This window comes from Arachis hypogaea, chromosome 13 (genome assembly GCF_003086295.3).
Source record: "Arachis hypogaea cultivar Tifrunner chromosome 13, arahy.Tifrunner.gnm2.J5K5, whole genome shotgun sequence".
Taxonomy (NCBI): Eukaryota; Viridiplantae; Streptophyta; class Magnoliopsida; order Fabales; family Fabaceae; genus Arachis; species Arachis hypogaea.
Window position 1 is genome coordinate 5,382,931 of NC_092048.1, and position 64,893 is coordinate 5,447,823.

Sequence of the window (64,893 nt, forward strand, 5' to 3'; positions counted from 1 at the left end):
ATTTTAATTTTTTTTTATCTTATATTCTTTTAAACATTATCACGATTCTTTCTTATATTTTATGAATGTTATATATGGTATTTTATTTTATCATTCATGAGCTTAAATTTTAATTATATTTTATGAATGTTATATATGGTATTTTATTTTATCATTCATGAGCTTAAATTTTAAAGCCAAGTAAGCTAAAGCCGGTCTACATGTTGATTTTATTTTTGAAAAATATTATATATTAAATAATTAAATTTGTTAATATTTATTGATTAATTACAATAAAATTTGTCAATAATTATAATATTATATATCATACCCTTTTAATAATTATCTTATTTTTTTTCTATATTTCTATAGATATTATATATATCTTTTAAATAATTCTTAATTTTTTCTTTACAATGTTTTGAATATATAGTATATCTTTTATTTCTGTCTATTAAATTTATCTAAATATTTAGAGAATTATTTGTTAATATTTTTTAATAATATATTATTATTTACTACTACTTAAATTAATATTTTATACTACTCAAGTTATTATTATTATTATTATTATTAATTTGATAACATTTAATAAATACATATAAATCTGCTTTAAAATATTTTAGTACATTTTTTCTTATAAACATTGAGTTATTTGTTTATTGCATACTACACCTTTTCTTTATATAAGTACTTTGTGAATTTCTTTATTTTATAGATTTTTGGTATTAGTATAAATAACAAAAAATATATGAAGTTATTTAATATAAAGTAAATATATTATGAATAACTTATTTTAAAAACACATTTTAGACATAATTATGAAAAAATAAACATTTCCTGTACATTATACATGTATACATACACTAGTAACTTTAAAGATATAATATTTTTCTAATTTTAATGGTATGTTTGACAATAATACAATATCCACCAAGTTATTTTCCCCTTAAAATTATTAATTCTCCACTATAATCTTTTTTATTATATACCCAAACATAGTAGATCATTTAAAAAATAAATAAAGAAAAAAATACAAAACTCTTTCCTTTATTTTCCAAAATGCATTGTATATGAATTTTCATTCAACTCTGAAATCATGGTTTAAACAAAAATTACAAGCTAACTTTAATTCAAACCATAATTTAGTATTTTGCAAATGAAAATCCAAACATATATAGAACTCTTAGAAAGAAAGCAATCTATTCATGAACAGACAAAAACTTGGACCAAAGTTCCTTTCATGATGATTGTCACCAATTTTTTCAATGCTCATTCCCACATATTTTGAAAGCTAATAATTAGAAGTTGCACCAAATAACAGATACTTAAATATATATATCTCTCTTTCAATTCCAACAATTCTAGTAACAAAACCATCATTGAAATAGATCAAACATACTAAAAGATGAAAAAGTGAGGGTGGAAGGGGTATCGACGAAAAACAAACTAATCAGCCGCTTGAAAATGGCAAGATGACTTAAATTTTGTTGAATGCAACAATGTCGCAGCTCTGGATATACTCGTTGCATGGCTCGACAGTGAGATGCTCCTCGATGAGGGAGTCGACAGACACAAGGTCATCAACAATAGTCATCATGATCTGTAGCTTCTTGATGCCGTATCCAACGGGAACCAGTTTGGCTGCAATAATATCAACAAAATTTTGTCAATATAACAATGTATAGACTATAAATTCACCAGTTGTGAACAAGAATGAGTTGACGAAAATATTCACATACATGCTCCCCAGAGTAGACCCTCCATCTGAATGCTACGAACAGCCTCTTCCAGCTTCTTCATGTCTGTTTCGTCATCCCAAGGCTTAACATCAAGCAAAACGGATGACTTTCCACCTACAGAAATGTCATTAACATGACGAAAAGACCATCGAGAAATTTTCAACCTATAATTCTACCATATAAACAAACACATTCCTAATTACAACAACTAGAAAGGGAAGTGTATTGAATAAGTATATTCATTGATCTTAGATTTATATGAACGATTAACACAATGATTTAAATGCACAATTCGATCAATAGTAGAAAAAAACTTACTTTCTTTCTTCTTCGCGGTCTTCTTTGCAGCCTCCCGTTCCTCAGCTGCCTTCTTATCCTCCTCTGTCTCATCACCGAAGAGATCAAGATCATCATCATCAGCAGCAGCCGCGGCCTACAAAAACCAAATGAACCACAAAGACCCAATCAGCTTAAATAGTTCACCTATTGGCTTCTGTACAACTACGGCAGCTGTAGTTTACAGTTCAAATAAGGTTGAGCATCTATACAAAGTACAAACCAACAACTCATTGCAGATTTGCCGGAAGCATAACTCGAATAGCTCAACTAACAATCCCACTCAGGGAAACTATGTAAGTAAAGAACTAAACATACGAATATAGCTACAAAATTAGGCTTCATTCTTTCTAAAATTTCCAAACTTACTCAAATGGGCATAACATAAAACAAATCATTTGATTTCAAACTCAGAAGACATCACTAGAACACTACATTATACATCAAGAAAAATGCATCAAACGTTCAAACAAGTAAAAGGCATCAACCAAGTAAGTATAATGGAAAATTGCATATATATAACAATAAATAAAAAAAGGGATTAAGGTAGATGCATCATGCATACCGCTTTGGCAGGTGCAGCTTCAGCTGGAGCACCTTGGCCAGCAAATTTCACACCTTGAGCTTTGCCAGGGAAGCTGTTCATTAAAAAGGGAATCAATTTTTCATATTACTTATCTAGAAATTCTAAATTAGCGTAAACAACAATAAACAAATCCAAATTTGAAGCAACTAAAAAATAAATAAATTGGGAACAGGGAACAAACCTTGCAGCAAGATGGGAAGAGACAACATCGAACCACTTCGCAGCACTGGGAAAAGAGCTACCTGGCTTCTCCGAAACAAAACCATACACTTTGATATCATCTTTTGTCAATTGATCCCTGCAAATAGAGAAAGACCCAAATAAAATTGAATCACCCAATTTTCAAAATCGATGAAAAAGATTACTTTTTTAAGTAATTGAAGGAAATATTAATTGGTACCCAGAAACATAGGCCTTCCCAGAGAGGAACTCATCTAGGGTTTTGAGTCCAGACTCTGTGTGCAGATCTGAGAAGGTAACAGCCATTGGTAAGATTTGGGAGGCTTCGAATTGAAGTGCAAAGAGTGAAAGAGTATCACTTGGTGTGTGAGAGTAAAAGAGGCGTAGATCAATTCAATGGCTGATATTTATATTATGAACGCAGAAAACCCTAAATCAGTCCCCACTTGTGAGCTCAATTTCTCAAAATATATGCTTTCAATATGCTATTATGCTCTCAAAATTACATACTAGTGCTCACTTCAAAGGAAATAAAAATAAAAAAAAATTAATTTCAAAATCTATTTACATTTATAATTTATAATTAATATTACTAAAGGAAAAATTTTTCAAAGAATTTTACTTTAACCACCAATTAATTGCTTAATTTTATATTTATTTTAGAATGTAAAATAATAATAATACTTCATAACAAATACAACAATAGATATAATCCTATAAGACATGCATCTAATTTTAATATACAGTGTTATGAACAATATTTGAATAAGTTCAATTAAGGACATATGAAGATTCACATCAATTAAAGAAGGAAATTAAACATGTTTTACAAGAATACTAGTGTATGTTCCGTGTCCTGCACGGAATGATATATAAAATTATATAAAAAGAATTTATTAAAAAATTAAATGAAAATTATATATAGTAATTATTATTATAAATATTTTATAATTTAAAAATATTAAAAATAATTAGTATTTGTTTCAATCAATTTGAATTGGTTGAATAATCATCTCATTTGTCTATTTAAACAAATATTTGGAGTTCGAATCTCGCTTTGTGTGTATAATAATCCATTAGTTGACAGCAGACCCTTAATAAATAGAACATCAACATGCTCGACTTGTCGAGTTAGAAAATCCGTAGAAAAAAATTGTATTTGTCTTTAAAATAGATTAATTTCTCATTAATAAAAATATTTATAGACTTTTGTCTTTGTTGAAATTTACTTGGAACAATTTTATTTATTGGTATCGTATTCATTTTTGAAGTCAAAACAATATGATCAACATTATTAGTTGTTAAAACTTTATATTTTATGAAATGATTTTTAAATTTTCAAATTCATAAACTTATGTCATTACAAAAGTAATTAGATCGATTAATATTTTTTGGTAACATGATGTACCGAAACACCATCGTTGAGTATTAGTTAGTGTGAAGAGAAACCAATAACAACTTTTGTTATTCAATATATAACTTATTCTATTGAAAAATAAATTAATATTTTCTAAACTTGTAAATATATTTTCTTCTAATTTTTTACACCATTTTATTTGATAATATTTACCATTAAAAAAGAGTAAATGACCATACTATTCTACAATATATATGATGTACAAAGTAATTTCTTATCTTAAAATTAATTTTGGTTAGTGAAATAAAATTTAAAATATTTTTTTATTTTTTTACTCAAATTTAAATTTAATTTTAAAATTGATTGACAATTCATCCTTTTTTAATTTCAATAAAAAAATAAATTAGTTAGATGCAAAATATTCAGCATTTAATAATTTCAATCATTTAAATTTTAGTTACCAAAAATTGAGTTAAAAATTAATTATAAACTTAATAATCGATAATATATATTATATTAGTACCGCTAATATCTAATGTATTAATTATTAATTTTTTTTACAGGACTAATGTATAATATATTGAGAAATGATTTATTATCCAAATTTTTTTTCATAAACTTTGTAATATGTGAAAATAATGATCTCATTTTTTAATTATTTAAAAAATTATTCATAATCTTTTAATTATGTAATTAATTTAATTAATAATCTTTATTATTGCTTTTATACTAAAAAGTATCAATTTATACTATTTACATATTTAAATTAGAATAAATTAATAATTTTATATTTGCGTGTATATTTAATAGGTTTCATGGGACAGGTACTTATGTCCGTGTTTCTATTAGAGGTGGTAAATGGAGAAGCCCGCCCTGCCCCGCCAAAAGCGTGTCATCTGGCGGATTGGACCGCCCCGCCCTGCCTAGTGAGACGGTACTGAATTCCTCCCCTCCCCACCTAACGGTAGGCTGGTGGGTTGACGGACCAAACCCGCCAAATCTCTTTTTTTTTTTTTTTATAAACCATTAAATATTAAACAATATATATAATTTCACAACCATTTCAATAAATTTATAATTTTTAAAGATATAAAAAAATTATAATTTCTAAATTTACAAACATTAAAGTCTTTATAATTATAAATATATAATAAACATAATTATAAATCAAATTTTTTAAAATAAAATAATAAAACTAACATTGTTCTAAGCAAAACAAATATTGTCCAAAACATATAATTAAACATCTTCAAATTTATAATCAATCAAACATAAAACATAATCCAAAATATAATTTAGAATATCTTCAATTATCATTGTCATCCTCCTATAGATCACTAACATTATTTAAATTTGTAAAAAAATGGCTCTGACAAAAAAACGCTTGACCCAACAAGAAAGCCTGCCCCGCCTTGCCCCACCAAAACCTGCCAAAATCTATTTTTAAATTTTGCGGTCTCAAATTTTAAGTCCACTCTGCCCTTTTTTTGGCGGATTACGCGGCCCCGATCCGACAGGTTTCATCCCGTTTGCCACCCCTTAGTTTTCATCCATTTTCGCGTGGCAGGTCGTGAAGATTTCACATGTCTCCATCTAACCCTAAATCACGAGTAATTTCTGCAAATACATGTTTCCACTGTTTTTGTTTTCATCCCTATTGATAGCATTCATTCGCTCGTGACGTGGAGCTATTTCAACCACTCAACTCAGATAACCAAAATTTAGGATATATGATATATCCCTTTTTATAAAGTCACATGTATCCTTGTTATAACAATATTAATAGGAAATAAATGGATAAACACTAAGCTATTGTTTAGATATAAGATGGAAAAATAAAAGGAAAGAAAATGGAAAGAAAGAAATGAGAGGAAAGAAAAATGAAAAGAAAAATATATTTTTTGTGTTGTTTAGACGAAGAAAAAATGAATAGAGAGAAAATAGAAGAAAATTTTTCTTTTACTTGGATGGAAGAAAAAGTAAGAAAAGGGAAAATTATACTGGAGTAAAATTACATTAATATTTTTATATATTATATATAAATTATAATTTAAAGGGTAACTCTGTACTTTTACCCATCTTTGCACTTCTCCGTTAGTTTTTTCGCAACTTTGAAGGGAAAAAATTTACATGAGTTCCACATACACTTTTTTTGTTTTTCATTCAATTTCTTTGTTGATCCAAACAATAAAAATTTGATTTTTTCATCCATTTTCTTCTCCAATATTTTATTTTCCTACAAATTCTTCTAATTCAAATAATACGTAAATAAGTCACATTTTTCATATATATAACAATAACTAATATCATATATTATACCTTGTGAAATCATAATATATTGAGAAGTGATGTATAAATAACTTAAATATTGATAAGTCTAAAAAATTAAAAAAAAAATAAAAAAAATGGCATGTTGATCCGTAAGATTTTTTGTTTTAAATTTGTCCATAATTTACGATTAAAAAACAAAAATTATATATATATTATTTATCTTATATATTTTTTATTTTATAAGACTTATAATTTTTTTATAGGTGATGTTAGTGGTTATAGAAAAAATTTTACTTTTAAATAAACTTATAAAAAAATAAAAACAAAATTGGTTATAATTTTTCTGACAATTTATTTAGTTTTTATTTTAAATTAAAATTAAATTATATATTTAATTTACATTTGCTTGTTTATTTTAATGATTATATATAATAGATAATATATTTAAGTATGTTTTGAAAGAAACTATTGAATTTTATATAATTGAATTTTTATATAATTTTATAGATAATATATTCAAATTTAAATTTTCATAAATTAATTTTTTTAAAGTGAATTATGTAATAAAAAATTCATATATTAAAATAGAAAATAATCTATTTATAAATAAAAAATTAAAATACTTAAAAGTTGAATATGCAGATAAAAAAATAAATTATAACTTACAAAAATTATTTCTAGAATTTATTACAATAAATAGTAAAATTGTAAAAAGCATGTATCTATATAAATTAAATTATATTAAATTATAAGATATCTATATATTTAATCAACCTAATTAATTCGTTGTAATGGATTTGATTTAATAATTTAAAAAATATTTGAATAACCCTTTTTAAAAATATGTTAATCCAAATAATATAGATTGATAAAAAAATACAACTAAATTATATAATACAACGTAATATTTTTAGAAGTTTATTTTATAGCAAATCTAATGCTAAGATATTTATCATTATCTATTGTATACTCTAATTTCACAATTATTCATCAAATGTGGTTTTTATGAAAAAATTGCATTATTTACTTTGAAAAAAATTTACTCACTATTATAATTTAAATAAAATATATAATAGATATTAAACTAATTTATTTTAATAATTACTCAGTCACAAATATTTATCAAAGATATGAGATTTAATAGTATACAAAATAAATATAACACCTACAACTTTTACACTATCACGATAAGATGATTATCATAAGTCTTTTTAGCATAAATTAAACAGAACAACATATAATAATAAAGAAACAATCAAATCCAAAAAAGTTATAGAACATCTATCATACACTACGACTGTTAACATTGAAGAAGTTTTAACAATTTATTCTTTTATTAGCTATCTTTTTTTCTACTCTACAATTTATGTACGAATATGTTAAGGACTAAACCTATGCTTCAACCTTTTAAAATCTCATATATTCTTGCCAAACATAATATTATTGATATGGCCACCTTTAAACACGAGCTATAACTCGGCATTATAGCCGTTGTCACTAGAAAACTATAACTGTCGCCCGCTATAAGCTCGGACTTTCATGAGCCATAACTCGGTCAGATTAATACTCCTATCATAACTGATATTCGAACGGCATAATAAAGTCAGTTACAAATCAATTTCGGTAACTGATGATTATTACCGAGAACGTAACGGACGAAGAATTCATAATATAAAAGAAGGTACAGTATTTCTTTTAAAGTAAGTTGAAAATAAGACAATATACTGATTTAAGCTTTGGAGTGTCTTTGCAGGTACACTCCCCTCCTCTTCATTGTTCACCCACGCTTTGACTAAAGAAAAAGCTCGGAATCGAGTTGTTGGACGTTCAGTCTCTAAGGTTATAGCTCCCGTCGCAGACTGTGGAGGCCGACCTATTTCACAGGCAAGATCAATTGGCGCCCACCGTGGGCCCGAAGAAATTGATTCTTTCTTTTTTGGTCCCATCATCCTCACTTACACCCATGGCTGACGTGCCACCTCCTTCCTTGTCCGAGCTTATGCGGATGGTAACCGAGCTACAGCAAGCCAACCAATGAATGGCCGATGAAAATCAGATAATGGCTGCTCAAATCACTGAACTGAACCATGTTCGGATAGAACATAATGATGCTCATCACCAACAGCCAGAGGATAATGAGCATCATTCCCAGCCCTCTCACGTCTTGGAGACTGTCCGAGCTGACGAAATTCAACCCGAAGATGAAAAGGAAGAGTCCGACGAACTGGTAGGACCCTTCACAGAAGAAGTGATGAACTTCGAGTTGCCAAAGAGATTCACCCTGCCACTAACCCTCACACCTTATGATGGGCTCGGAGACCCAAAGAAATTCCTCAAAAAGTTCCGATCAATAATGATCGTTAACGGTGTATCAGATACTATTTTATGCCGTTGTTTTCCAAATTATTTAGACGGTCCTGCACTTGATTGGTTGTGTGCTTTGCCTGCAGGTTCTGTTTCACGATTTCAGCAACTAGCCAAGTTATTCGAGGAACATTTCACAGGATCTGCAATTTATTTGCACGACTCAGATTATCTTAATACAATCAAGCAAGGACAAAATGAGAGCTTGAAGGAGTACATGACTCGTTTTACGAAGATTGCCATAAGCATACCAGACCTTCACCCCGAGGTCCATCTCCACGCGATTAAAAGTGGACTCCGACCAGGAAAGTTCCAAGAAACCATTGCGGTAGCAAAGCCGAAGACTCTTGCCGAGTTCCGCGAAAAAGCTAAAGGTCAAATCGATATCGAGGAACTCAGACAAGCTCGGAAGTCGGACAAAACAACCTACAGAGACGAACATAAGGCGCCGAGCAGTAAGCAAAATTTTAAACTAACCCCTCGGTTTGATTCTTATACACAGTTCAACACCAGGAGAGAGGACATAATAAAGGAAATCCTGAATTCAAAATTGATCAAGCCCCCGAGAAAGGCTGGCACCTACCAAGATACTAAACATGCAGACAAATCTAAGTATTGCGCATTCCACCAAAAACACGGTCACACCACCGACGATTGTGTGGTCGCCAAAGACCTCCTAGAGAGATTGGCTCGGCAAGGTCACCTTGACAAGTATATTGGAGGTCACATCCAAAAGCGCACGACGATCTCTACAAACAGTGACATAACCGAACAGCAACACCGAGGAAAAGAAAAGGTAACGCCAAACAATTACGAAAAGCCTCAAAGAATAATCAATTATATTTCAGGAGGGTACGCAGGTGGAGGATCCTCAAGCTCGGTAAGAAAAAGATCATTCCGAGCAATATGCTCGTTAGCAAGACCGCAAAGCGAGGTTGAGAATTCAGCACAACTACCACAAGTCACATTTACACAAGCAGACTTTAAGTCTAACATACAGAACCAGGATGATCCCGTCGTTATCACTCTTCAGTTGGGAGACCTACTGGTCAAGAAAGTACTTCTAGATCCTGGAAGCAGCGCAGACGTCTTATTCTATTCGACGTTTCAAAAAATGAAGCTCAGTAACAACATTCTCCAGTCAACAGGGGGAGATCTGGTCAGATTCTCGGGCGAACGAGTTCCAATAATGGGATCAGTGTGGTTACAAACCACACTGGTGAGCATCCTCTTTCAAAAACTTGTGATATTCAATATCTAGTAGTAGATTGCTTCAGTCCATATAATCTTATCCTTGGCCGACCTTTCTTAAACAAGTTCGGCGCCATTGTATCTACTGTACACCTGTGTGTTAAGTTTTCCTTGCAGGACGATCATGTTGTCACAATCCACAGAGATTATAAAGAAGCTCGACATTGTTACAACGTCGGCATGAAATTCCAATTTCATTCGAAGCAACATGTTAACAACGTCGATCTTACAAAAAATAGCTCGGCATTAGCCGACCTAGATCCAAGAACAGACTTTCGAGAACGACCCACTCCGTCCGATGACTTACAAAAGATATATTTTAACAATGACCCTAACAAATTCACTTTTGTAGGTAAGTCAATAAGAGAAGTGGAGCTACAGGCCCTCACCACCTTCCTACAAGAGCAAGCCGACTTATTTGCATGGCAACCTTCCAATATGCCCGGCATAGACCCACAAATCATCAGTCATAAATTAGCTATAAACCCATCTGCGAGACCTGTGCAACAAAAGAAAAGAAAACTCGGCGAAGAAAAAAGAAGAGCATCATTAGAAGAGACACAAAAACTTATCAGCGCAGAGTTCATCAAAGAAATCAAATTTACCACCTGGCTGGCCAACGTGGTTATGGTAAGGAAACAAAATGGTAAGTGGCGCATGTGCGTCGATTTTACTGACTTAAACAAAGCATGCCCAAAAGATTCTTATCATCTACCATCCATAGACTCTTTGGTAGATAACGCTTCCGGTTACGCTACTTTAAGTTTCATGGATGCCTATTCAGGGTACAACCAAATACTTATGCACCCCTCTGATCAATGTAAAACAGCTTTTATTACTGACTTTGGCAACTACTGTTATAAGGTTATGCCTTTTGAACTAAAGAATGCAGGAGCAACTTACCAGCGCCTTATGGATAAAGTTTTCACCAAACAAATCGGCAGAAACATCGAAGTCTACGTAGATGATATGGTCGCCAAAACAAAGGTCGGCAGCAACCACATTGACGATTTAACAGAGATATTCGGCCAGATATGCCACTACAACATGCGCCTAAACCCATAAAAATGCGCTTTTGGAGTACAGGGTGGTAAGTTCTTAGGGTTTTTATTGACACACAGGGGCATTGAGGCAAACCCCGACAAATGCCGAGCAGTTTTGGAGATGAGAAGCCCGAAGACTATAAAGGAAGTTCAACGCCTCACAGGAAGGCTTGCCGCACTATCCAGATTTGTACCTTGTTTAGCTTCAAAATCTAATCCATTTTTTCAAACAATCAAAAAGAAAAACAGATTTCAATGGACCGACGATTGTGAAAGAGCTTTTAACACACTAAAAACAACTCTCTCACAACCGCCGATTCTACAAAAACCCCTCCAAGGGGAAGATTTATTCCTATACTTGTCAGTTACTGATTGGACAATAAGCTCTGCTCTTGTAACAGAAAGAAACAAAATTCAGCATCCAGTATACTCTGTAAGCAAAACACTTCAACATGCCGAGCTTAATTATCCGAGGATAGAGAAGCTGGCCCTGTCATTAGTCTTCTCAGCACAAAGACTCCGACCTTATTTTCAAAGTCATGTCATCAACATCAGGACAGATCACCCACTACGACAAGTGCTACACAAGCCTGACATTGCAGGAAGACTTATAAAGTGGTCAATCGAATTATCCGAGTTCGACATCAGATATCAGTCCAGAGGGCCAATCAAATCACAATTTCTTGCCGATTTTATCGCCGAACTTACAATACCATCCGAAGACGACCACACAAAACAATGGACCTTGTACATAGATGGCTCATCCAACAAAGAAGGATGTGGTGCCGGAATCCGACTAGAAGCCGATGATGGTTCCATCCTTGAGCATTCCTTACATTTATCTTTTAAGGCCAGCAATAATCAATTGGAGTATGAAGCCCTGGTCGCAGGACTCCGACTTTGTTTGGATCTCCATATACCAACGATTAAGGTATACTGTGACTCCCTGTTAGTTGTTCAACAGGTAAACGACTTGTTTCAAGTAAGAGACCCCCTTCTATCTAAATATTTGCTATTAGTGAAAGATTTAATTTCACAATTTAAAGAATTTGAAATACAACACATACCAAGAGAACAAAACCAAAGAGCCGATATTTTATCCAAGCTCGGTAGTACCCAATCCGAAATCTCCACATTACATCAATTCACTATAACATCTCCAAGTGTTGATCTGACAAAAGTACTAAGTGTTACACAGGAAACAGATTGGCGAACAGATTTCATATATTATCTACAAATGTTCCACATCCCAGAAAACATTGAGAATGTCAAAAGGTTCCGAAGACAAGCCACCTTTTTCACATTACTGAACGGAGCCTTATACAGACGAGGATACACTCGCCCACTACTCAAATGCCTCAGCAGACCCGAGGCCGAGATAGCACTATCCGAAGCGCATGAGGGGGTCTGCGGAACACACACAGGAGCTCGGAGCTTAACATCAAAAATCCTCCGCGCCGGCTTCTTTTGGCCATCACTAAAACAAGATTGTCAGAACAAAGTCCAGACCTGTATAAATTGCCAGAAGCACGCCCCAACCATCCACATTCCAGCCGAAGATATGCACCATAGCGATATCACATGGCCTTTCAACCAATGGGGATTGGACATTCTCGGCCCGTTCCCTACGGCGCCGGGCCAGGTAAAATTTCTTATAGTCGGAATTGACTACTTTTCAAAATGGGTTGAGGCCTAACCTTTGGCAAAAATTACATCACACCAAATAATCTCTTTCGTTTGGAAAAACATCATTTGCCGCTTCGGCATTCCTCATCATATCATAACTGACAATGGTCGCCAGTTTGCCGATCAGAAATTTCAATCTTTCTTGCAGAACCTCAAAATCAAACAACATTTTGCCTCTGTTGAACATCCTCAGACGAACGGACTAGCAGAAGCAGCAAATAAAGTGATATTACACACACTAAAAAAGAAGTTGGACGACGCAAAAGGACTATGGGCCGACCTAATACCTGAAGTCCTATGGGGATACAATACAACACCCCAGTCATCAACAAAGGAGACACCATTCCGACTTGTATATGGCTCTGAAGCAATGATACCACTAGAAATCTCCCAAAGCTCAATTAGAACACAACTCGACGAACACGATGAAACTCGGCGAACCGAGTTAGACACCATCGAAGAAGTCCGAGATGTTGCCACGTTAAGACAACGCGCAGCCCAGCAAGCATTATCTCAGCGCTACAACAAATTGGTCAAAAGCCGAACATTCGACAAAGGAGACTTGGTCATTCGAAAGACAGAAGTCGCCCGACGCCCACCATCACATGGCAAGCTCGCCGCAAACTGGGAGGGCCCATATCGCGTAACACAGGTCCTCGGCAATGGAGCATATAAGCTAGAAACTCTAAATGGTATACCCCTACCCAACACTTGGAATGTATCCTCCCTAAAGAAGTTCTATAGTTAAAAAGTCAAGGACAGGCTTGTACTCTTTTTTCTACTGCCAAGATTTTATTCCTAGAGGGTTTTGCTTGGAGAGGTTTTAACGAGGCTAGCCTACCTGCACCTTTGTATTCAAAGGTTCCCAAATCAAAACACATCCATTTCATATTCAAATATGCATAACATATGCACATCTATCACTTTCTTGCTTCCCAAAATCAAAGCATAAACTACAAACTCGTCTACAACGACGAACAATTGTCAAATCTGAAATAACTCGGCAATACTAACATACACACAGGAATACCGTCCTGAACAACATTCCAATTAAACAAGCAAAATGCTTCTCTAAATACCAATTCAACCAGATAAACAAAAGATCAATATCCAAACAAAGTAGCAACTATCACAAGATTACAACCTTAACAAAGTCTAACAACTTATCCAATAACAAACCAAAAAAGATCTATTAAACAAAGTTTTTTACAAAACAAACAGGAAAGCCACTAAACATTCTCGGCCTCATCCTCGGCCTCTCCATCATCCTCCACTAGCTTCCCATCACGAACAATCTTCGCAGGATCCATTCCAGAAAGGTCAGCATCAGGAACAAAAAACTTCACCTGTAAGCATGCCCTCTCAAAACCTTCAACAAAAGAATCCAAAATCTCATCACCTTTCTTTTTCTCCATCTCCTTCAGCTGAGCTGTAACCTCAATCAACCGAACTTCCATGCTCGCCAGATCAGCTTCCTTTTTCTTCAAAACTTCCACATCCTTGGCATAATTATCTTTTGTTTCCTTCAATTGCTTTTCAGTCTCAGTCAGCCGACTTTGTAACCCAGCAGCAATACCCTTGCTCTTAATTAACTCTTCTTTATACACAACACATTCTGCTTTCTCACCTGCAACCTTCTTATGCCTCCTCTCTTGAGTTCGCCCTAAGCTAGCAAGCCTCAGACCAACCACCTATAAAAAACATCAAAACCACTACATAAAGCATATGAAAATAAGCAAAACCAAACTACAAATATAAGAAACATCTTACCTGCATGTACTGCCCAATAGCCATCTCACCAACCTCATTTGCCAAAGAAACATCGGCAGAGGATTGACAATATTCGTCGGCCACAACCATGTAAGGATACTCCTTCCCCCAGACAGACAAACCTCCACTCTGCTCAGACATCTCATGAAGCCTTTTTTGGTTCACAACAAAAGCCTAAATTTCCTCCAGGGGGACACCATGTTCTTTCCCACTAGACTCGTCAGATAAGTCCACCACGCCCGATTTCCTCTTTTTCACAATTACTTTCCGATGACCATGAGGGGCCTGACTCACTTCCCTAGCCACTACCACCTTCTCACGATTCGTAGAAGAAACTTTCTTTTCCAAGTTCTTGCTCTTAAATCGGGACCTCAACGACGCAGCCGAAACGCCAGGGTACTTACCTCCTACAAGTTCCATGAAAACAAACGCAATGTCAGCACATAACTAACCAATAAAAACAACAGAAACCAAAAATAAAACTCACCCAAATACTCTACCACAGAATTCCTATCCTCATCCCACTTCAACAACTCAAACATCGAAATCAACTCTTTCCGATCAATTTCTTCAACTAAAAACTCAATAATACAGACATTCCTCGGAGTAATAACCTCGGCACCGAGGATATTTTACGGTTCCGAGCACCACCATAAAGGGAACCTCTCCGCTAACAACTCATCCATATAAAACAGAAATTCTGTTTCCACACCCCTCACTTTAACATACATCTCCTGGAAATCCTTGAAAGATGATTTGTACAGTTTAAAAATACCAAATCCAGGAGTATTGTTCAAATTTACCCACCCCCCTTTCCAAACCCCTTTAGCTTGGAACAAAGGAAAAAAAATAAATCTACAGAAGGCTTCAGCTCCAGAAATTCCATCAATATCTCAAAGCATCGAAGGAATGCCCATTCATTAGGATGCAATTGTGAAGAAGCACAGTTAAGTTGCTTTAGAATCTGACACTGAAAAACGGTAAAAGGCAGTCTCCCTCGCAGCTCCTCTAATACGCAACTATGCATATAGAAAAACTCAAACCCCTGCCCCCTATGGTAAATCCTATCTTCACTACTACATGGCAACAACTCCACTTCAACACCACAACCAGCCCTAACAACTCTCTTCACGTCTATCTGCTTCACAGCAATATCATCACGAAATAAAAAAATACGAGACTTCACATTGTCACTAACCCAGTCATACGACCAGTCAATCTCCCCTTTTTTCTCCTTCTCTAAACCCATTCGAGAACTAGAACAGAAAAGTAAATAGATAGAAGAAACAGATGACAAAGTAGAAGATGACAGAAATAGCATGCATACGTCTTTTACTCATTATGTTTCCCAAGTAGCAAAAAAACCAAGAGTCAGGGATAACTTACCACACATTTGAACTTAACCACATCCAGAAGTAACTACCAACTCAATCACACCAAACGACGCAGTTACCTTGGAAATTTAACAAGCCTTTAAATGCTCCAAGGACACTTTCTCTCTCCTAAATAAAAGTCCCATTCTTTTTAATGAAGTACGTTGAACTGGGACTCACTTAAATAAGACACCTGACCGAATTATAACCCATCCAAAAGCTCAACCTGCTTCATTAAAAAACCTCCTCAGGTCAAGCTTGGGGGCTATGATATGGCCACCTTTAAACACGAGCTATAACTCGGCATTATAGCCATTGTCTCTAGAAAACTATAACTGTCGCCCGCTATAAGCTCGGACTTTCATGAGCCATAACTCGGTCAGATTAATACTCCTATCATAACTGATATCCAAACGGCATAATAAAGTCGGTTACAAATCAATTTCGGTAACCAATGATTATTACCGAGAACGTAACGGACGAAGAATTCATAATATAAAAGAAGGTACATTATTTCTTTTAAAGTAAGTTGAAAATAAGACAATATACTGACTTAAACTTTGTAGTGCCTTTGCAGGTACACTCCCCTCCTCTTCATTGTTCACCCACGCTTTGACTAAAGAAAAAGCTCGAAATCGAGTTGTTGGACGTTCAGTCTCTAAGGTTATAGCTCGGCCGTCGCAGACTGTGGAGGCCGACCTATTTCACAGGCAAGATCAATTATTATGCGTCATCCATATTTATCAAAGAACTGAAAATAACAAAAGCATCCATCTGTTCTTTATAGAAACTATTGAATAGAAGAATCGTTGGTAAAAAGATAATGTTCTCTTATAATATATATAATTTTATTTTTATGATGATAAAATAAAAATAAAAGGCATGGAATAATATTGCGTATATTTAGGTTAATTTTATTCTTTTTTAATAACCAGATTTGTTATAACGTAATTGATAAATAATGACAGTTAATACAGAATATATATTTTAAGTATAATATACATTTTATGATTTTGTACGAAACAATATTAGTTTTAATTTATATATTTATTATTGGGTATTAAAAATAAAAAATATTTGTATTGTTAACACGCACTTTTTAAACCTTTCTCAACTCCGACCATGATTAGACCTAAAAAGTTACCCACCTCGTCAGAAATAAATATAATTTAATCAATTTTCATCTGATAGTACTATACATTGGCATAATCATAGGAGAATTAACTTTAATGAGATAACAATATGGTATTTAGTTACCATAGGAGAATTTTTATACATAGAATTATTAATCAATTATGTATGGCTTCTGATGAAAATAATATATTCAACATGGATATTGTTTGTTAGGTAAAAGATAATAGATTGACAAAGAAAATTAATTACGATGGATATATTCATTATAAGAAATATTTTTCTATGGAATACTATAAAAAATATCACTGTCACCCTGAATTACTACAGGTTCAACTTCCATCGACAGTGGTAAAATGCTTAAATTGAGACATTTTCGGACTATAATATTTGTCAAACAAATAATTAATGAAACACTCATTCATATCTTCTCATTTTAATTAAGTACATTTATACATAAAAAAAAAAAGAAAAGAAGAGTTGAAATCGCAAAAGCGATAAAAATGACGGTTCTTATAATTTTGTGTGGTTATCTATATATAGAAGATCAGAAGACCATGATTATCTAACAAGATTAATTTGTATTTATCGCATTCAATTTGAATAGGTAAAAAATCATCTTATTTTAGTTTAATTCTTAATTCACATGTTTTGAATTTAGCTCAATATGTATGATTTGATTTGATTTAATTATTAGTGAAAAATACCTGGAGAGCCTATTTTATTCATAGATTTATTATTTTAATAATTAATAAACTAATCTAATTAATTAATTAATGCAGATAGTTAGTATAATTAATTTGGTTTAATAAATTTAAAAATACTAATAGAATATTAAAAGAAATAAATTAGGAAATACTACTAAATCAAATTGATATAAATTATAATAAATTGTGTGACATTTAAAAATCTAATAAAATTAATTAGTTGATATAGTTAATTTATCGTAATAAATTATATTTAATGAGTTAAAAAAAATAAATCGCTAAACACTCTCAAAAGCATGTCACGTCGTAGTCAACTCCACCATTAAGTGCAAAAATTTGATTTTTATATAATAGAATAAACAATAAATAAAAGAGATGAGAATATGATATGTGACATATTTTAATTATAAAATTGGTAATATGTAATAGATTTTTTTATGAATCTTTATTGCTTGTTCGTTGCTAGTTTTAACGTAATTACTTAATAAATTCTGCCTATGAAACTATCAACTACCTAATATTATAATTTAGTTAATAAGAATGTTGACATTAATATTTTTTCATAAGTCTTGTTATTATTTATAATTAGGAAAGAGCCCTATATAAATTTATTTTGTTGCAAAATTCTATATTACCTTTAAAACTTTAGAGTAATTGAGTTTAATTTTTACATTTTGAAATGAATTTACTCGAAAAAATTAATATGTAAATCACATTAGTATTACAAAATTACTTTATTAACATAATTAGCGATGCTTACTTGAACCATTAAATTTAGCTTCTAATGATATTAAAGTCAACTTATTTTATTATCTTGTATCTTCAAAAAATTTAATATAAAAATCTAATAATTGAAAAAAAAAATTCATTGCAGTGAGTATATTCATTTTAACAAATATTCTTTTATTTAATACTATAAAAAAATATATTGATCACTTTGAATTACTATGAGTCAACTTTCATCTACAGTTGTAGAATGCCGAAATTGAGATATATTCATCAAACAAACAATCAATAAAACATCATCCGTACTTTCTCATTTTGGGTACATTTATACATAAAAAAAATATACATAAAGAAAAAAAAAGAAGAAAAGAAGAGTTGAAATAGTATTTGCGATAAAAATCATGATTCTTATAATTTTGTGTGGCCATCTATATATAGTAAATCAGACGACTATGATTATCTAACAAAATTAATTTGTATTTATTGCATTTAATTTGAATAGGTAAAAAATCATCTTATTTTAATTTAGTCCTTAATTCACATGATTTGAGTTTGGCTCAATATATATGATATGATTTGATTTGATTTGATTTAATTATTAGTTATATCTCAGTTGCTTATTTTATTCAAAGATTTGTTATTTAATGACTAATTAATTAATTAATTAATTAATTAGTACACATAATAAATTTGGTTCAATAAATTAAAAATACTAACAAAATATTAAAAGAAATCAATTAGAAAATATTATCTAATCAAATCAATTAGTTGATATAATTAGTTTATCGTAATAACTGTATTTAATAAGTTAAAATAAATAAATAAAAAAATACACTCAAAAGTATTTTACGGTAGTTCTATCATTAAGTGCAAAAAATTCGATTTTTATATAATAAAATAGATAAAATAGATAGATATTTTTTTTTTTGTGGATGCATTTGACTAGTGATATGGGAATTTTTGAGATTTTGTATCTAGATCGATGTCCCAACAAAAATGTTGGGCCTAACTAAGACGGTGTAGATACTTCTATTTTGTTGACGCGCATTTTTATAAAGGAATATTCTTACTTTTACATCAAATAAAAAAGGAAATAAAACACCTTACAAAAAACAAAAGGAAATAAAACATGTTTTACAAGAGTATATAGATATTTTTTTTAGTAAAATATCGTTTTTGTCCCAACGTTTGGGGTAACTCTTAAAGTTGTTCCTAACGTTTCAATCGTCCTATTTAAGTCCTTAACGTTTCAAAACTCACTCAATGTTGTCCTACCATTAGGGATCCGTTAACAGAATTGTGGCAGGACAAAATTGAGACGATTTTGAAACATTAGGGACTTAAATAAGACGAAAATATTGGGGACAAAAATGATACATAAAAATAAATTTTAATTTTATCTTTTAATAATATCAATTTTTTACTATACATAGTATTCAATTATTTTTTAATCACATCTAAGTAAATTACACTTAATCATATTATTTTTATTTTAAATAAATTAATTTTTTTTTATAATTTTACTCTTAAAGATTTTTAGTTATCATGAAATGTTTGTAGAATGACTAGTATATAAATTTGCAGAAAAAAATATATATACAATAAAATATAAATTATTCTTTTTGTCTCTAATGTATCAAAATTCTTTAAAATTATAAAAAAATAAATTTATTTAAAATGAAAGCAATGTGATTAAGTGTAATTTATTTAGATGTAATTAAAAAATAATTGAATACTATATACAGTAAAAAATTAATATTATTGAAAGATAAAATTAAATTAACATTTATTTTTATGTATCGTTTTTGTCCCTAACATTTTCGTCCTATTTAAGTCCCTAACGTTTCAAAATCGTCTCAATTTTGTCCTGCCGTCAATTCTGTTAACGAATCCCTAACGGCAGGATAACATTGAGTCAATTTTGAAACGTTAGGGACTTAAATAGGACGATTAAAACGTTAGGGACAAAAACGATACTTTACTCAATTTTTTTGTAGATGCATTTTAATGAGTGAATATTAGGGGTGGCAACGGGGCGGGTAGGGGAGGGTTTTTGCTCTACCCAACCCCGCCCTGCCGTACAACAATCCGCATAAAATCCGTCCCACTTCTACCCGCGGGTAGTAAAACGTTGAACTCTAACCCACCCTTACGGATACCCGCCCCTATAATTATTAAAATTCAATAAATAAAATTAAATTTCAAAATTTATATAACCATCATCATATGAATAACATAAATTAAAGTAAAAATTTAAATATGATACAATATTATTAATCATTTACTAATTATTTTACATATATTATACATATTATATATTAAAATTATATATATTATATATAACAGGGCGGGTAAGAGCGGATATTATCTGAACCCGATTCCGCCCCGCCCCTCCTAAGAACCTGCCCCGCTAAAAATTCGCCCCGGTGCGGGGCGAGTAATTACCCGTCCTAAGCGGATAGGGGCAGGGTGGGTACCCGCAGATTCGGATGGTATTGCCATCCCTAGGGCCTAGTGAATATGAAGATGTGTGAACAAAAATGTTGGGCCTAATTAAAACGGTGTGGATACTTCTATTGTGTAGACCCGTTTTGATAAGGGAATATTCTTACTTTCTTAGAGCGACCCATTCTTATAAATTTCCAATACCATCCCTAAAGGTCAATGCCCTTTTGGGCCGGTGAGAGAGTATAATGGCCCAATATCAATCTTTAAATTTGGACATTTCTTAATAGACCGGGAAAGGAGAGTGATGGGCTCCTTATGAGTCTTAAACTCTTAGTTTTCCAGCCTGGATCACCTTTGATATTTTTTTTTGTTTCTACGATATCCCTCAATCCGACAAACCAAAAACTAATCCACTATAATAGTAAACTTCGTTTAAGGATTTATCGTTGATCAATAGATTGCTGCATGCACAAAGCGGAATTCGAATCCGACACTTAAGCGAACTAGTAAATATATTGAATATTGATCTAGTAAGGCTTTAATTTTGGTTTAATACCCAAAAAAAGGCTTTAATTTCGGTTCACCTAAAAACAAAAGAAAGTTTAATTTCGACACTAAAAATTAATTATAATTCAAATTTGTTTTAAACTCTTAAAAACATTTCCATTAGTTTTCGAAATTACATATCTCGGTTCCCGTTTAGTTCATATTGGACATTTTAAAAAAAAATTGAATCACAAAGTGTAATTACGAGCAAAAATAAAATTGTTCATAATTTTAAATTCAGAACTAATAAAAAATAATTTTGTGACTAGTTATCCTTCTTTTGCCAGCCCTACTTGTTTGCATCTCATTTCAATTTCTGCCAAATTCTTCCAGAAGATAAACATCACTTCGAATTGTTCTTTTCTAATTGTATTTCAGCCTTAGGCAGCGATACTTTTATAAACAATTATTTAATTAATTATAGTATAATTTCATTCAAACATATGTCTCCACTGTAGCCAGATTTCTCTTTCGAAAATTTTTTAATGATATACCAAGTGTCTCTTCTTTCATTTTAGTTTCTAGATAACACTCATAACAAAGCTTAGGGAAATTCTTCCTTAGCTGCTTCCTATCGTAATCATACATTCATTATGCGTTTTCAACTCCAAACATTCATTGAGCTAATAGGAATCTAATAACCACCATTTTTTTCTGTTGGATAACAATAATAAATAAAAATAATAATCAATTTAATTAACTCTTTCTTACTTCAAAAAAAAAAAAAAAATGCTAGAGACACATTTTTACTATTTCAGTGTCTTTGTCCTTTCTGTCTTACTTCTTAGGACCAAATCAAACGTTATTGGATGCTGAACTTTTTAGCAACACATCAAATACTAAGAAAGCTTAGTAGTTTTGTTAGTTAACCAAGAAATTATTCGTTTGCATCGAAGGCTCAACCCAAGGTTGCGAGAACCGAACCGGTCAATGAACCGGTGAAGTAACTGGTTCACTGGTTTACTGGTTCGACCGGGGTTCAACCGGGGTTCAACCGGTTTAATTAAATATTAATTAAAAATTTAATATATAGTTTCAAATATTTAAATTTGATCTTTTTTAACCTAATAAAATTCAAAATTGCACCTAATGTTCTACAAAAAAATATTAACAAAATTCAACTACCCACATGAACTAATTATCACTAATTAGTAATCATCAGAAAATCAGCAACATCATCATCCTCATTTCAGAAAATCATCATTTCAGAATAAGAAAACATCAACAAAATCAATATTATTAACTCAGCAACTCAGAATTAAATCCAGTAACTCAACTAAATCCAACTCCAATTCAGAATTAAACAAAGCCACTAATCATCACTAATCAGTAATAATCGAAAAATCAACAAGAAGCCAACAACATATCAGTAACAACATCATCATTTTAGAAAATCATTCTAGAATCATAAATCAACAATCAACAGGACTATTCCAGTTTCATAAAATAAGAGACTATGTACTCATTCACAATTTTAGAAATAATGAAAATTTTGAAGCCAAATGTAATCATATTTGTCTTAAAATTTTCATAAAAGCTTTCGAGTGAAGGATTTGCAAATATGAAGATTGGGACCTGCATCAACACTCAGATAGTCAGAGTGCTTACTGCTTCCCGGCAGCGAGGAGGAAGGGGAGTGACGGCGACGACAAAGGAGACGGCCACACCGGCGAACACAGAGAGAGAGAGAGCGCGCTTGAACAGGGGAGACGGTGACGGCCACAGAGCTTCCACGCGACGGCGAGGGAGCTTCCTACAACGGCGACACAGCTTCCTAGGACGGTGACGGAGCTTCCTACGACGGCGACACAGCTCCTGCGACGGCGACGGAGCTTCCACGGTGCGACACCGGCGAACAGAGAGAAAGCACGCTCGAGCAGAGGAGATCCAGTGTCTGTGGGTTCCGCGGGGTTGTGGGGCTGCGGTGGTTGCGGTGGGTGCGGCGGCTCCAGTGGTTGTGGTGGGTGCGGCGGCTAGTCTGTTAGGGTTTCCATCTGTTCTTTCAATTTTGATTTTTTGAGAAAGAGATGAGAGGAGATGAGTGGGAGTGTTGGACTTTTGGTGGGAGGGGAGGGGGTCTGGGCTTCGGGTAGATGATTTAGGCTTTTTTTTTTTTTAGGCCAAAAACGGCGCTGTTTTGAAAGGGGTTTCAAAACCGAAAAACCGTAAAAAAACCGGGCGGTTCTTCCGGTTCACCGGTTAACCGCCGGTTCGACCGGTTTTTTGACCGGTTTTTTGTCAGACGGTTATTAGCGTTACCCGGACCGGTTAGGTGACCGGTTCCCGGTTTTTCCGGTTGAACCGGCCGGTCCGGTCCGGTTTTCAGAACCATGGCTCAACCAAAATTTCTTGTCTAATTTGTATGACAATCAATAGGGACCATGACTGTGATATAGAGGGAAAGGTGCTTAGAATTTGTCAACACAAGAGTTTTTTAACAAAGACACTTGAAAAACCCATCATAAATATTAAGTGGCAACGTGAAGAAGATATACCAAGTTCCCTACATAGGATACCCGTTAGGGTCAATGTCCTTTTTTGGAACATGTTAGAAAACAAAAACTTGATTCACATAATTGCCATATTATTGACATATATATTCTTAGTAGGGTTCTTTTTTTTCATGTTTGTGCTCCTTGGTATACTAAGTTTTTTTCTGCCATGGAACCTCAGAGTATAGTAGTTATCCAAGATTCAACTAGAGAAGTGAATTTGAGAATTTTTGAATGGGCTCTAAATAGCTTCTTACTCGGGGCAAGAGATAAGCTCACCTTAGCTATAGTCTTGCATGAAGTTATCACTCCAAGTAAGTGATCTTCTATGAATTTCTTAGAAATTCACTTTTATCAATTTCACCTGCTTTACACATCTTTAGATCAATGTATTCAAACAGATAAAGAAAACAAACGAAGTATATAATAACCATTGTAAACCTTGTTTATGGCATATTAATTTCATCAATCAGTTATTTTAATTGTGTTAGAATTTCCATAATTTTTCTTGTTCTTTTGGCAGTGGGGTACAAAAGCAGGGTGGACAGTAATAATATGATTGGAGCAAATCAAAGGGTGATTGAAGAAGAAGTTAATAACAAGAAGAAAAAGTATTTAAAAGATGAGGGACTTATTAAGATTTTCAACCTTTATCAATCAAGAAAGGTAACTTCAACACCTATCAAAATTCCCCACCCAAATATATTGGTTTCCCTTTTGGTATAAACCACCAACACCTATATTTTGGAGTAACTAGATTGCAACTAATTTGACTCAAGTCAGGTGGATCATTAGAACTCTCCTAACACTAGTTTATTTGTCATCCTCATAATATGAACTTGAGACCTTACTTAAACTAAATAAGTAACAAATTGTTTGAATCAACAAAGTGTTTGTATGACAAATGGTATTATTACCCACTAATATCGTGCAGTGTCTAAAAGAGATGATCAATGAAAGTGATTTTTGAGAACTTTAGTCTCAAAATTTTCATGTTCCTCTGGTTTTTCTATGGCATAACTTTACAAAACAGAAGTTGCAATTTCTAGCAAGCTCAATTCCTTAGAGTGTGCAACCAAGAGATAGAGAAATTTCTTTGCAGTAGTAAAGTTCATCCTCCTAACATGTGTAGTGAACAATATTCAAATTCAAAGCAGAAGATGGCAAATAATATTAGCACTATGCAACTAATTTATGTTACTATTCCAACAATTGATGTATCTAGACAATCTTTTGTTGTCTAAATGCATTCGTTTTCTAATGTACCACTTTTGTCCAAATTGACAGTTATTTCGAAACAGATTGGAGTAATAAAGATTTCCTCTACCTCTGACATTAGCACAAACTCATTAGTGTTGACAATTTAATGGTTATGACTTGTGGTTCTGGGCACTAATAGAAATTAGACAGCACACTTGTGCTGCTTGCCGGCAGAAAAATAGAGTGCTCATGCAAAATCTTACAGATCGAATCAAAAGAAGGTACAATCTTTAATAGTAAGAAGCAGAGGATATGGGTCACTCTGTTGCTTCTATTTAAGGCATAATAAACTCGTCAACATTATACACAACCACAATAATTACCATTTCATGACTAGCAACGAAGGATGAAAATCATTTAGTGATTGCAGAAAGCAACAGATAATCTCATCAGAGAAGTAGATAAGAAAAATGTAAATCTGTAATGTCACATTTTTTTAATACAATTTCTACTGCTTACACATCACGTTATAATGTTTCAGGTTGAGTTTAACATAGAAGTAGCTATAGGAACTTCACCTAGGGATGTTGCTCTGAAAATTTCCAAGAAGATGAACGCAACATGGTTGATATTAGACAGGTTAGATGAAATTAAATTTGATTTGTAATCGGAATTCTCTTCCTTCTCCTGGCAAGACATTCATGTGCAACAATGATATATTTCTTCTGAATCATTTCATCTGAATATTATTGCAACATCTCTAATAAATATTAGAAACCTCTAACTCAGGTGCCATTATGTTCAAGCATATCTTTCTACTAAATTGTACTTTTACAATTGGCTGCATTCTTATACTGTAGCAGCATAAAATGACTTTAGAATGTAGGTCAGATGAAATCATGCAAGTGTAATCAGATTAGGTGATGCCTACACTGATCTTACCTCTAGAAAGGTTGGTGTCATGTTTATAATGGAGGTTAATGTCAAATTTTATAAAATATTAGGTACCAGGTATTATTTAACTTAATTGTTAGACAAGATTAGTGAAGTGCTCTTACAGATAGGGGAGTTCATGCATAATATAGCCTAACCATAGTAGAGGTTAGTGTAACTTACCACTATCTAATTACAAGCTCTTAATTTACCACATGCACATGGATCACAGGAAGATGAAAAATGATGGAGATTATTTCCTCAATAAACTTTCTTGCGGTATATCAAGAATAAGGCGTCACAATAAGATTATGCATTTAAGAGGACGACCTGCTCTCCATCAAAATAATCAAGATCACACCCATGATAGCATACCAGTCAGCATGCCAGACAGTGTACCAGAAAGTACACCAGATGAACCATTTTGTAAGTACTAGGATAGTTCTATATCTTTCGTGAATCGTGATATTAGTTCTTAATAACACTGAGTTCGCTTTTTAAGTAAAGTTTTGATTCAAGTCTTGTAAATAAAAAATCCTAACAGTGAGTCAACCCTATTTGAGTTGTTTAACTATAGTTAACATCACACTTGCTACTTTCTTCCAAGATTTTGTTTTATTGCATTTTCACCTTCCTGAGCATATGAATTCCTGCAACTAGTATCAATCTAATTTGTGGTTCATATAAAAGATCGTCCAAAGATCAATCCTGACAAAGCAGAGTGCTCAAACCGAGGAGAAGATAGTGAAGAGACAAGTTGTGCTCCACTGCACTTTGCTAGCATAATCACCAAGAAGCCATTGGAAGGCAAATTGAGAAGAGACGGTGACCTAAAAATGATATCCACTCTTGGTGGTAGCAAAAGTACTATGGAGGATCAGGAGAGTTCAGAGTTCCTATCATATTGTGGAGCTAAGAGCTTTTATCATGGAAGGGCTGAAGAATATCAAGTATGCGAACAAGTTTTCCATTTTTGTTAATTAGCACTTTAGCACAGGTATTGTCACAATCTATCCTCGGTATCATGTGGATTTGGAGCAAAACTATATATCAAATGATATGAAAAGATGTAATTTAAATCCGGCCATTGTTTCATTTCAACATAAAAAGGATATGCAGTTGTAGAAATGCTGCTTCAATTAGTAAACATAAAATTAGATTGTTTACTAAATATTTGTATTTTTATACAGAGATTAGACAAAAAAATTATGCTTACATTTCTGCCTACATTGTTCTTAGTTTTTGGGTGAACAAAAAATTGGATATATCTTTGTCCCTAAACATACATTGTGCATACTCTTAATTTCCAAATAAATTTATGTTTCTCAGTATTTCTATATTTCAATTTTCAAACAGTCACCAAAACTAGCCTTCTAATCAATTGACAACAGAAAATCTCTTTGGTTTTGAAAATTTCAATCTTCTAAGTACCCGTTAAAATATTCTCACCATATGCCTCCTTAATAACCACTCTCTTACACCATTTTTCTCTTTTACATATCAACCCTCTTCCATACGGTATCCTTCGTGCACTAAGAATAAGAAGTATTGCATTATTTTATTATTTTCATGGAATCCACATAATGAAACCTTCCCTTTTTTCCCCTCTCTTTAGTTTGACTTTCTAAATTAACTAGTTTGTTTATATGGAGGATTTTTGCAAGGGATATATTGAGCTGCAACTCAACTAGAAACTGAACCAAGAATCTCAGGTTTGGCAGAATAATGAAATAATATTTAACAAAGGTAAAATAATGAGAATATGATGAATATGATAAAAACAACAAATTCTGTTCCCTAAAGATGCTTTCAAGTGAATATGAAAACATTATTGGACAAACTGTAATATTAGAAGAGCATTGACAGCGGAATAAACTTTTTCCTTTATCAAACATAAAAGATACACTGGTATTATGAAACAAGGTCAGAATTCATCATCCTAATAGATCAGAATTTTTCTATCTTTATCTGGAAGACAATAACCCATATACCTCATTGTGTTCTCAAGGCCTTGATCCATTCAAGTTCAACTCTGAAATCACCTGGTCCAGATATAGTGCCTTCTATACCAGCACCACCCTCAGCATTGACAGACAAAGACATGCCAAGAACACGAGACGGATTCATCTCAATTTCTGCATCTATAACATTGCCTCTCCAAGTCGGTAAATACCGAGCTAGAGGAATCTGTGCAATCAAATGAAATTCCAAAGCATATACCTGAGGTGTTGAAATTCACAATAGAAAACAAATACAACCAAATGTGCAAGTATTTATATTGTTACAAGTCACTAGGGCTGGAAGTGAGCCAAACTAGACCAAGCTCAAACTTGGCTCATGAAAATTAAACTTGACTCATGACTCATCTCATTAACAATCGAGCCTATTTCGTAAGTTCAAGCTCGGTTCAACGAAAGCTCATGAGCTGGCTCGAGCTCACGAGCTGGCTCAAATAATAGGAACATAATCTATAATTCTATATCAATAAATTATAACTTATATATATTAAAAATATTTTTAAAAAAATATCAATTTTATATATTATTTATCTATCAATTATAAATATTTTATTTATATCCTACATCAAAATTATATATAAAAATGACTATAAAATTTTAAATAATTAAGAACATATATATATATATATAATCGAGTCAGCTCACGAGCTAATGAGTTTAGTTTATCCAAGCTCAAGCTCGACTCATTTAATTTATGAGCTCAATTTCAAGCTCAAACTCAGCTCACGAGTTCAGCTTATCGAGCTATTGATGAGTCGAGCTCGAGCTGGCTCATGAGCTGGTTCATGAGCTGGCTCATGAGCTGGTTCATGAGCTGGCTTGACTCACTTCCAGCCCTACAAGTCACATTACCAGCACTTTGCATTCACATTCATAGAAAAGCAACAAGGACCAACCTAGCAACAAGTCATTCTATAATCCATAGTAAACAACATTGATCAGATCTGGTTCACTAGCTAACATGAGTGACACTCTGGTCTCTAATCATCAACTCATGAAAGGTGCCGAATTCATGAAGGAATATCCAAATAAAAGTAACAAAAGAAGTTTTAAGACTATAGATAGATTCAGAAGAAATGAGTAGACATCAATTTTTTACGCAAAGAATTTAGCTCCGAGAATGCCTCAGGGTCTTTCCAACTTGCAGACTCTATGCTTCAGACATTTCACATTTGTATAAAAAAGCAAAAAAGCAAACTATCCCAGATTAAAACCTACACCTGATAAGTCATTTTTACAAATTAATTAAGCATAACAAACATGCCTATGACTGAAAAATAGTCAGAGCCTCACAGATCACTCAAATTATTTGAGAAGACTTACTACATATTGTAGTTACCCCACCCTAGTCCACCAAACGGCACATTAGGTTGTAACTTATAGCGGTCAGATGCAAATGGAACTTACCTTTAAAACATACCAATTGCCTTTGGGCACATAAACAAAAGTTTGCCATGAGTTATCTTCCATCTGTGCAGGTGAATTGACCCAATTCTCCGTGTAAATCTGCACCAAAACCAAACTCTTTATGATAGTTGCAAGACTACCCAGAAATTAAATCCTCCAGAATTGACACCACAGTGTTTCAGCATTGAGAATTGACAAAACAAAAAGGCACTCACAGTAGATATATAACATCTGCCATCCCCTCTAAGTTTCATTGCAATAGTATCATATGATTCCAAATCAATGAAGCCACCAAACTGCAAATTTATAAAGAATCAAGGAGAAATAATTTATTTAACATTTAAAAACACATATTTAGGCAGCTGATCATGTAACGAAATCAATGATTTGAATCCATGACCCTCCAGGTCAGGTCACAACTCACAAGGCAGCAACCCTATCGTTATTTCAAAGCTCACTCTACTTGGAAATCCCATTAGCAACAAATATGAACGATAAAAGAGCAATAATTCCTAGAAGAGCAATAGCTACTTAGAACAATAATTCCTAGTCCTAAACTATTCATTCCAAAAGTTAATTAAGCAACCTTTTTGGAGCGCATTCCACAGAAACCGCCACGAGCAATGCTCCATTTAGCACCCTCAGTGACATCCAAAGAAAGGTTACCAGAGAAGATCCCAGTAGCTACTCCATGTTCAGAATCAGCTATCTCGAGAGAAGCAGATGACAACCCTATGCAGCAGCAGCAGCAGTAGCAACAAATCAATCAAACATTCAAAAATAAAACTCCAGCTTTGCATCATTCATATCAGAATCAGCAGCAATAACAAAATTTTCGGTTGTTACCTCCGAATTCAGAATCAGAGTACAAATGCCACTTGGATAACTCCTTCTTGGAGCCGAAATTGAAGATGAATCTCTCCGGCGGAGGCATCATTTCATCCAAATTACCAGACAACGCTTTTCAGGTTTAGTTCCAAATCATTTATGCAAACACAAGCAGAGCAAATGAATAATTATAAACATCAACATCAAAATAATCATATTCATCTGAACCCTAAGTAAATTAGCAGTGATCAGAACAGTGAGAAAAAGGTGAAAATGGAAGCAAATACCTCGCTTAGTTGCAGTGACTGAAGCTTCCCACAGTCTTCGCAATCTCGCCATCTCTCTCTCTCTCTCTCTCTCTCTCTCTCTCTCTCTCTCCACGGAGCTGAGGAAGGAGCTGACAGTGTCTACACTCGCTCGGCGCCTCCACCGTCTGTGAATTGGGCCTAATGGGCCTCAATGTTCTTCGGTCTACTCTGGTATGTCAGGTTTCTTTTTTGCCATAATAACTTTACAACAGGGCTTTACTTGGGCTTATAAGCCCATGTTCTATTAGCTCTGTGTAAAAGAAAAAGAGAATATCTATACCTGATAAGGGACTCTTGAAAAAATTAATTTAGGTTGGTCATCCTCTTTTGTTTAAGCAAGTGTCAAGATTCAAATTTTAGTTTGTATAGAATAATTCATTGATCAACTAAAAATAATTAAAAGGCTAACACTTTAGTATATATATAGAGAGAAAGAGAAGTGTGCTAGTATTAATTTAAGTAAAAGATAAATATAAGAGAAAAATATTAGTCACTTAATATTTCTCACTAAAAACTATGGCAAAAGAAAAAATTAACTTGAGTGCAGGTGTAAATTTATAGATAAATTTCATGTATGATATAAAAAAGTTACATGACCAATAATTTTTTTTGTTTTTGTTTTACATTTTAATCAACGCTTTTTCTTTTTACATAAAAAATACTGGTTCTTTAGCATTTTTTATTTTAAACTTTTTGTGCAATTGAAAAAAAATCAAAAATAATTTTTTTAACAAAATATTCCTTTTTTTATTTACATATTTATTGTAGACGCACGATGAAAATTGAGCAAAAGGAAGATTCATGAACACTGCCTGAACATTGACGTTGGATTCTTCATTATTCTCTAAATGCGATCAATAATGCGTGAATCAAAGAACAAATCACTCTTTCTTCAATCAGATTTTTCATATTCCTCCATCTACGTTCATCGCACCATGTGAAAATTTGATATGTGAGTAGAAAAGAACACATAACCAGAAAAACTGAGATGAAAGTAAGTGATAAATTTGCATTAACGAAGAATCACACTAATTACAATACTAATAATAACTGTATATATAGCTATACTATTCTAACTAATTTTATACAGCTCAACAAAACTAATGATAACAGACTTCAACAAATTACCTAACTAAAGTAAGAGAGTACTAAAGGAGTACTATTTTTAACTTCCTATTAAATAATTAATCAGCAACTATTATAATCAAGTAACAATAACTAAATCCCTTTGTAATTTTTGGAATGATGACCAAAAAATCCTCTTCATACCTATGTTATCTAATTAAATCAGATTTAAGATCTGATAACTTTTTCAATAAAAAAATAGCTTTTTGTTTACGTTTTAAATATTGTTTAGATATTATTTGTTAAAAAGTTTTTATTCAATTTAATAAATAAATAATCTATTATCCTAGATATATATTTACATTTTTTAATTTTAAAGAAAAAAAAAAGTGCGATACAAGTATCAAAGTCCAAAAGTCCAAGAAATTGAAGACCAGCTAAGACTACTCCTCAATTTGAGGTGAAGCTGTAAAGGATTTCTATATGAAAAAAAAAAATCAGAAATTAATTATTAATTACAGTAAAACAGACAATTAAACATCTACGTTGGCACAATGGCACTTACTTTAGTTTTGAGGGAAATATTCCAAATTCAATTAACTAATAACTTTCTTTGACTTGGAAATTGCTATAGTACTATTATTTAATTCCAATTCAATTGTTACTAATAACTACCGTCCTCTTCTAACTCCACTCTTCTACCCTTTTCAACTTCTATCTGTAATTTATTTTATTAAAATAATAATGTGATCTATGTAATTGAAGAAATTAATTATAATTATAGTGAATTAATCAATTAAATATGATGGCATTATTCAATAAAAAAAATAAAATTAGTAAAAATTTTAAATAATAAAAAACAAAAGATATCTCTCTCCTCTCTCTTCAAAATTGAAATATAGAAATTACGAATTTTTAAAAGAGAGATATGACAAAAAAAATTTCTAAAAAATAACAAGTTTTGATTTTTCCTGTGCCATGAACAAAAAAATGAAAAAAAAAAAGAAAAAAAAACATCTAAAAAAATTGAGAAGCTATCCAATAGCTCAGTTAATTAGAATATTGTATATACAAATGTCATCACATCAAGATTATTGGGAGTAGTAGAAGCGAAAAAGTGAAAAGAAAGAAGAAAGAAAAGAAAAAAACATCTAAAAATATTAAAAGACTGCTCAATAATTCAATTGATTAAAACGGTGTATATCCAACTGCCCATCACACAAAAGTCATTGAGAGCAGTGAAAGCGACAGAGTTGGGGGCGGATTCTATGTGCCGAAATTCTTTGGCACACCAGTGCACATAGTACTTATGTTCGGCTGACCGGTGCGCCATTTAATGTTGGCCGTCGGATCTCTCTATTTTTTCAATTCAATGGTAGAGATCACCCTTTCTCTTCCCTCCTTTGATTGGTTAGTGGGCATCATGTGTCAGAGGGGTTAATTTACAAAATTCACTTTGTAGCTGGTTATTTTTGTTACATCCGAAAATTATTTGGGTTTATGTAGAATTAGTTTACCATGTTTTAAGAACTAAATTAATGGCAGTTAGTGATTCTGTATTAAGTTAATGATTGGATCCGATTCGAAGATGGTAGTGGTCGTAAAAGTCCCACCACCCTCCGGTAAAGACGATTCGACACGGGTGCTCCTCCTCGACGCCACAAGAGATTAAACGTAGAAGTTAACGTTTTCTCCCGTAGAATCACATTGCAAAGTTGCCCACCGTTCGGCGGAGACAGAAGAGGTAGCTCATAGGGCTCATCGTTTCTCAATATGGGCATGGGACCACCAATCCCGCCTTAGTGAAAGCTCGGGATGATAATGGGGCTAGCAACCGGTCCTCCAAGAAGCTATACCTCTTGGGCGCCTTCTTTCCCTCATGGCCAAGTCATACTCTGAATGGCGCATCTGTCGCGACTCGTTGGTTCGGAGGATGAAGATCTGCATAGTGTCCTTGCCGGTGCTGGATTCGATCATTATCGGATAACAATGAGTGATGTTTCGACTAGATGTATGGCTTTACCGGAGACGATCAACAAGGAAGGATCGAAGCGGCGTGGAGATGGTAGGCAGAGGATGACGAAGGAGATGAAGAAGGTTTTTCGGGTCGGCGCGGGTCGGGTTGGAACACAGTTGGTTGGACTTGGCTCAATCCAGATGGGCAAGGGCGGAGCTAGATGAAAGATTAGAGGGGGACAAAAAATATTTATATAATAAAATAAGACTAAAATAAAATTTTAAGGGGGGGCTAAACTGAAATTTACATATAATTTACATGTAAAAAATTAAAATTAGGGGGGCCATTGCCCCCCTTTGCTACAATGTAGCTCCGCCCCTGCAGACGGGCCTCTACGTTATAATTGTTTTCTGAAACCAATGATGGGCTCAAGTGCTGGGTTATTAATAATTTTGTTAAAATTGGATCACTGGTTTGGTATGGTCCAAAAAAAAAACTTACATGGCTGAAGAAAGAAGAGGAACACCCAATACCAAAAAAAAAAAGGTAACACAAAAACAGTTATTGCATGTATAATTAGTTGCTGAACAATCTAATATTCTATAGGATATAATAATTAAAATGCTCTGTAAAACTAACTTATTTGATTAATGTAAGGATTTGCGATATGCTGGTGCACAATATTAACAAAAACATTGAATAAGGAACATCCACATATTTTCCAATTGAACACGGGATTGCATTCGAGAAATATGATTGGTTGAGGTTGAATACCTCTCTAAGTAGAATTTGATGAGGCTTTTTAAGGAGATTTTAATATTTAATTACACTAATTGGCTTATTATAAACCAAAAAAGAAGTACTATGAAACTTGTTTAAATCAGTCCTTTCGTATTCTTTGTTCATCCAAGCATTTTAATTGGAAAATATGTCTATCCATTATAACCGAATTTGGCATAATATAACGATACGCCAAATGAAAATAATTCAGAAAGGAAAAAATCGATAAGCAGGTCTTTGAGAACGCACACGTAGATAGTTGGCAAAAGGTACTGGATCACGATTTGGAAACGGTAAATGCTAACAACGCAAGATAATTCCCTAATTATGTATCAACCGCTCAGATGACTTGTTTTATATTGGATAATTTACATCCCCCGTTTTTTGCTTGGGGCTGTGAACTATCTGATACCGTCACAGTTAATTTATACAAAATTGCCCACAAAACTGGTAACTCGGATAGGCAATGGGGAGTCACCAAAAAGCATGTTTTGCGTATGTTTATAAAATATTTATTTTAATTTAAATCAATTCAAATTATTACTAACAAGAAAGGAGATGAGAAGATGTTGATAGTTAACCGCATCTGGATTAAACGAATTTATACTGACTACGAAGCATAGAATATTAATCTTCCGAATCAATGGCAATCAAAATGGAAATAACTCAGAAATTTTGTTCTTGTCGTGTAATAGTCACTGGCGAGGAAGGATAAACCAATTAACAATTCAAGATAAACAGATTTTTAAGATCGAAGCGATGAAAGTAGATATAATAATCGCTACCGAGTTTTAATTAGCATTTCAGAAGATCAAAAGCGCGACTAAACAAACAAACCAAATAGATCATTCAGGGCTTCAGGCCTCGACAAAAACCAACACAACATAAAGATATCACACATGTGCCCCAGGTCAAATACCTCCGTCACTGTCTTCACTCTGCTCCGGTTGAACACCTGCCCGACGAAACGAAAATTTGTGCTTGACCTCCAAAACATTGACCCAGTATGCCAGGTCACGCCACTTTGAGCTTTCCATCATCATTTTGTTTGCTTTGTCATACAGTAGGCGAAAGGTTGCTTCAGACTGGGCGCAGCAACTTTTCCTCCCGGCGCTGTGTGTTCTCCTCTTCCTCCAATTGATCCTCCTTTTCCCTCAACTTGACCTTTAATGTTAACCTCTCGGCACTGACCTTCCAGAGTTCATCTGAGATCTTTTCAAGCCTAGCCTCCCAAATCTCCTATCTCCTGACAAGTGCGGCCTCAACGAGGTCACAATTCGTTGACTTTTCATCTGTACGGACGATGTCGATCAGAGAAGCGATCGGCTATTCCGTGAGGTCGTCGGGACTAAAGGCGTGGTCGGTGACGGACTCCTGCGACATTTTCTCAAAAGTATACAGTGGAGAGAGAGCAGTGGAGGGTGGCAGAAATAAGGAGGGGGATAAGGATAGAAAGAGAGGTGAGAGAAGGAGTTACGGCAGAGAAGAACTGGGAAAGAAGCGTTAGGAGGGATAGGGTTTGTCATTAACGGGCACATATACATATATAGTGTAAAGTGGGAAGCTGCTTCGAATACTTTTTTTCGTAGAAAATTAATGTACTTCGTTTATTTTGGGAAAAATAAACGATTATTTAAACTAGTTCGATGGAAGAAAAAAAAAGAAGAGATAACAATTTAATTACATATTAGCTTAAATTAACCTTTCACATTAATATAGTTTTAAATTTGTTTTTAAAATTATTTTTCAATGCTCAGCTTAAAAAATTACGTTTACGATCTCTTCGATTCCCGTGCCAAACCCACAAACGAAGCATCGGTTACAGTGGGCGTAAATGAAGGTGTATGTGGCACGGTATCTGACTTATCTGGTAAGGCGTTTGGCAGTATATAAGTTCCCTCTCTAGCATTCCTTCATCGCGTCTGGTCTTCCATACTAACGACGGTCCTCATGTAACCTTCCCCTCCCCCCCTGTCCAACAATTTTAAATTAAATAGGATGAAATTGGGTGCAACCTCCGACAAAGGCAGAAGGGAAAAGAAGGCCGGATATGGGAGAAGGAAAGGGAAAGGGGTGCCCCCCACGCGGATGTCCACTGACTCTTCTGCCTCGCGAAATATGGGTGAGAGTTGCAGCAAGGGTTGCGTCGGTCTCGATCCAGGATCTGTTTAACATGCAGGTGACCTGCAAGGTGTTTTTGGACGCAGCTCGTTCATCTGCGGTGTACAAGGTGGCCTCCATGGCGGAGCTACTCGTCTCATTCGGTTATGACAATGACGACCGTCCTGAGGATGGGTTCCTTTATAGAAGCGCATGCGCAGGAAATCCAGCCACTATATTCTATATAGGGATGAGAGAATTCTTCTAGATGGGCCGATACGTCGCTGGGATCGACACCCTGCTTGCGTCCGCCGATGCGGGCGATGTCCAAGCGCGCTACATGTGTGCGATGTTGCTACTTACTCCCGGTGTTAAGCACGAGGCAGACACTGGCATAGGGGTTGAATTGTATGCCAAAGTACTGGCTTCTGAAAAAATCAAAATGTGCAGAGAACTCTTCGGGCAGATGTTCGCAAATTCACTGATTGGGGTGAACCCGTCGGATCCAGGGAAGCCCGTCGTCTGCCGGTCAAGCGTGTGCTCGACCCGCGGGACCATGGGTGCCGCCAACGATTTGTCGAGTGTGTCGTGCGTCCACTGCCTTGCCGAGTTCGAGGTGTTGCATTTCTTTAGTCTGTTTACGTTCAAATGAAGCTTCGTTGTAACCAAAGTTGAATGTATTTTATTGCTAATGATTCGGGTGGTTGAGTTTGGTGGCTTTGTAAATTTCCGCTTTCTTGGGTCAGACAAATGACATATTCGAACCAATGCATATCACCATGTTTTAAATGCTCACACACATAACCTTCGATAGAAGCACTATTTCATAACTTCATTAGCTAATAGCCCATGCCGAATAAACAAAAAAACAAACAGACTAGAATAGTACAATATTAGTGTTGGGCCTAAACAGTACAATACTAGACCTGAACAGTACAATACTACATACATTGCCGGGGAGGGGAGGGGTCGGTTTACGGTGTCTCCATCCCGTTGTTGCACTGACCCCTAAGACCTGGGACTTTACCTGTCCAGCAAAACGTCGGCCAGCTGCCTTATGATTTCTCCCAGTTGAGTCTTGAGTTCCTGTCTCTCTCTTTCGATCTGGGATACACAGTACTCAATCGACGCAACGGCCTGTTGTAGGTCCTCAATCGATTGGCTGGCTGCAAGTGATGTAACTTTGTTAGCAACACATTGATACCGACACAAGTGACTAGACATGGGGGCATCGCAAGAACACATTTTTCGCTTACCAGATGCACCTGGTACCGCCGCGGGAGTCGTTGTCACCGTCGTATCGTGCCATCCACAGTGAACAAATTGATTGAACTCCGATGCCGGTGGGAGCTCGTTGCCCAGCCCCGAAACAGGCGAAGTCGTCATCGCCGTCGTATCGTGCCGTCCACCTTGAACGAATCGATTGAACTCCGACTCTGACGGGAGCTCGCTGTCCAGCCCCGGAACAGGTAATACAGTCACCTGGAAATAGTCGTTCAAGGCGTTCATGGCCTCTTGGTAACTCCGGTAACGAAGAAGCAGGTTCTGTGGAAAGCCATCCACCTGAGCCGATGTCGTCTCGCAGTTGGGGTATATTCCGGGTATCCTCCCTCTAAAGATGACGTACCACCCACCTTTTGTTCGCATTGCCATCCATCTGTTAGAGGAGATCTGGTAGACCTTGCAGAGGGAGAGGGGGTTAGGGTTGATGGTGGAATACAGTTTATGGGTTTTTCTCTCACCTGGAGGCTAAGAAATGGAAGAGTAAACAAATAAAGCAACTAGAATGGTGCAACAACAGTCGAGGTTTACTTGCACGCGGACCTTATGTTCAGGAGTAGGGGTGCAGGGACTCTAGGTACAAGAATAAGGGTGTACTTGCACCAGCAAATAAAAAAGTAATAACATTTGTCTTATTCACCACTATTAATTTCAATGAATTTATTATATTTTTAAAATTAATTTTGATCAAGAATTAATTCCCATTATAAATTGCAATCGAGTGAACTTTTTAATTTTAATATGGAGAGAGTGTTGGTGTATAGCAAGGTTATGGAGGGAATTGTAATATGGGTTCCCAGTTAAATACGATAAATATTTTTTTAATCAATATAATTATTATACTATCTGGACGCATCGGTAAATGAAGAAAACATCTAAGGAAACGTATGCGGTACTGAACCACAACCCCCCCAATGGCAGTATATTAAAAAGCAAAATGTCAGAAGGTTAGTTATAAATTCGTCTATCCTCTTTATAATCTCCAATAATCCCTCCACGAAGTCCTTACAAATGGTCGGAAGTTCCCAGAAGGACAGAAAGAAAGTGGACGTATCCGTTCAGCACGAATGCCTACTGAATCTTCTTCCTCACAAAATATGGTCAAGTATTGCCATGATGGTTGCATCGAATTCGATTGAGAATCTGTTCAACATGCAGGCGACGCGTAAAGTGTTCCTGGGTGCGGCGAGTTCAGACGCTGTATACAAGCATGCGACGATGCCGTATAAACCGTTAGCGTGCTTTTTACTTCACCTCGACGGGCCTGAAAGGAGATTCCTTGATCGCTACGTGGAAGTAGGAAATGTGGATGCTATACTCCGACATGGGTTCGCGGAGTATCTCCGGTTTGGCCGCCGTGACAAAGGGATGGAACTGATTGTCAGGGCCTCAACGGAGGGTAGCGTCAAAGCAGATTATCTGTGTTCCATGTTGCTAATGTTTGATCACGAAGACGAGGAAGACGTGTAAAGGGGTGTTCAAATGATGCAGGTTTACCGTATTTCTAGGCAGCTCGAGAGCTACACCAATTTCTTGAGGGACATTTACAAAGATACCACGGTGCTCTTAAAAGAAATGTATGCACGCATTTGAACGACCGTGACTGTTTACCACTCTTGCCAATCCTCCCCCGAATGTACTGTTGTGGGTTTATCTTTATGTAATCCTTCAATACAGTGGCTAGGAAATGCCGGTTTGTTATGATCCTTCATTAACCCCTTGCTAATTGCTATGCGTACTGATGGTGTATTTTATTTTATTTTATTTTATTTTTTTTGTTAAAAAACTGTCAGTTTGATTAATTAATTTATCATAATTATGTGGATGGCACAGACGACGCAATTAATGCGTATCTTGGCTATAAGCCTATAACTTAGTCCAAATAATGCTTTCTTCTTGAGTGGGATATGATCTGAACTTTGCACTATTGAAGTGACATTTGAATGGACAGAAGACTGTTTAGTCAATCAACCTTTTAAACCATCAAAAGGTTTTTTTCTGGGTCTGGGTACTAAGATCGTGACAGTGAATTTATACAAAACTGGTAAACTTGGATAGGCAATAGGGAGTGACTGAAAGGGGTCAGGTAAAAAATGGGTACGAGATAATTTTTGTATGTGCAATGATAATTGATGATGGTGTATAAAATCTGTACAAACATTGAATAATGAACATGCATCTATGTTCCAATTGAAGCACGGGATTGTATTCGTATAATATAACCGGTTGAGAGATTGAATACTTGTCCTTTAAAGAACAAAATTTGCTTTCATATTTTAAGGAGTTTTTATTATGTAATTGCACTAAATGTTTTATCATAACCTGAGAGAGAAGTAATCTGAATTTTGTTTCGATCAATGGCTTCGTATTCTTTGTTCATCCAAGCAATCTAATTTGAAAAATGTTTATTTCCTATAATTTCATATAATATTAGGATATCATAAAAATAATACTATGTCTACATTCCTTTGTTTTATTATCTAGTGTAAAATGACGGTATGTGACCTTAAATCAGAAGGAACCCGTAAACATTCGTGACAATCTAACGCGTTGCCTGTGGTAGGGATGTCCGCGGATCGGATTGGATCGGATATGGCCGAAAATTCGATCCGATCCGCACAATTTTTATCGAATCGGATCAGATATGATATCCGCGCTTTTTAGTGCCAGATTCGATCCAATCTGATCCGCAAATGTGCGAGTCGGATCGGATATCGAATATATCCACATAATTAAACCTTCTCTTTTTAATCATATTTCTATGTAAAAAAATTCAATAAAAATATTTCTTTTATACTTTTAAACTTATTTATTCCTAAAATATTTTTAATCAAACTCTTTCTAAATAACAAAAATAAAATAATACAATATATGAATAATAATTACTAACTAAAACATACAAACAAGTAAATATAACACCAAACATATATATTTATTTATTTTTAATGATTATTGTGTGGATCTGCGGATCCACGGATGTAGAGCAGATATCCGCGATCCGATCCGCAAAGGATGCGGATCCGATCCGATCCGATCAATTTGCGAATCGGATCGTATCCGCAATTTTTGGATCAGATGCGGATATTTACCACAGATCTGCGGATACGATCCGATCCATGAATACCCCTAGCCTGTGGGGTAATACCAATCTGCAAGGAAGGATAAATCGATAAACACGTCTTTGATAACGCACACGTAAATAATTGCAGAAATTGTCCGAAATCACGATTTGGAAATGGTATTTGGCTCCATCGTAACATAAATCCCTAATTGTGTGTCAACAAGTCACATGACTTTTGAAATTAAGAATAGACAGATGAAAGTAGATATAATTATATTATCAGAGTTTAAGTTCCACTACAGAAGATCAAATGGGAGACAGAACAAACAAAGGAAATAAAAGGATCATACAGGCCTCGATGGAAAACATGATATTAAGATATCAAGCATGTGCAACATGTCAAATAACTCCGGCCCCGTCTTCATTCTGCCTGGCTGGATGACGACCCCGACGAAGCAAAAACTTTTGCTTTTCCTCCAAAACGTCGATCCTGCGTTCCAGGTCACGCCACGGTAGAGCCTCAAGCTGTTCCCGTTCACGACGCTTGGCAATTTCTGCCATCAATTCTTTTGCTTTGACATCCAACTGGTGAAGGATCACGTCATTCTTTCGTTGCGCTATTTTCAACTCCTTTTTCAGTCGTCGCCTTTCCTTCTCCTCTTCCTCTAGTTCATCCTTCTTTGCCTCGAAAACGAACTTGGTGGCCAACATCTTCACCTTCGCCTGCCTCAGTTCTACTTCGGTCGTCACAAGTCTATCCTTCAAAATCTCCTCCCTCCTGACCAATGCAGCCTCAACGAGGTCACAATCTGCGGACTTTTCATCCACACGAATGATGTCGATAAGAGCGTCGATCGAGAGTTTCGCGAGGTCATCGGGACTAATGGCGTGGTCGGTGACGGATTTCTGCGATATTTTCTCAGGAGAAGAGGACGACATATGGCAGACTACGACGACCCTTAAAGCAACAATTTTTGTTCCGGCGACGACGGTTGTCCTCCGGGTGGGTCGTTCTCAGGCGATAGACGTCGAATCTTCCTTCTGAAGTTTCGAGAGTGTGAAGTGGAAGCCGTGTGCGGAGATGACTATGGCGGTGTAGTAGACGGCGGAGAGAGCAGTGGAGTGTGGCAGTAATAAGGAGAAGGAGAATGATAGACGATAGAGAGTGGAGAGAAGGAGTTACGACAACTTAGTAGTGTTTGGGGTTGTCAATAACGGGCACATGTGTATATATATATATATATATTACAAAAAAAGAGCCTCAATCAATAATGAGGGTTTATTTTTAGGAAAATAAAAGATTAATTTAAACTATTTCGATGAAAAAAAGAAAGAAGAAAAGATAACATTTACTCGGCGAGTAATTAAAGTAAACAACCACAAAAATCGAACAGTCAACATTAATTAAAACGAGTATTTCGTTTTAATAAAAAATAAAAAAATAAGAGCACAAAAAAAGGAAACGTACGAGGCACCGAACCATTTTAACAACAAAAAAAGGATATAATAAGAGCACAAAATGTTTCTTTGGTGGTCGTGTGTCGTCTTGATTTTCCAAAACCCCTGGCCCAAGTTGCTTGTAAATGGCTGGAGGTTCCATGAAGAACAGAAAGAAAAGAAACGCAGCCAAGACGATCAGAGAGAAAGGGACCGTATCCGTTGAGTACGAATGTTCGCTGAATCTTCTTCCTCACGACATATGGGTCAGGATTGCCACGAAAGTTGCGTCGTATTCGATTAAGGATCTGTTCAACATGCACGCAACTTGCAAGGTGTTTCTGGGTGCAGCGAGGTCCGACGCTGTTTACAAGGAGGCGTCAATGTTGGAGTTGCCAATTGCATCCTTTTTATACTACTATGGCCGACCTGAACACAGCTTCATAGAATGCTGCACGGAGGCAGGAAATCCAGCTGCCCTACTCCGGGTGGGGATGATTGAATTCGTCTGGATTGGTCACTGCGTCGGTGGAATGGATACTCTGACTATGGCTGCAACTGGGGGCGACCTGGAAGCCTGTTACATGTGTGCGATGCTGTTATTGTCTCATGCTAAGGAAGACGAAGAGCACATGCGAAAGGGACTTGAATTTTTTGAGATTGTACGTGATTCTGGGGCGCTCGAAAGGTGCAGAGAGGTCTTCAGGCAGGTATTCGCGGATCCGTGGGTGGAGGTTAAGCCGTTGGATCCTGTATTGTCCGAGGTTTGTCGGTCCACCAGTTGCCGCACCAGAGGCACCATGGGTGATGTGGAAGATTTGTCCCATGTCTCGTGTGTGCAGTGCCTGGCCGATTACGAGGTTCGGGTGTTCCGGGAGTTGTTTGCATTCGAATAAAAAATGTCTATTTTGGGGTTTGTGTTTCCCAAGTTTGTTGTTTATGCTTCTCGTATCTGGTATTACCGTATGAAGCATTATCTCCACTTTTGTTAAGAATTTACGCATGGTTATCCTCATATTAAATATATTTTTATTATGTTTCCGTTTTCGTGCGTGGATAGATCTTAGTTAGTTTGAATTGGTTAAGCTTGATGGTGTAAAGTGGTTTAGGGATTTTCCCTCGCCTGGATGCTCAGAACTGGAAAAGTAAATTGAAGAACTCCAACGGAATAGCAGAGGTGTACTGGCACGCGAACCCCACGTTCAGGAGTAAGCGTATACTTCACGCGGAAGTAGGTTCAGAAGCAGGGGTGCAGGGATACCAGGGTTAGGACTAGGGGTGTCTTGCACCCACTTATATAGAAAAAAAAGGTTTATTATGTCAATCAATATATTAAATTGAATTCAATTAATTGCAAATAAAAAAAATTATCATTTAATTCGATAATTTAATTTAATTTGACCATTTACGATTTTTTAATCAGTTTAAAATTCCTTAATCTACACGATTACGACATGTATTTAATTGTTTTATCTGATGTTTCTTAATATTAACTGTTATCGATGAGCTTAAATAAAATTGCAAACAACCAAAACGTCATTAACGTTTTCCATTTTCGGATATCGAGGCAAATTAGAAAATGAAAACGAGACTGCCCACTGCTGTTTGGCAGAAGAAAGACACTTCTACTTGTACGTATAGATAAATATGGGTATAAGTACATATAGTAAATGTATTAATTATCTGGTATTATCTGGGAAACAAAACGTCTGACGCGCTAAGCCATAATAATTAATGCTAGTATATAATATAATATATAATTTTTTCTAACCGATAATATAATATATTATATACATATATATTTATATATAAATTAACTTTTATAGGTTAGAAAATAAATGTTATAGTTGAGGATATACACGTTTTGAAAATTGGTATTATCGCGATAACCGATAAGTTTAAATGATAATAATAATATATAAAAGCTTACATTCCGTCTCTTAATTGGCGGTCGTTTCTCCTGTTAATAATTTCCGATAATCCCCCAACAACCCCCTCCAGCCTCTGCCGAGCCCTTGCAAATGGCTGGATCTTCCAAGACAAACAGAAAGGAAGGGAACGTGCCCATCGAGCATGAATGTCCGCTGAATCTTCTTCCTCGCGATATATGGGTGAGGATTGCCACTAAGGTTGCATCGAATTCGATTCATCATCTGTTCAACATGCAGGCGAGTTGCAAGGTTTTTCTGGATGCAGCGAGTTCCGAAGCTGTGTACCAACATGCGACGATGCGGGTTATACCGTTAGTGTCCTTTTTATTTTACCTTGACCGGCCGGAAAGGAGGTTCCTCGATCGCTGCGTTGAAGCAGAAAATATGGATGCTATACTTCGACAGGGGTTGACGGAGTATTTCTGGATTGTCCGCCGTGGCATTGGGATGGAACTAATTTCTAGGGCATCGATGGAGGGCAGCGTCGAAGCAGGTTACCTGTCTGCCATGTTGCTACCGTGTGATCACGAGAACGAAGAAGAAGTGCAAAGGGGTGTTGAAATGTTAGAGTCTATCCGTACTTCTGGAAAGGTCGAAAGGTACAGGGAGTTCTTCGCGGACATTTTTTGGGAGCGATGGGTTGACGAGAGACCATCGGATCCGGGACATGCCGTGGCTTGTCGGTCCACCACTTGCACTACCCACGGCACCTTGGCTTGTGTGAATGATGTGTCTCGTGTCTCGTGTGTGCACTGCCTGGTGGATTACGAGGTCAGGATTTTCTTGGAGATGTTTAGATTTTAGTGAACGTGGTTGTTTATCACTCTTATCAATCTGCCCCCGAATGAACTGTTGTAGGGTTATCTTTATGTAATCTGCCAAAACAGTGGCTAGCAACTGACAATTTGTTAACAATCTATTTCTTGGTTGAAAAAATGGCTGTTTGATCCAATAAATTAACATAATTAATTTGCATTGTTGTTCACGCATTATTTCATAGCTTCACCCGGAAAGAGAAAAAAAAAACCAGAGAAATTCAAATGCTGCAAAAATTAGATATAATTACGAAAACCGAGTTTTATGTAGGGATTACTGAATATCAAAAGAACGGCTAAAGAAACAAAGCAGATAAAGATTTGAAACATAGAAGCCGTAGGTCATATACCCCCGACATCGTCTCCATTCTGCCCGGCGGGCTCCTGATCGTTAGAGCCATGTGCCGTTACTGGATCTTGAGCATACAATTGGCGGGCCAATATCCCTAGCTTGATCTCCACAACCTCGAGCCTGCCTTCCATTTCACGCCACGGTGCCATCTGTTACTGTTCCCTTTGACGAAGATCGGCAGTTTCCGCCTTCAATTCGTTTGCTTTGTCATCTAGTTGGCGAATGGTCGTTTGATGCTGTTCCAGCTCTATGCGCAACTTCTCTTGCAACCGGCGACCTTCCTCCAGTTCATGCTGCCTTATCCTTGCAGGGCATCCACACCGTGTCTAGGCCCTCGGCCTCTTTTGCCGGTTAGGCATTGAGTAGAACTTCGGGGATCGGTACCCTTGTCGGTGGCACACGAACTCCTGCCGTATCCTTACTTCGCCACATTTTTCGCTTCTGGAATGTCTCGCGCTGAAGCCATGGTGCTTTGCATATTGCTGGTAGAACTCAGATGCAATGTCAACATCTGTGAAATTAAAGCAGAGAACCTCCTCCTCGCTCAAGTTCAAAAAATCAATCCAACCTATCGATTCGCCGGAATCAACAGCGTACAAGTCATCATTCGAATAATTGTCAGACATTCCTCCGACGCCGGCCAAATTGTCTTCCAATTCAACCACATCCCCATTGTCGACATCGGCCTCTGCATGATGGTCGTGTTCTGTTTCATCTTCCTGAAAGTCGTACTCGTCCGACTCCATCCCTGTAAAGCCTTCGCCCTCAACCGGATGGTCGTGTTCTGTTTCATCTTCCTGTAAATCGTACTCGTCCGACTCCATCCCTGCAAAGCCTTCGCCCTCAATCGATCTAACTCCATGGTCAGCTTCGCCCCCAGTGGTATCTTCATCCTCGGCAACCCTGTGCCAAACAATAACAATGCGGTAATTTAGCGAAATACGCAAAATTAGGGGATGTCTTTCAAAGAAAATTGCAGACATATGACGAAACAAAAGGGGATATTTGTAAATCAAGTGAAGGGTGATAATACAACGGGTACCTTCTTTCTATTGATGGAGACGGCGAAGCCATCAACTGCTGAAGACAACCGACAATGCAAATCAGGTACCATCGTCGTCAGAGGTGAGGCTATTTGTTTGGTTGGATCCGCCTAAACAGAATCGTTAACACTGAGTGGGAGGGAGAAGAAGTTAGCTGAGTGCGGAGGTTTCAGTCGTTCTTGGTGGTGGAGATAGGAAGGAACAGTGCGATTGCGACGGATGGGAAGGGGAGAAAGAGGGTGCGATTGCGACGAAGGGAAAAGGAGAGGAAGAGGGTGCGATTGCGACGGAGGGAAAGGGGAGGAATAGGGTGGTAGTAATAGTTGACTAATTCTAACAATTAAGTTAAGTGTATTCATTTTAAAAAACCAAAAAATAACTCCTATAATTTATATAAAATTGCGAAAAGAACCCAGCAAAAGCATGCATTTTAATTCTGGTCTCGCCTGGCTGACCAGTGCGCCAAACAATAAAATGGTGTTTCAGTGCGCTATGTAACCCGCGTACCAAATTCGTGTCCGACAGAGTAAAAGAAACGAAAGAAGAAAGAAAAAAAAACATCTAAAAATATTCGGACACTGTCCAATAACAATTGCCCATTACATAAAAGTTATTACTTATTAGAAACAGTGAAAGCGTAAAACTGCATTTATCATAACCTTTAAATTCCTAAAATAGAAGCAGATTCCCACATCAAAAAACAACAATAATTTAAAAGTATGTTTTAAATTATGTTTTTATAATATAATAATCATAAATGTTAAGATTTTTTATTGTTAGAAATAGTTTTCTAAAACTAACAGTATCTCAATGCTTCTTTTTCTCTCTTCAAATATTAAGCTAACTAACTAACCGCCACACTCTTATATAGTGAAAAAATTCAGTTTGTACTAGGGATGTCAATGGGGCAGGGCGGGGGCGGGGGATGCTTCCCTGCTCCCCATCCCCGCCCTCAGATTTGCTCCCCATCCCCGCCCTATTCCCCGCCGTGGGGGAATATTGCTCCCCATCCCCATTCCCCACGGGGCCCCATTCCCCGCGGGGACCCCATTCCCCATCTACATAATAGTTCTAACTAATTATTAATTTCCATATGAATAGAGCTGTAAGTATCTATCTTATACAAAAACTACAAGATTTTATACAAAAATTCTAAATGACACAAGGGTGACTTCTTTCGAAATAACACAATGGGGGGACGCAACGACGAACCAAAGGAAAAAGCAGTGGACGAGGTGGGAGACGCCGCAACAGAGAAGAGAATGGACACGACGGTAGAGTTACGAAAAGGAACGCCGCAAATAGAAATTACGACGCAGTAAGGGTGATGGCACGGTGAGGTGTGACGATGCGGTGAGAAGGGTGACGAGGGGTGGCTGCAAAGAGGTTGGATGGAGTATGGACAGCCTTAGGGATCTCTAAATTCAAGAAGGGTTATGCAAATAAAGATTAGGAGTTTTGGGTTTCTATATATATGTGTGTGAGAAATGACTAAAAAACATACATGAGAAATAAACTATTAAAGATAATTCAAGAAATTCATAAATTTCGGGGAATAGCGGGGACGGGGCGGGGATCCCCGCTCGGGTCCCCGCGCCTGCTTCGGGGGAATTTCGTCCCCCATCCCCATCCCCGCGGGGAAAATTCCCCACAATCGGATCCCCATTCGGGGCAGTCCCCGCAGGGATCCCCGCATCTCGGGGAATTTTGCCATCCCTAGTTTGTACTGTTTCTTTTATTTGATCAAAAAAATTATAGAGTGAATATCTCATTCGACTCCTGTTAATTACTTTAAAAGGATAACGGAGTTCCTAAGAAAATAAATATCCAATCTGATCTCTAATTTTTTTTGTTGGGACTGATTAATCTCTGTGTAAAAAAAATAACATTGACTTTTTTGGCACAGAAATTTTGTTGTCCTTTTGAGATAATTGTTAGAGGTCGAGTTGGATTTTTTTGTCAAAGACTTCGTTGTCTTTCGAAGTAATTGTCAGGAGTTGTTTTGGTTTTTTCTCAAAATTATATGGTTAGTAATTTATTGTGTTCTTCATCTAATTCACTAATCAAAATCAATTTTATTATATTTTTTAATCTAATTTCTTTTAATTGTGTTCTTTCTTTTCAGTAACTAAATGCAATTATATCATAATCAGTATTTTCTTTTGTGCGTTCATTTGTCTTTTTAACATGCGATTTTTTTTTATGTTTGTAGTTATTACTGAAATTTTTCGAAGCCCGAAAATTCAAAAGTTGTTGAATCAAACAACTGAAATAAGTTCATATTCAATTACACATGTCAAGGATTTAAGAAGAGATTAAAACTCAAGATAGAGGATCTTTTAATCTTTTGGTATGTGCATATTTGCAGAAGAAAAAAAAAGAGTGAAACATCAAATAAAGAAGGAAACAAAAAGGGAGAGAAAAAATTAGAAAAACTAACAAAGGAATAAGAAAAATGAAGAATTTGAAAAGAATTTTTTTTTTTGTCACTTTTATGTGAGTATGAATAAAAAACTATCATTAAAAACACTCAAATATAATTCAGATTTTATAAGATAGTTGGCTCATAAAAATTATATATTTTGTGTAAAAAAGTTTAAGAAATTAACTACAATAATATAAGTCAATTCAATCAATTTTTTTTTTATTTTTAATTTTAAAATTTAAAAAATTAAGATAATAAATTTTTTTTGTAATAAACTTATTTTTTCAATTAATTGACTACAGTTGGTTAGCACCACCTTTAATTGGTTCCTACTGGAATCGATTTTGTGCAAATTGGTTGAGGCTAATATTATGCATAGTCATGTTTGTGAAACATTAATCATAAGTGATTGAAATAAAATATCCTCTTTGTTTTTGAAAAAAAATCATAAGTGATTAAAAATGTTCTTATGTATATTTTTTTCTGTTATTGGATAAAAATCATTTATATTTTGGTCATTAATTTTTTTTAGTCTATTAGCTATTAAGCGGAGTAGTAAAGATATGAAAAAAAAATTAAAATAACTTATAGAAACTCCTTTTCGGTGACATTATTTTTTATCCTAAGAAAAATATGTATAAATTTGAAAAATTATATAACATAGTACAAATTGTAAAAGAAAATAATTTTATAGTAACGATTTTATTTTTGGAAAAAGGTAAGGATTTCTATTTCAATTTTTAAGTACAAACAAATTGGAATTGATTTCTTTGTTTTGAATTCCTTTCCTTCTCTGCTTCATGACTTCTATTTCACATTTTTAGAAGGAAATCAATGGAGTAAAAATCAATTAAAAAAGTAACAAGACATTTAATTAAAACAGAAATAATTCAAATAGAAAATTTTTTTTCATTAAAAATATTGATCCTTTAACATTCTTAATTTCCAATTTAATTTTTCTATTAAATTAAAAAAAACTGAAAACTTTATTTAACTAATATATTTTTTTATTTAGGTATTTATAGTGGACGATAATAACTAAGGTTTGATTTGGTAAAACTTTTTGAAGATGTGTTTGTGTTTTTTAAAAGTTTAAACTCCTCATTTTGTGTTTGGTAAATAAAAAAAGACCACATGCTTCTGCTTGCAGCTTTTAAAAGATCGGGGTACCTTTAAAAGCACCTAAGATAGATCTTTTTAAAGTTGGTTTGCGCTTTTTAAAATTTAAAAGTCTAATATAATCTCATATATTAACTAATTTTCAAATTTAATACTTATATTTATGTTTATTATAGTATTTTTAAATTTTAAAGTTATTTTACCAAATGTAATTATTATTACTTGTGTTTATTAAAAATTATTTTTAATTTAATTTATCAAACATAAATACTACAACTTTTAAAAAATTATCTTTTAAAATTTAACTTTTATAAACTACTTTTGAAAAGTAAAAATTGTATGAAACTAAGTTTAAATTCCTTTGTAATTTTTAGAGTGATAATGACTAAGAATTCCTCTTCTCATACCTATTTTGTCTAATTAAATCAAGAATAAAATGTAATAAAGCCTTAATAAAAAATCTCCATTTTGTTTACATTTTAGATATTGTTTAAACATAATATATTAAAAATTTATTAAATCTAACAAATAAATAATATATTATCCCAGATATATATTTACATTTAAAAACTTAAAGAAAAAAAAAAATGAGAGACACATTCACACAACTATATATAAAGTCCAAAAGTCCACAAAAAATGGAAGACTACTACTCCTCGAAATTTTTTTTTTCTTGGGTGACTACTACTCCTCGATTTGAGGTAAAGAATATCTATATCAAAAAACTTTGAAATTAATTATTAATTAAGAAAAAAGATTTTTTGGTGTATAGGCATTTAAATTTTTATAAATTTAAAAATATATTTAAAATTTTATATTTTTTTAAAATTTAGATATATTAATCTTTGAATTTAATTATTTTATTTTAAAAAAAATTTGAGATGTGTATTTGTATCAATTAAGTCAATATAATAAAAATTATATTTGATTTTTTTGTAAGTGACCGACCCAAGTAAATAGCAAGAATAATTCTGTCTACGTTTTGAAAAATCAAAATTTAAATATATTTTTAAATTTTTAAAAATTTAAATATTGTCAAAAGGTGAATAACTTATTAATTTTTTTCTCATTAATTAAATTACGAATAAAACAGACAATTAAACATCAATGTTAACCTATGAAGCACGGACATTTCGCTGAGTTATTGTGTCTACGTGTCGGACACATTTTGGACACAACACTCACCGACTCGTCCGACTCGTCCGACACGCGTGTCAGCTGTGTCCAACCGTGTGTTAATAAAAAGTAAAAAATTATTCTCCGGACACGTTTGAACACACCTAAATACCATCACGTATCAGCGTGTCCAGTCTTATTTTTAACATATATTCTTGAAATAAATTTAGATATAGTATATATTATTATTTATTAAAACAAAAAATATATTAAATACTTGATATAATTAAAATAAGATATTAAAAATAATTATAAAAATTTATTTATATTTTAATATCAATAAAATATCAAAATATCATTACGATTTATCTAAAAAATAATTTATATTTTATATATATACGTGTCCCCGTATCTTATAAGATTTTAAAATTTGTGTGTCGGCTTGTCCCGTATCGTGTCGTGTCTCATATCTGTGTCAGTGTACAGTGTCCAGTGTCCGTGCATCATAGAATAATACTCACTCTTTCAAAATAAGTGTGGCTTAACACTACTTTTTTATTTTGGGAGAAAGATTTCAAATTCAATTAATTAATAACTTTTTTTTATTTGCAGATTACTATAATAATAATAATAATATTTAATTCAATTCAATTGTTACCAATAATAACCGTCCTCTTCTAATTCCATTCTCCTGAGTCCTTTCTCTTCTCTATTCACAGTTTCACACTTTTCAACTTCTTTTTTCTTAAACCTTCTTCGCTTCACATTCTACCTCTTTCTCTCTCTTCAAATATGACGGTGAAGAAATTCAGCTTGTAACGTTCTGATCCTTATGTTTGATTAAGAAAACTATGGTTAGTTTATTATGTTCTTCATCTAATTCATCAATCAAGATCAATTTTATTATTTTGTTTTAGTTACCTTCAATTTTTTGTGCTAGTTTATTTTTCCTATTAATCTTTACTCTAATCTTCTTGATTTCTCTGATACGAATATAGAAAAAAAAATATTTCTTTATAATATTCTTTAATTTATTCTTAATTTATTTATTTATATAGAGTCTTCCTCCTTTGATCTTCTTAAGCTTATTATTGATCAGATGATACACGCATGATGTAGCTTCTTAATTTTACTTACATGTGCTTTTTTAATTAATTAGAAATTAAAATTCTTTTCTTAATTCAAGTCTTTGATTTTGTTGTTTATCCTTTCACCGCAATCTTCATCATCAATATCTTGTTAATTTCTGTCAATGATTCTTTCCGATTTTTCAATTTTTCTTCGTCTTAATAATTCCGTTCCTCTGATTTGTTCTTTCTATTTCAGCTCCTTTCATTGTCGACGCTATAACCATACCTCTTCAATCATCATCAAGACAATTCTAAAGGCAATTGAATTTCAGGTACTAGTTAAATTTCTGCCTTCAACATATATATGAACTACTACTATTTTGCTTTTTATTTTATGGTAATTAACCTTAAAATTAATCCCTTTTTTGTGTGGTCTTCAATTTAAATTTAAATTAAACTTATATATGTCCAGTTTTTTAGGGTTTTTTCCCCTTAGTGTGTGTTGAATTTTTTTTTTTAAGCTTAACAATGTAGCCAGATGAACCGGTGATGAAGAAAAGTTTCAAGTTAATTGATAGTATGGGTTAGGGTTAGTTATTATGTTCATCCTTTTTACAGTAGCTCAATGTGTTTAGGTTTTTACTTTTTAGAAGAGGTTCTAAAAATTTCAAATCTGATACTTTAATTCAAAGTCTTTGATAAATATGTTAAAAATTTTATTAAAAATAATAAATAAATTGTGTCTTATAAAAGTAATTCTTGAAACTATTCTCATTTCCTTTGTTTAACTGGTAATAATAACTTGTTATTATATATTGAATTTTTCTTTTCTTATAGAAAAGATGAATGGATCAGCATCATCATCATCATCGTCAAAGAAGATAAAGGTAGAAAAAACTGAAGATACAAATGAAAAACCAGTTACACCACCCATGCGTGAGTGTGAGTTTTGTGGGAAGAAATTCAGCTCCGGAAAAGCTCTTGGCGGCCATAAAAGATTCCACCTTCAACTTCTAAGAAAAGAGAGAGAATCAGCCAACAAGTTGGCGGTTACTAGTGATAATTATGGCGGCGGCAACGACAGAGGGAGCAACATAAAGTTACTATCCTCTTTGGATTCTCCTAACAAGAAGCTACTTTGTTGTCTTTGCAACAAAGAGTTTTTATCAGAAAAGTCGTTATTCGGCCACATGAGATCTCATCCTGGAAGAGAATGGAAGGGTATTCACCCTCCAAATGATGATGATGATAATGGCTTGATGGAACCTGCGGTGGTTTCACCAATACCATCATTATCATCACCTTCTATTGATATATCAAAATCGTTGCCACCATCTTGGTTGAAGACCGGAATTCGAGGTAAGAAAGGCATTTTCGATGAAATTCTTGGAGGTGTTGTTGCTATTATGGTTGACAAATCCCATGAGAATAATAAGAGTAGTTTCGATCTACAAAGTAGGGCAAAAATTGAGCATGATTATGGTGATAGAGAAAAGGAAAAAGAGGGTGATTTGGTCAAAGAAGGGTGTAATTTGAAGAAAAGGAAAAGAATATTATCTAATAATATGAACGATGAAATTACAACTAATAAGAAGAACACAAAGTTGATAGTAAGACTCAAGACTCGTCCTCAATGCGAAGAAGATGATGGATCCTCGGCCGAGAAAGGATTTCAATGCAACATTTGTGACGAGTATTTTGCAACATTTCAATCTTTAAGAGGACATAGGTCAAACCACAACAAAGAGAAGAAAAGCAAGAGTCACAAGGATTTAGAGAATACTACAGAAGAATCAAGTGAACCTAGTTCAAAAATTCTTAGAGAGTTTGATTTGAATGAGCTACCTGAGAATAATAATATAGAAGATGGAGGAAGTTAGCATGTATTCATCATTTTCAGGAAATTGTGATGGCAAAATATCAGTGATTACTTGATTATATAGTACTTGTCTTTGAACTAAAAATTTTGTTTATCTTAATATCTTAGCTTGCTCAAATTCTTTCGTACCATATATTAATAAATAAATAATTAGTTCGTTGTTTTCAGATATACTTTGCTTCATAAATTATACTCGTTAACTCGCATTTTTAGATTTAAATGTTTATAATTTTATATGGTATAAAAGTATATAATCAACTGTATAATGTCTAAACAATGTTTGCAATTCAAAATATCAGATCTGATTCTCTACTATAAATATAAATATAGAGAAATAAACATTCAAAATTTTATATATTATCATTCTAATGGCAGAAAATATTCATGAGTCACTTTTGAGTTATATATTTACAAAATTGTAGGTAAGTTTTGGTTGGATTAGAGAAAAAGTTTAATATGTTTTTGTATTTTATCATATATTTTATACAAATAATAATTAGTTTGGTAATTAATTTTTTTGTACAGAGATAATGTTATTTATATACACATGTTATCAAGATAGAAGAAGCTCTTTTTACAACAACTAAGATAACAGACCGAATTGAAATAATTAACAAAAATTAACTTAAGTACTTAGCTAACTCCTTCATTCCTAGGATTTTTTTTGTGTCTACTCATGGGATTTGTGAATAAATGAGTGAATATATCTTGAATAAGATAAGTGAAACTCACTATTATTATAAAGATATATTGAAACATAAAATGTTAAATTTGTGTCTACTTAAAAATCTTATAACATAAATAAAGGGAAAACAATATGTTAGCATGTGTGATTGGGAGATTTAGAAAGAAGTTAATTACAAGGTGAAAATTTATGTGCAGTCGATTTCACCTGAAGTTGATAGTTTAGAGTCATTAGATGATTTGACTGATTTGATTAAATTTTCATCTAACGGCTCTCAGCTATCAACTCCATGTGAAGTCGACTGGACGTGAGTTTTCACCTAATTACAAAAGTTAAATGTATTAGAGAATTGGTGATTGTTGTGGTGCAAAGTTTGGTATTTAGTGTTGGTTTGAATTGATTTTTTTGGGTGCAAATTTTTTTTAAAAAAATTTAAGTATTTTATTTATTTTTAAATTTATTTGGATATATTTTAAAAAATATATTTTTATTAAAAAAATATTATTAATATTTAAAAACCCTTTTAAAAAAATCTATTTAAATGTAAAATAAACTTTATCTATTAAAATTAAAAAAAATGAAAAAATAAGTATTTTTTGTGACTAAATAAGTTTTTTTTAAATTAATCTAAAATAACTCTTAAATGGCTTAAAAATTAATATTTAATTTAAAATATATAAAAATAAATCATTTTAAATATTTAATTTTTATCTTAAAATATAACTTTATACCAAATTAAAAAACACCATGAAAATTTGTGGAGAAAGGAATGCAAACAAATAAAAAAGTAGAAATAATTTTTTTAAAATAACTTAATTGTTTTAATAAAATAAATTGATAAGACATAATATTTGTATGACATAATTTTTTTTTACCAAAGATAGAGAGACTCAAACTCGCGACCTTTTAGATAAGTATGGAGAGACCATGCTATTTGAACTATAACTCATTGGTTATTTATATGACATAGTTGTTGAAATAATAAATGAAAATGACATTACTTCATAATAAAAATATAAGTTTTTTTAAACCAAGATATTTATATAATACATAAAACTAGAGAAAAAATTTAGAGACAAAAAGCAGAAAATATCTATTTAAAAAATCATCAAAAAATAACTAAAGACTCATATTCTCCTATTGTGTTATATTTTCAATCGTTTGAATATGAAAAAATCTATTTTTGTGTTACACTTTCAATCGATTGAATAAGAGAAAATTCTGTAAAATTTAATCAATGGTGTTATACTTCCAATCAATTTGTTGACACCACTCCTTTCTTACCAATCAACTGGTGTTAAATAAATCAATTGAATTAATAATAAATATGAGAAAAAAATTGTTAATTCATATTGTCAAAATATTTATGGAAGTCACGATTAATAAAAAATTTATTTCGTTGCTGTTTTTAATTGTTTATAAATATAAATTATTAATAATAAAATAATAATTATAAAATAAAAATAGTTTTAGAATTAAATAATAGATAAAGAATTAATTTGTAAATAAAATTAAATAGAATTATAATAATTATTAAAAAATTAAAAAATATATTTTGTTATTAAAATTATTTAATAATTCAAAAATTATGAGACGCTAACATAAAAACAGTTGATAAACAGACTAATAATAATAAAAAAAAAAACTGTTAACAGTTGAGAGTATGGCGGGTATGGTGCAAGTTTCGACGGAGAAAATTGGGCTGCAACTTGAGAGTCCATTAAAGGCAGGATCGTCGAAGACAGGGACATCATGTTAAGTCTCGGGTTTGTTATTGGAGCTCCCTTTTTGCTGTTTTTATGGATCGTTTCAATATCATAGCCTGGAATGTGAGGGGTGCGTCTAACAAGATGGTCCGTGTGCATTGCAAAAATTTGGTGAGAATATATAAACCATCTTTCTTCTTTCTCTTTGAGACTCATACCATGTTTAATAATTTGAAGAATTTTTGGGATAAATTGGATTTTCATTGTATTGGTATTGAGGAAGCAGTAGGACACAGGGGTGGTATTTGGTTTCTATCTTCTATTGCTAATGCTTCTTGTGTGGTTATTGATCAAATTGACCAATGTATCACAGTGAAAGTGAGTGCGGGTAACTTAGTTTGGCTTTGTAGTGCAGTATATTGGAGTCCTCAATTCGAAAAAAGATGTATGCTTTGGGATCATTTGCGTTCTATTAATTCAGGCCATAATAAACCGTGGATGGCCGTTGGTGATTTTAATGAGATTGTGGCACCAGATGAGAGTACAGGTACTTATTTTTCCTCTCACAAAGCTAGTCTATTAGCTACTACTCTAGATGACTGTGAGCTCTTTGATCTTAAAGTGACTAGTAGGAGATATACTTGGTATAGAGCAGTTCAGGCTGGCAGGAACTTGGCTAAAAGGTTGGATAGAGCTCTAGTTAATGAGGCGTGGATGACAATGTTTACTGAGGGTTATTCTGAAATTCTTAGTAGGCTTCATTCTGATCATTGTCCTATTTTATTTCGTTGTCATGGTAGCCCCAGAGTAAAAGGTTCTCATCTTTTTAGGTTCCAAGCTGCGTGGGCAACACATCCTTCTTATAAACATGTTATTAGTAAGGCTTGGAATCAAGAGTTTGGAGGCGTTACTGAAAGGCTTAAGATGGTTCAACAGGCTTTTTTGGACTTCAACTCAAAAATTTTTGGAAATATTTTTGTGCGAAAAAATAAGCTGGAATATCATATTGATCAGATTCAACGGCGTTTGGAGGTTACCGATGTGTTATCTCTAAGAATTAAAGAAGCTGAACTGAGGGAAGATTACAATAGGCTTTTATTACAAGAGGAACTTTTTTGGTATCAGAAATCTAGAGAGCAGTGGGTCAAGTATGGGGATAGAAACACTAAATTCTTTCATCTTCAGACTTTGGTGCGTAGAAACCATAATAGAGTACATGGATTATATGTTAGAGATGGGTCTTGGTCTACTGATCCAGATATTCTCCAGGAAGAAGCTCTCTCTTTTTACGAGAATCTCTTTGGTACAACGGAAGAGGTTGAGGTTGATTGTTTAGGGGATGTTCCGATGCCCACTCTAAGCACTGAGGCTTGTGCTAGGTTAATTGACCCTGTCTCTTTTGCGGAAGTCAAGTCAGCAGTATTCAGTATGAGCCCTTTTAAGGCTCCTGGTCCAGATGGCTTTCAAGCTTATTTTTTTAAAGAATATTGGGAGATAGTAGGCACTGAGATTTGGAATATTGTCCGGAGCACTTTTTTGGGAGAGTTCTTAAATCCTAGCATCATGAAAACTCTGATTGTGCTTATTCCTAAAATTGATAACCCTAACTTTTATGAAGGATTTCAGGCCTATTAGCTTGTGTAATGTTGTTTATAAAATTATCACCAAAGTATTGACTAACCGACTTCGGCCTTTTCTTCCAGATATTGTTAGTCCTTTACAAGGAGGTTTTATTCCGGGTCGTGGTGCTCCTGATAATATTATTGTGGCCCAAGAAATTCTGAATTTCATGAAGCACACAAAATCCAAGAAAGGTACTCTTGCTTTTAAAATTGATCTTGAAAAAGCTTATGATAGGGTGGATTGGAGGTTTTTGGAGAGTACTCTCATTGCTTTTGGTTTTCCTATCATCACTGTTAATTTGATTATGAATTGTGTCCGTGCATCATCTCTTTTTATTATGTGGAATGGGAATAGATTGGATAGTTTTGCTCCTAGAAGGGGGCTTAGACAGGGCGATCCAATGTCTCCTTACTTATTTGTACTTTGTATGGAAAGACTTGCTTGCTATATATCTCATAAGGTGGTCGAGGGTGTGTGGAAACCAGTTTCTGTCACTAGAGGTGGCCCTAAATTTTCTCATTTGATGTTTGCAGATGATCTCTTACTCTTCTGTCAGGCTACAAAGAGTCAGGTCTAAATGGTCATGCATTCTCTTAACATTTTTTGCAAGGCATCTGGCATGAAAGTGAATCTTGAAAAGTCTAAAGCTTTTTGTTCTAAAAATGTTACTGCTCGTAGAAGAGATATTTTTACTAGTGTTTCTTCAATACGTTTTGCTTTGGACTTAGGAAGATATCTTGGAGTTAACCTTAATCATTCCCGTACCAGTAGGGCTTCTTTTCATTCGGTGATTGAAAAGGTGAGGGGAAGATTAGCTAATTGAAAAGGAAGGCTTCTAAATAAAGCAGGGAGACTTTGCCTGATCAATTCTGTTGCAGCATCCATTCCTGTCTATCATATGCAGGTATCTTTTTTTCCAAATTGGGTTTGCGATAAATTGTCTTCTATGATGAGACAGTTCCTTTGGAAGGGTCAAGTTGATGGTAGAGGTATTTCTCTTGTTAATTGGAGGACCGTGATCACTCCAAAAAAATTTGGTGGCCTAGGTGTTAGAGATCCTGCATGTGTTAATATATCTTTACTTGGTAAATTGGTGTGGCAACTTTTTTATTGTCAGGACAAGCCTTGAGTTGCTCTATTGAGGGTGAAGTATCTGAGGAATGAGGGAGTTTTAGATGGCCAAGACCACCAATAAACATTTGAAATGGTGTTCTCCTATACCAAGCAAACTGTTGAATCTCCCTAAGATATCTCTTTGTGGAAGAAGGGCTTTGAAACTCAATTCTAAAGCAGTATCCAACAACTCCACCAATCACGAGCAAGGAGATAGCAAGGATTATAAATATAACAAGTATCAGAATAATAGAGCCAAATGGGAGAACAATTGTGGCACCATAAGATATTGTAATAATGTTAAGGATCGAGGCTATGACAAAAACTAGTCCAGTGCAAAGAATAGCTGCTAAATTAACACTCCTTTCCTGGAATCATAATCAAGTCACACAACAGACATAGTATGTTGATAGAAAAATATAAAAAGACATAATTTATTTTCCATGTTAATTGTATATATGATTATCCATCCATTTCCAACAAACTGGCCATAGAAGGATGCTGATGAGTTCCTGACAAAAACAATAGAAATGGCATATAGCATGACAACGTAATTCAACAGTACTCCACAACTGGAGGGATAAAGGGTTCCAATAAATGCTTGAGATAGCAAAGACAAAAAGCCTGTAGAACAAGTCGACATTAGTTTGTATTACAAAAAAGGAGCAAAGTTAAGAGTTAACAAATTTAGTTTTGATGAATCTTGTATCACAAACTTCAAATATTACGGTCATGAAAAATTGACAACGCTGAATAAAGCTACCAAGAGCAAAATGATGATGGTTGAGTTAATGAATGAAAACCAATGAACTTGGCAATACACATGCAGCAAAGAAGTTCTTGAGTATCTATCCATCCTGTTCTCAAAATGTCAGTGCAGTTGCACTATAGGTAATTGAATAAGTGAACTTAACATCGACATCAACATCATTATTTATTTTAATGGCACGATTCGGATCACTGAATGAACAGAATATCAAATTGAACATGCAAAAACTGGAAGTAGTAGTCGCGGTTAATATCTTCCTTGAAGTTTACAACCTCATCAAATCCATTTTTGGCACAATGTCTCATCAATTTTGTCCTCCTTGAACTTGAATTCATACAAAGCATTGCACAAATAAAAAGCCACAATAACAGAATTGAAATTCTCTTATTTTTACGCTTCATTTTACCCGTTACTCCTTTTATTCCTTTTTCATTTTTTTTGCCACTATAATGTGACATTATTGGAGCAATTTATCTCAATGTAAATTATATCCAAGTATTTAAGATTGTATCAAAAAGAGTGAAAGTGAGAGTGAGAGATAACAAAAGCCTAAACACTCATCTTTCACTTCTGCAATGTGCTAATACGATGATGCTTCATGCAAAAATTGAAACACTCATCTTTCACTTCTGCAATGTGCTAATACGATGATGCTTCATGCAAAAATTGTTTCACTGAACACATGCCACGGAAGAGCACTTGCGAAGCTTAGCAACTGCGAGCTAAGGAAGATGAAGAGATGACGCAGAAGAGAAGAAAGTGTTTTTGGCAAGGAACAAACGTTTGTTAATAAGGAAACGACATCGTTTGGCCTCTATTCTCCATAGACGACGTCGTTTAGCAAAGCATTTCTTCACAATCAAGAATCTCATCTAATTTATTTAGAGCTTGTTTGGCCTCATCTAATTTCCTCATTTGGTTCTTCAATTCCCTCTCTCTTCTTTGATCTCTTTCCGTCAAATCGGCCTCTTGGATGTGATGTAACTCTGATTTCTTTCTTTCTAATTCTTTATCTGCTCTCTTAAACTTCCGTCTACTCCATTCCATCAGCTCTCTTATGCATCTGTTTCTCTTCCTTATGAACTTGCCCCAACAATTCCTATTTCCCTCATCCTGTTGCCAACCCTTCTTGATCACCTCTTTGCACTCCTCATGCTCAGCCCAAAACGCCTCAAACTTGAATTTTTTTTTTATCCTACCTCTCGGTTGAATTTCTAATATAAGCGCACAATGATCCGAGCTTATAGCCGGAGCTGCTGTTAGACTAACGTTCTGGTATATCTGCAACCATTTCCAATTCACTAACACCCTATCTAATCTTTCCCTGGTTATGAAATTGTTTCTAGGATTGCTGAACCATGTGTATTTACTTCCCTTAAGGTCAACATCCATCAAACCATTATCATCTACAAACCTTCTAAACGTTTCTAAGCAGATTTTTTGTTGTGGAAGAATACCTACCTTTTATTCTTGATTTAGAATGTCATTGAAGTCTCCCAAATAAGCTTGAGGTTCCTCCTTGCTTATGTTACTTACTATAAGCTCCTGCCATAATTTCCTCTGCTTTTGAAAAACAGGATTTCATACACAAAAATGCCCTGCCAATTTAGATCATTATTAATGTTAGTATTAGCTTTAATATAGTTATCACACCATTCATAAACATTAACATTCACATTAGATTTCCATAGGAGACATAGTCCACCGGACAAGCCCCGGAGTTCTACGCAAAACATGTTATCAAACTTCAGCTTCCTATTAATCCTATTCATTCTATCCCTACTTGCCCTAGTTTCCATTAGAAATACTATAAGCGGCTTTACTTTTTTACATAGATTGTATAACTCTGAGATTGTCGGGGCAGCCGCTATTCCCCGACAATTCCAGCTTATTATATTCATGGCTGAGGTTGGGGCATGTTAAGGCCCGCCTCCTCAGCCATTTGTCCTTCCTTGAGAAATTCAGAGTCATGTGTTGTTGGTTGATACTCCCTTGAATCCCGAGAAGTATTACTGCTCCTCAGTTTCTTGGCCTCCTTATCCTCATACTCTTCCCTCCGTTCTTTGTCTGTTAGCAAAAGCACTTGTGAATTGTGATAGTTCTCTTTTCCTTTTTAAATTCAGTTTTATTTCCAGCTTTATTGCAAGCTGTGTTTCCCAATCTGCCTGTGCTTTCGTTTCTTCCTCTTGATCTTCATCACTTGCTAGCTCAACATAGTAGTCATTCTCCCCCGAGTGAGCATGCTGATCCTCATAATCATGATCCCTCTTCTACCTTTCTTTTGAAGGTTTCTTTTGTTTGTCCTCTTCCCTTTCACCCTTTAGTAAGGCTAGATTATCATTCCCTCCCATTCTGCCTTCACAAATTTGTTTACCCTTGTGTCTTGCTAACATCAGCCTCTTTAATTCCTAGCCTATGGTTTCTTTTCCTGCTTCTTTCTCCAGGCCCAACATCCCCTTCGCAATGTTGTAGCTATTCATTTCCCCTTCCTCTATTATGTGTTGTTTCAGCCCATTTCTTTTCCCATTCTCTCCATGTAAAATATTTGCCTCTGAATTTGCCCCATTTTCCTTTGTTGGGCCCTTCCTTCCTAACTTCTGCACCCCAATCATTTTCTCTCCCTTCTGGGCCTTATTGTTATTGGCCCATTCATTTTTCCTCTCCCTTCTGGGCCTTGAGGCTTTTAAATTTATAGGCAGCTTCTAGGGTAGTCTGCGTATTCCTAATTCCCTGAAAATTAGGGATTTCTTGTACTTTCTCTACCTGTTCTTCTGCCTCAGCCATCTCTTCCTCTCTCTCAGTTTGATTTTTCCAGACACTCTCCTCCCTGATTTTCTGCTGAAGCGCCTCTTCCTCCCTTATCTTGCCCTCCTCCGATTTCTGTTTCTCCCCACTCTCCCTTTCCTGGTTCTATTGCTCACGCGCCAACTACTCTCCCTCCTCACTCTAACGTTGTTGTTTTGAGCTTTCTCCCCCTGTCGTTGACCTTGGTCGTCCATAACCTGCTCCTAGACCTGGCTTATACCTCTTCTTGGTAGGATCCCAGCTTGCCATTGCCGTTGGGTTCTTGCAAGTCTTCTTTTCATGCCCTAAAATTCTACAATTGAAGCAGTAGCTATCCGGTAACCTTTCGTACCTGAAGAAGACCCACAGAGGAGGCAGCTCCTCCCTGTCTAACCAGAAGCCTGTAGGTAGCGCCTTGGTGATGTTGATGCTGACCCTGATTCAAAGGGATGATCTCCTCAGAATGCCATCCATTTTTGGGTCTTCCACCTCGGCTAAAACTCCCAACATTTCTCCTATGCGCGCGCCTGTCTCTTTATCCATGAGGTCTAGGGGTGGCAATGGATAGGGTAGGGTAGAGTTTGGAGCTAACCCTAACCCTACCTACAGGTTGAGATTTTTATATAAACTCAATCCTACCCTACCCGCGGGTTGAGAATATCTCAACCCTAACCCTACTCGCTCTTAATCCGCAGGTACTCGACCCTACCCGCAGGTTACAAAAAAATATGCAACATTATTATATAACTTGATGATAATTTAAAATAGAACTGACTTTTATGTAAAAAAAAAAATATTAAATTATCAATTAATGATCTTCTTTTAATAACTAAGGATCTTTTGTATTTAGTAAGAGGTCTTTGGTTCAACATCCACTTAAAACATATTTTTATATAAGTATATAACATATACATATATAGGGTACGGGTTGGTCGGGTAGGGTTGAAGTACAACCCGCACCCTACCCGACCCGCACGAGAACCCTACCCGCTGCGGATCGGGTTGGCAACCCTACCCGACCGGATGAGGTCGGGTTGGGTACCCACGGGTAGGGTACATGTTGCCATCCCTAATGAGGTCGAGCGGGATGCCATGTATTTGAATCCAAAATTCCATGAAGTCATGATCTACCTCGAACACTGATTCACCTCCCTCCATAGTCTAAGATTGACCATATTTCCTCTAACATTCCATGGCCCATTTTGCATTATCTGTAGTCCTTTTTTTCTGTCTTTGAAACTGAACAACATCTTCTTCAAACCAATATCAATAACTGCAACCCCCTGTGGGTTTCCCCACATTCCCAATAAGGCATTCTTGCATGTTTTGAAGCTTATCTCTTTGTCACTTATTATCTTGCCCACTACATTTAGGCACTCTTTCTTGTATCCCAGCTCTCCTGGTTTATTCAGCTTGATTACTCTTCCTTCTATGCTGCTCATGCTGTATGTTGCTCAATGTATTTTGTTGTGTTTTAAACGCCTGTTCCGCCAACTAAGATGGGTTTAAAATGCTAGCCTGTCCCCTCTTACGGTGGATTGGTGGCCTGGCAGTGGCGGGTTAGCCGGCTTGATTTTTTTTTCAAAATAAAATTCATTAAAATTAACCAAAAAATAATAATTAAAAAATCAAATACAAATAAAAAATAGTCAAATTATAATATAATTTTTTTATTATTTTTTTTATTTTTAACTTCAATAAAATTGTTTAATGTTAGAGAATCATTAGAATCAATTTAGATCAATTAGTATCGTTTATATTTATATAGCATATCTGTATATTAATTGTAGGATTCTATGCCTTTATTACTTTGATTCATTTAGCACCTATAAATACCCCTTGTATATTGTACTTTTGATCAGACTGAATAACACACAAAACACTTTCTTTAGTTTAGTCTCTTGTTTCTAACATCGTATCAATACCTTAGGTTTCTTTTTTTTTCCATGAGAATTCGTTCATAGCTTCGTCATTTTCTTTTTCGGCAAGCGTTCTTTGGCCTCATTTTTCGTTCGCTTCTCGACGCTTTGGTTCATCACCTCCATTACCACCGTGTTCGTCTTGTCGTCCTGATTCCAACGCAACCAAAATGGCCGCCAT

The 64,893-nt window shown here is 34.7% G+C and overlaps 8 protein-coding genes across 8 annotated transcripts; 6 read left to right on the forward strand and 2 right to left on the reverse strand.

The window, feature by feature from the left end:
- Nucleotides 1–1,287: 1,287 nt before the first annotated feature.
- On the reverse strand, nucleotides 1,288–3,623 carry LOC112736701 (elongation factor 1-beta). The gene is made up of 6 exons (XM_025786260.3): nucleotides 3,044–3,623; nucleotides 2,825–2,941; nucleotides 2,623–2,695; nucleotides 2,040–2,154; nucleotides 1,722–1,835; nucleotides 1,288–1,623 (listed from the first exon to the last, which is right to left on the reverse strand). The coding sequence occupies exons 1-6, from the start codon at nucleotides 3,127–3,129 to the stop codon at nucleotides 1,460–1,462; spliced, it is 669 nt and encodes a 222-aa protein (XP_025642045.1). The 5' UTR covers nucleotides 3,130–3,623; the 3' UTR covers nucleotides 1,288–1,459.
- A 19,269-nt stretch (nucleotides 3,624–22,892) lies between these two features.
- LOC112736702 (uncharacterized) lies at nucleotides 22,893–27,415 on the forward strand. The gene is made up of 5 exons (XM_025786262.3): nucleotides 22,893–24,302; nucleotides 24,512–24,654; nucleotides 25,730–25,827; nucleotides 26,354–26,547; nucleotides 26,812–27,415. Exons 1-5 carry the CDS (start codon nucleotides 24,158–24,160, stop codon nucleotides 27,099–27,101), a joined length of 870 nt encoding a protein of 289 aa, XP_025642047.1. The 5' UTR covers nucleotides 22,893–24,157; the 3' UTR covers nucleotides 27,102–27,415.
- A 565-nt stretch (nucleotides 27,416–27,980) lies between these two features.
- LOC112736703 (probable complex I intermediate-associated protein 30) lies at nucleotides 27,981–30,846 on the reverse strand. Its single transcript, XM_025786263.3, has 6 exons — nucleotides 30,662–30,846; nucleotides 30,393–30,506; nucleotides 30,133–30,278; nucleotides 29,762–29,842; nucleotides 29,547–29,645; nucleotides 27,981–28,308 (listed from the first exon to the last, which is right to left on the reverse strand). Exons 1-6 carry the CDS (start codon nucleotides 30,711–30,713, stop codon nucleotides 28,114–28,116), a joined length of 687 nt encoding a protein of 228 aa, XP_025642048.1. The 5' UTR covers nucleotides 30,714–30,846; the 3' UTR covers nucleotides 27,981–28,113.
- An 8,030-nt stretch (nucleotides 30,847–38,876) lies between these two features.
- Nucleotides 38,877–39,335, forward strand: LOC140177413 (putative F-box protein At1g67623). The gene has a single exon (XM_072210510.1). It carries the CDS (start codon nucleotides 38,877–38,879, stop codon nucleotides 39,333–39,335), a length of 459 nt encoding a protein of 152 aa, XP_072066611.1.
- A 3,174-nt stretch (nucleotides 39,336–42,509) lies between these two features.
- Nucleotides 42,510–43,259, forward strand: LOC112732485 (putative F-box protein At1g67623). Its single transcript, XM_025781229.1, has one exon. It carries the CDS (start codon nucleotides 42,510–42,512, stop codon nucleotides 43,257–43,259), a length of 750 nt encoding a protein of 249 aa, XP_025637014.1.
- A 1,125-nt stretch (nucleotides 43,260–44,384) lies between these two features.
- On the forward strand, nucleotides 44,385–45,098 carry LOC112732486 (F-box protein At2g35280-like). The gene has a single exon (XM_025781230.1). The coding sequence runs from the start codon at nucleotides 44,385–44,387 to the stop codon at nucleotides 45,096–45,098; it is 714 nt and encodes a 237-aa protein (XP_025637015.1).
- Nucleotides 45,099–53,076: 7,978 nt separating this feature from the next.
- On the forward strand, nucleotides 53,077–54,114 carry LOC112732487 (uncharacterized). Its single transcript, XM_025781231.1, has one exon. It carries the CDS (start codon nucleotides 53,077–53,079, stop codon nucleotides 54,112–54,114), a length of 1,038 nt encoding a protein of 345 aa, XP_025637016.1.
- A 2,347-nt stretch (nucleotides 54,115–56,461) lies between these two features.
- On the forward strand, nucleotides 56,462–58,139 carry LOC140177414 (uncharacterized). The gene is made up of 4 exons (XM_072210511.1): nucleotides 56,462–56,552; nucleotides 56,620–56,892; nucleotides 56,986–57,431; nucleotides 57,774–58,139. The coding sequence occupies exons 1-4, from the start codon at nucleotides 56,462–56,464 to the stop codon at nucleotides 58,137–58,139; spliced, it is 1,176 nt and encodes a 391-aa protein (XP_072066612.1).
- The last annotated feature ends 6,754 nt before the right edge of the window (nucleotides 58,140–64,893 follow it).

What these genes read in the sequence shown, in the direction of transcription:
- LOC112736701 (XM_025786260.3), bottom strand. Translation starts at nt 3,129, where the DNA reads ATGGCTGTTACCTTCTCAGATCTGCACACAGAGTCTGGACTCAAAACC. An exon ending in TCTTCCCATCTTGCTGCAAG is followed by an intron (nt 2,696 to 2,824) that starts GTTTGTTCCCTG and finishes TTTAATGAACAG; the next exon opens with CTTCCCTGGCAAAGCTCAAG. An exon ending in AAGCTGCACCTGCCAAAGCG is followed by an intron (nt 2,155 to 2,622) that starts GTATGCATGATG and finishes TGGTTTTTGTAG; the next exon opens with GCCGCGGCTGCTGCTGATGA.
- LOC112736702 (XM_025786262.3), top strand. Translation starts at nt 24,158, where the DNA reads ATGGAACCTCAGAGTATAGTAGTTATCCAAGATTCAACTAGAGAAGTG. An exon ending in ACCTTTATCAATCAAGAAAG is followed by an intron (nt 24,655 to 25,729) that starts GTAACTTCAACA and finishes ATAATGTTTCAG; the next exon opens with GTTGAGTTTAACATAGAAGT. An exon ending in TACACCAGATGAACCATTTT is followed by an intron (nt 26,548 to 26,811) that starts GTAAGTACTAGG and finishes TTCATATAAAAG; the next exon opens with ATCGTCCAAAGATCAATCCT.
- LOC112736703 (XM_025786263.3), bottom strand. Translation starts at nt 30,713, where the DNA reads ATGGCGAGATTGCGAAGACTGTGGGAAGCTTCAGTCACTGCAACTAAG. An exon ending in CTCTGATTCTGAATTCGGAG is followed by an intron (nt 30,279 to 30,392) that starts GTAACAACCGAA and finishes GCTGCTGCATAG; the next exon opens with GGTTGTCATCTGCTTCTCTC. An exon ending in GTGGAATGCGCTCCAAAAAG is followed by an intron (nt 29,843 to 30,132) that starts GTTGCTTAATTA and finishes ATAAATTTGCAG; the next exon opens with TTTGGTGGCTTCATTGATTT.
- LOC140177413 (XM_072210510.1), top strand. Translation starts at nt 38,877, where the DNA reads ATGGTCGGAAGTTCCCAGAAGGACAGAAAGAAAGTGGACGTATCCGTT.
- LOC112732485 (XM_025781229.1), top strand. Translation starts at nt 42,510, where the DNA reads ATGGCTGGAGGTTCCATGAAGAACAGAAAGAAAAGAAACGCAGCCAAG.
- LOC112732486 (XM_025781230.1), top strand. Translation starts at nt 44,385, where the DNA reads ATGGCTGGATCTTCCAAGACAAACAGAAAGGAAGGGAACGTGCCCATC.
- LOC112732487 (XM_025781231.1), top strand. Translation starts at nt 53,077, where the DNA reads ATGAATGGATCAGCATCATCATCATCATCGTCAAAGAAGATAAAGGTA.
- LOC140177414 (XM_072210511.1), top strand. Translation starts at nt 56,462, where the DNA reads ATGGCGGGTATGGTGCAAGTTTCGACGGAGAAAATTGGGCTGCAACTT. An exon ending in GTCGAAGACAGGGACATCAT is followed by an intron (nt 56,553 to 56,619) that starts GTTAAGTCTCGG and finishes TCAATATCATAG; the next exon opens with CCTGGAATGTGAGGGGTGCG. An exon ending in CACAGTGAAAGTGAGTGCGG is followed by an intron (nt 56,893 to 56,985) that starts GTAACTTAGTTT and finishes CTATTAATTCAG; the next exon opens with GCCATAATAAACCGTGGATG.